The sequence below is a fragment of the Pinus tabuliformis genome, chromosome 7 (assembly GCF_031772625.1).
Source record: "Pinus tabuliformis cultivar Carrire ecotype Pingquan chromosome 7, CPIR1, whole genome shotgun sequence".
Classification (NCBI taxonomy): Eukaryota; Viridiplantae; Streptophyta; class Pinopsida; order Pinales; family Pinaceae; genus Pinus; species Pinus tabuliformis.
Window position 1 is genome coordinate 199,176,436 of NC_142293.1, and position 72,089 is coordinate 199,248,524.

The following is a 72,089-nucleotide window of genomic DNA, read 5'->3' on the forward strand; positions in this document are numbered from 1 at the left end:
ACTGCTCAGACGTCTTTACCACCGTCTGGATCTACAATTCAAACTTCGGTTCAGATGCCTGTAGGAAAACCTGGTTTAAGTACGGTTTTCACAAGTCAACCACAATTCACCTATCAACTGTACCAGGGACAGTACCAATTCAGTCCTGCTGTCCAGCAACCAGTTTATCAGTATCAACCGTATCCTGGGTACACTTATCAACAACCTCAACAGCCCCAGTACGGTCCGGTTAATCCTAGTTTTCCAGGAGGATAAAATATCTAGAACGCGATTCCCATTCCTAGTTATCCTGGATATCCTCCTCCTGGGGCTGGTCTCATGACCCAGAGTTTTAGGGATCCTAATCGGCAGTTACCGTTTATCGCAACTTTGGACTTACCTGACTTGTCGCGCCTAACGAATAATCCCATTAACTATCTTTCGTTTTGGCCACCAATGCTGAATAAGTTGCCCAGTGACATTCCCAAGTTCGAAGGTAAATCAGGAGAGGACCCGTCGAACCATGTGATGACTTACCACCTCTGGCGTGCGTCTAACTCCATCACAGATGATTCGATCCATCTTAGACTTTTCCAGCGCACTGTAATTGGTCTCGCGGCCAAGTGGTACATTGAGTTACCGCGACGCACTTTTTATAATTTTAGTCAGTTAGCTACCTAGTTTTTAACTCATTTCCAGTTGCCAGTCTGATATGACAATGGCACGGAATTGTTAAATTCGTTAAAACAATCGACATCCACTTACATTTCAAATCATATTCATGAGTGGAGATGTCGACGTCGTTTAGTGAAGGTATTTATTCCGGATCATATCTTGGCTGAGTGGTTTGTAAAATCTTTGTTGTCAAAGATCACTGAAGATGTAGCTAAAGCCGGAGTTGTTCCTGAGGAGCAAATGATTGCTCAAGCACAGTACCTTGACTTGGTCTATACTCAGTCAGGTACGTTACACGAAAATATCATTGATCTTCCCAAGCAAAATCAAATCGTTGCAGCTCCTTCGGGATCTCATGCCGCTGATGGTATGATTGGTACAGTTAACACTAAAAGTAAGAAGAAGTCTTCCAAGAATTCTTCCCCTATTATAACCTTGCCTGACTCCCCAAAAGGAGATTCTTCTACAGAGATTTCCATCGACATTCACGTTGTAGAGTCATATACAGCCAAATCAAAATCCAGTGGGAAGAAGAAAGGAAAGAAGAAGAATAAAACGGAAAAAAGTTCAAAGGAGAAACCTGAAAATGCGGAATCCAATGACGAAAAGTGAAAACCATGTTATCCTTGTCTCATTTTTGACGATGAACTTTTTACAAGAGACTGCCCTCATCGTGCAGAGGTTGCGAAGATTGTCAAGGGTTCCCAAACTCCTACTATTTTGAAGGATCCCTTTCCGGCTCAAGACAGTAAGATGATAGGTTCATCCTCGAGTGCCAATGAAGAACCCATATTGATGATGTCCCATGTTAGGATTGCGACTCGATCACAAGATTATGGTAGTAAGAGTCCTGTTGATGGTAAAGAAGCAGAATCTTCTCATTCTAATCCATCAACCTCATCTCCCGGTTCCGATCCACTACAGATCGAGAAACCTAATCCAGACTTGGTAATCAAACGGCCTGCCAAGGATATACTTCGAAAGTCAGCTTTCAATCCACATGCGAGAGTGGCTCAGAATTATAACATTGTTGAGGATTTAGCTGTTTCACCCTCAGCAATGTCGGCTTTGGAAGTGCTGCAATCATGCCCAGCACAACGTAAATTACTTTTGTCGGCTATAGGAGCTATTGATGTTCAGGACCTGAACCTAATAATTTTCGATCTAGAAAATAGTACACCGCGTTTCCCTCATCAAATGGCTTTCCAGATTCCAGTGATAGTCAAAAACAGGCCTATTCATCATATTGTAATTGATGAGGGAGCCTCAACGTGTATTATGTCGATACAGTGTTGGAGATCGCTTGGTTCTCCTTCACTAAATCAATCCTCGACGATTCTAAAGGCCTTTGATGGCTGTGGGTTTCATCCTTTTGGCATTCTACAGGATTTGCCTATAGGGGTTGAAGGAAAAACTGTTAGTCTAGATGTGGAAGTGGTTGATGCCCCTCTAGACTACAACCTTCTCTTGGGTCGAAGTTGGTCTTACGCTATGACAGCGGTCGTTTCATTGGTCTTTCGGGTAATAAAGTTTCCACACAATGGAAAGATCATAACAATAGACCAACTAGCTTACTTTTCATCCAACCCAGCCTCTTTGGAGAGTATTCAGCATGTTGGTAAAACGACTATCCCATATAAGGATGTTGGAGTAGGATTAGTTAAAGATGTCGGTTTACTAGGAACTTTTCCTTTTCGTCCAATCAATGCATCATCTTCATTTGCAACCATTCATATGATTACATCAGACACCATTATTTATGATGATCCTTGGATCGTCCCTTCTGAATCTGAGATAGACTCATTTGGTAATTCCATGATTTTGAGTCCATATGAAATTGCCTATGAAGCTGTGCAGTCGTTTGTTGACTCGTTTTCAACCAAAAATGACTTAATGAATGTGGTCCGTGTGGAATCATTTTTCACATCAACCTCAGATTTAACTACGTTTTCTAAACTTGTTCACTCTGATGAGAAAATTCGTGAAATCCTATGTGTAGATGATTTACCATGGGAAGATCTCCATCACAGATCTTCATTTTTACCTGAGGATGATCGTTTTGAAAATGATTTCTCATCAATTTTTACAACTGAATATGTCAAGGAACCTCAGAATCCAATGAAACATCCCGATTTAGAGTTAAATTTTGGAAACATCTCTCGAACTATTCCTATTGATATTTCGGTTAAGCCTGGAATTGTTGAAAACATTCATATAGGTGCCTCGTGTACAGATAACGAAATTCAATTATATAAGGCCCTATTTCAAGAATTCCGCGACGTGTTTGCCTGGTCCTATGAGGAAATGTCAGGAATTGATCCCGCGATTTTTGTTCATGAGATCAAGACTTACCCGGACGCTAAACCCGTCCGGCAGCGTTTGCGTCAGATTCACCCACGAAAAGCTGCTGCAATTAAAGTAGAAGTTGAAAAACTGTTGAAAGCAGGTTTCATTTATCCGATCCCATTAACGGATTGGGTATCGAATATTGTTCCGGTTAACAAAAAGCAGGGAATAATAAGAATATGCATCGATTATAAGGACATTAATCGAGCCTGTCCAAAGGACAATTACCCAACTCCCTATATCGATCAAATCATTGATGATTGTGCCGGCAGCGAAATCTTTTCCTTTATGGACGGTTTTTCTGGATACAATCAAATCAACATTCTACCTGCCGATCAACCAAAAACGGCTTTCATTTGTCCATGGGGGACATTTTCTTATTGCAAATTACCTTTTGGGCTTAAGAATGCCGGAGCAACTTTTCAAAGGGCGATGTCTTACACATTTCATGACATCAAGCACATTGTGCAACCGTATCTCGATGATTTGCCTGCTCATTCATTACATCGAGCTGATCACCTCATCCATTTATGAGCAATCTTTATGAGGTGTAGGCATTATCGTATTCGGTTGAACCCACACAAATGTGTCTTTTGTATAGAAACGAGTCGATTGCTGGGATTTGTAGTTTCGAAAGTCGGCATTCGCGTTGATCCCTCGAAGGTCGAAGCTATCATCAAATTGCCTCCTCCTTTGAGTCTTCGCCAACTCCAAAGTTTGCAGGGGAAAGCAAACTTTTTACGACGATTCATTCCTAACTACGCCGAGGTTACAAAGGGTTTTACCTGGTTGTTGAAGCAAAATACTCAATTCTATTGGGATGAGATAGCTCAGAAATCTTTTGATGCACTCAAACACGCGTTGACCCATGCACCGTTGTTGCATCCTCCCAACTACAACCAGGATTACTTCTTGTATCTCGTCGCTTCTCATTCCACCATTGGAATGGTCTTAGTTCATGAAGATGAATCAGGAACTAAACATGTGATATATTACATTAGTCGAACGTTAAATCCAACTGAGCTAAAATACTCACATGTGGAATAATTGGCATTGGTAGCCGTCCAAGCTGTCCAATGTTTTCGTCACTACATTCTGCTATGTAAAACTATGGTAATTTCAGATTGCAACCCTATGATTTACATTTTGACCAATAAATTGCTAGGGGGAAAGTACTCTAAATGGATCGTTATCCTGCAAGAGTTTGACTTGGAATTCGAGAAATCTAAGTCCAAGAAATCTTTAGTTTTTGCGGAATTAATGTGTGACTTCCCGCGTGCTGACACGGAAACTGTGGCGGAGGAGCCCATTGTGGATGAATCCTTGTTTCTAATCAGCACTTTAGATCTGTGGTATGGGGATATCATCGTTTATCTCCAGACCCAATCCTTTCGACCGGAAATTTCAAGGTCAGAACGTCGGAAAATTCGATTCCAATCCCAACAATTCAGAATTATTGGAGATACTCTTTATTGCCGTGGGGCGGATTCTGTTTTTCGACGTTGCTTAACTCACGAGGAAGCTGAAAGGGTTCTAAATGACTGTCACTCTGGAGCGTGTGGCGGTCATATGTCTGGGTATGCCACAGCCCAATAGATATTGCGCGCTGGCTACTTCTGGCCGTCTTTATTTAAAGATTGTATTATGGTGGTCCGAAAATGCCACAACTGCCATATTTTTTATCGTAAGATGCATGCTCCACCTGCTCCTCTCCACCCTATAATTGTCGTTGTTCCTTTTGCCAAATGGGGTATCGATTTTATTACATGTAACCCTCACTTGGATGGGGGGCATGCGTATATCATCCTTGCGGTAGATTATTTTACTAAGTTGGCCGAGGCGATGCCTACATTCGAGGCAGACGGCAAGACAGCTGCAATTTTCGTGTTCAATCATATAATTGCTAGGTTTGGTGTCCCACAAGTGATAATAACTAATCATGGGCGTCATTTTCGAAACGTTATGATGACCGAACTTACAGGTCAGCTTGGTTTACGTCACGATAGTTCAACTCCTTATTATCCACAAGCGAATGGTCTGGTTGAGTCCATCAACAAAGTTTTAGTTATCATGATCTGACGAATCATTGGGATTCATCGGTCAAATTGTCACAACATGCTATTTTCAGTGTTTTGGGCGTACCGAACTTCAGTAAAAACATCAACAGGGTTCACTCCTTTCCAACTAGTCTATGGTTTGGAATCCATGTTACCCATTGAATGCGAAATCTCGTCACTGCAAATGGCCATCAAGTTACTTCCAGCCACTTCCGAAGAGGAAAAGCGTTTGTTATACATGTCTCAATTAGATGAGAATCGACGTGATGTTGCATTGGAGATCGAGACTCATGTAGAACGGATGAAAGCTCAGTATGATCGAAATGTGACCCCTCGAAATTTTTCGGAAGGAGATCTAGTCTTAGTTTATGATCAAGCTAATGATAAATTAGGCGCTGGAAAATTCGTTCCTATGTGGCATGGTCCCTATGTTGTCAAGCGAAAGCTAGCCAAAGGGGCTTATGAATTGGTAGACTTTGATGGGGACTCTTTGGGTAAACCCAGAAATGGCCTTTACTTGAAGAGGTATTATGCTTAAAAGAATGGGTATGGAGATTTTTAGTTAGGATAGTTTTTCTTTCTAACTGGTGTGTTTTAGTTTAAACAGTGTGGTTAGCTTAGAGAGTGATTTTTCGTCATTATTCCTGCTTATCTTGGTTTTACTCTTGATATTGCGGATGTCGATGCCTCTCCAAAATACATTGGTTTCGCTGATGGTGCTTGTCGTAATACACGGAACATCTCTTCCGCAGCTTGGGTTATCTATTCGCCCTCTGACGAGTTAGTATCTATGCATGGGGTAAGCCTCGGTCAAACAACAAACAACATTGCAGAGTACAGTGCAGTGATTGGGTTATTGTCTAAATCTATTTCATTTGGGATTCAGAGTTTGATAGTGAGGTTAGATTCTGAACTCGTTGTATTACAGCTTAATAGAGTGTATGCCATTAGAAATCCAGTGTTATTAAGATTATTTTTGAGAGTGCGTCTCTTGGAACGTGAATATGATTACATTGAATATCAGCATATTCTAAGGTCTTTAAATACATTAGCAGATGCAATTGCTTCTCGAATGTTAAATAGACATTTGCAATAATCATACATGTGAATTTAAAATCATTCCATAACATGATTTACAAGATAAGCCGGTAATAGTGATATATATATATATATATATATATATATATATATATATATATATATATATATATATATATATATATATATATATATATATATATATAGGAGTGTGTCAAAAAATACATCGTCCTCGATCATGGGTTGAAAAACACCTTATGATCAGCAAAAATGATAAGTACAAAAAAAAAAATGTCACATGTGCCCACAATAGGCAATCATTCTATCACTGGTGATGATCTCTATAAGAAACCACTGCACGGGCCACCTTGCAAAGGAACCTCCTAAAAGGTCCCGGGACTCCAATCACATAGCGCTGAAGTCGACGAGGAATGTCGTCTATAGTGGTCTCAGGAATATCTCCTGTCCAGCGCTCGAGATGACCCTCCAACTCGGCCAAAACCTATGCTGATTCGTCCTGTGGGGCTGGCACGGGTGCAACTGGTTGTCTCCTCTCGAAAGGCCGGAGAGCGGCTGGTTGCTGTGGACCCACATCTGCATTTAAAAAAAAAATTACTATCAGTTTTGAGACGATGGAAAAATAACAAAAAAAAAATTAAAATAGGAAAATGGTGAAAAGGATTTTACCTGACTCGTCCCACTGCTCTCCTGGTGGAAGAACCATGTCTGGGTCACCACGAAAATCTATCCCAGCGTAAGGGAAGTCCTGAATAGAAAAGACCTGGTTTTCCAGCCATTGGAAATACTCAGGTTTGAATCGAGCAACTTCTGTCCTCTCATCCGAGTGACGGGCCATGACTGCGACGCATCTCATCAGTTTGGGCTCTCGAGGAAGCCCAGCTCCAACAGTAAGGTGTTGTGGGATCAGCATAGGAACCCTCTCCAGGCCAAAACTCACGACTAAAGCCCCATAACCAAAGGTATTTAGTTGTCTGTTCTTGGCCCTGGTCAGTTGGCCTTTCACATTGGCCAACACGGCATCGCACCAGTTGAAGATGGTGCCTCGAAAGCAATCAACTGCCATACGCATTTGGGATCCGGTGGCAATATGTAATGCGGCAGCTCCGCAAAGTCTGGTGACAGTGAATGCAATCACCATGAGTTCAGGACGGGATATGGTCTTTATGTCTATCCCTTTGTCTCTAGCCTGGCTGTTGCAGTACTCTAGCCAGAGGCTATCGACAGACTAGCCACCTGGCCTAGTCCTGTGTATAGTCAAGTCTTCGCCTCTCTTAGGCAAACCAGTCAAGAAATAAATGTCCGCCGGCTCGATTTCGAGCTGGTGGCCGCCAATGAAGAAGCACTGGTCCTGTATGCTCCATCTGTCAACCAGCCACTGTAAGAAATCCACGTGAGCCCTCATGCCAGGAATGGCCCAAAATTTGTATAATCCGCACGCCCTCAAAGCATCAAGTGAAGGCTGATGATTCCATCTGGCAACATCCACGTCCTCATGCTCTCATTCACACCAATATAGCATGATGTACTCTCTGCATCAAGTATAAAGATTAATTAAATTGCTAGAAAATATTTTGATTGGTCCATTTTTGAGAATTTTTGGGTCCAAAACCCTTGCGGCGGGGTACGCACCCTCCAGGTTAGACACAGTGTTTGGGACCGCACTTTGCCTACACGGAAGGTGCGGACCCCAAGCTTTTTCCCAATCGAGAAAAAGTCGGGGTCCGCAGTCCCGCAATGGTAAACCTGCAGGCCCCCGCGCACGGGTTTTACGCCTAAAAACCCTCCGAAAAATGAGATGAAGGACTGAAACAAAAAACTAAACGGTTGAAAATGAAGAGTAGGATGATGTGGATTACCTGGAGAAGACGAAGCTCGATTCCAACGGTTGGATTTTCCCCAATCTTCACGGGAAGTTTTCTAAACAAAAGCACTATTTTCTCACCCAAACTCAAACGGTAAAAATGAATTTACAAAGGCCCTTTTTATAAGTTTTTTGAGCAAATAAATCGCAAATTTGTTTATGTTTCATTTTGCAAAGGTATTTTGTGACGTTTTTATCCATTTCAAACAGGTATGAGTATTGTTTGTCTTTTTGTGCAGAATAAAGGATTATTCAGGCGAAATCTACCATTTTCGACAGAGAAACATGTAGAGTCATCTTTAAGCTCTTTTCTGACTCCTAAAACATGAAAAGATTGCCAAGTGTTTCTTTTAAACTCGTTAAAATGGAATTAAAAGACGGTCTGCTTACAGCTCTTTTCCGACTGTAAAAACATGAAAAGATTGCCGAAATTTTGTCATTTCAAATTCGATACTGGTTATAAAATGACATGTCATTGATCGTTTTTTTACTTTTTCGGGTCAAGGGCACTAATAACGAAAAGTACTCCTTGGTCGTAAAAGATCAAGCGGTTCTCTCAAGTATTATTTTATACTTTTTTGGGCTTGAGAGACACAAATTTATGAAAAAGGTCACCCTGGAGTCTTCTTAAGTTTTTTCAGACTCTCTAAAATTGAAAAACGTCGAGTTTCTCCTATACTAGACTCGTTAAAATTTCATAGTAAAGGACCTGTTCAATTACAAACAGGAACGAACCACTCTTTCTTAGGGTTCCAATTTAAACTAAGTTGGACTCATCCAAAGGATGAATTTATAATCAAGCAAATGTTATCCTCCTCAAGCTTGTTAAAAATAAAGAGGTACTTGCCAGAAATGGTGGGGGAAAAGAGAGAAAAATGAGCCTGTTTGTCATACTTTGTAACCACTCTTGAACACGAAACTTTTATTCACCTGGGTTGGGAAATCCTTTGCCTAACAGTTGATCAAACCACATTGAAATTCTTCAGTCGGTTTCTGGGTATTAACTTTGGGGCAATTGTCACCAAACCATCTGTCGTGTCGTTATGTGTTCAAGAGGTCACTGCCAATAAGCCATTCATCTGCAAAATATCTGTCATCCATCTTGACCATCCCTGAGTCAGTTCTTGCAACTAAATTTCTTCAACTTGATCTATGATTTTTTGTTGTGGGCTTGCCTACGGCGGATCGCTTTCTATCGACATCAGCTCACTATCTAGAAAGATGATCTAGGAATCGTTAGTACCTTGAGATCTGCATGCATCAATGGAAGGTTTCTCGCCTTTGATGACAGTTTACATCATTGACTTTCGATCAAAGGATTCTGTGACATGCTCGACATCAACACATTTATTCGCATCTCATGGATTGTACTGAGTACTTTCAGAGCCATTGACATCACTGGTGGTTTCTCTCACACTTGTTAATGGTTTACATCATTGACTGGTAATCAAGTGGTTTCTACCATGTTCGAAATCAACACATTCATTCGCATGGATAGAATCATACTATTTTGGGAAGTAGAAATGAAGACCCTGGATCTAGTTTCCACAATCGAGGCTACGAGGAATTTTGTATTCATTATATAATGGACTATTCATAAACAGATGGTTGCGTCCATACTGTGTCCACATGAGTCTTTACTAGTGATGTTTTACAATATCATTCCTGTATCAGAGCAGTAGTTAGTTTTTCTAGTCAGTTTTGATCTGAGCATGGGAATGCCTACCTCAGCGATGATATGATCTCATATATATATTTTGCATTGAATGTTTTTACAGGTTCCAACCAAGTTCTCCACAAGATGATCCTCAAAATGATAAAGTACTTCACTCTTCCTGAATGATAAGAAATCCTCATACTTTGCACTTTAGGGGGCAATCTGTTACACAAACATATCGTCATCATGATTATTTGCAGTCAGTATGGGTCTTTCATCACTTGTATTGTCCTCCTAAGCAAGTCTCAGGCCTCAGCTCTTCAAATCAAGCTTTGGAAATGAGAGAAAGACATTAAAAATCAATGTAACTCAGGTTCCACACTTTCTCTCATGATCACCTGTGGCCCTGCACCTTCTGTGTACAAAAACTGTGGACCTGCTCGCTGTGTCCCTAATGGTGTAGGTGCGGACCCCTGTGAAAGTCAAAAGGCGCAAGTTTTATCTAGAAAACTCACTTTGGGTTAATTCTAGAGGTTTCTAGAAGGAATTTTGACGTGGATTGTTCGCTCTGAGGTGGTTCATGCATCCCAAAAGAGAAGGAGCTAATCCCTTGAGGAGAGGAGCTATCCCTTTGAAGGAGGGCTTTATCCCTTTGAAGGAGGACCTAGTAACCTCCCTCCATTGCACTATAAATACAATCATTGGGCTGGTTGCTAGGGAGGATAGAAGCTGAACATTTTTTAGGGTAAATGCTGGTGAAATCAAGACTTCCTAGTTAAGCCTAAAGAGGAGAGATCACATACCTTTTTGGTTTCATTGGGGAGTGAGTGAAACTTGTCAAAGTAGAGGAGACTTCTTGCTGGACCCTGGGAGGAGCTTGTACAGCGTCAAGGCAAGGGTTGTAAGGTTCTTCTTCATTTGAATTAATACAATCAAACTCATTTTTTTCAACAAGTATCTTATGTTATTTGTTTCATGGACTCCTTGACTTTCATGTTAAATATGTTTTATGCAATTGGCTTTTCAGGTGCTATTTAATTTGTTTGCCTTGTTTGTGTTTACAGATTCGCGAAAAGGAGCTCATTTGGATCGAAGAAGCGAGGGCATCCACAAGCTTGCGTTGGACCTAAGGTAGGCCCTTAAAACACTTGTTTTCTATTGTTTATCAAAGAATATTTAGATAAAGATAGTGTCTGGTTGGTTTGCTTGTCATTAGGTCTTCTTTAGATTCTAGGTAGGTCTATCTTGTCCGCAAGATCGACTTATTCCGTGTGACAACTAGTCCAACTCCTTGTCCTTAATTTCTTTGATCGCCTCCCTCACATCCCAGGCTTTTGAAGTAGTGTCCTCTTCACTATCATGGAATCCGGCCTTCCTTTCCACCTCTTCCCATTGCTTATGCTCTTCTTCTTCTGTGCCTCCTTCTAACAATCCCAGAAGCAAAGGGGGACTTAACTTGAGGCCTATCCAGCTGGCCTCGAGGTCCTGCATAGATTTTTTGTAGAGAGGCACTCGTGCCAAGGCATCCCTCATTCTAGTTGGATTGTGGTATTCCCTGATTTTGATGTTGTGGGACAATGTGTTCCACCTATAGGTGCAAGCATGAACACAATTGTCCCCCAATAGTCGCTCCATATCCTCAAAGTGTGCTATGGCCTGAGCTTGCCGATCCATGTACTCTAACAGAGCCTAAGAGTTGGTTGATAGGTGCTGGTGAGCGGATATCAATGCTCTGGGGTCCCCTGGCTCTGCTCTAATCAGCAGTGGTTCTTGTAATTCTCGGCCCATGACATTTTTGACCTCTGTCGCTCTCTTTTCTTCGTGGTTTAGCCATGAGGTCATTGCCATCAGCTACATGTCCCCTACTGCTGTGTTGGGGTCCCATGAGGTTATATTTGGAAGGGCCAAATTATGAAGGTAGAACTATGATAGCTTGGCCTTGTCTTCCGATGAACTGCTGTTACATAAATCCATGAACTGCTGGGGGTTTTGGATTTGGGAGACACCCTTCTATGCCAACGTGTTGATTTGGAATTTTAGCCACTGATCCCTGAGGTATAAGCCGTAGGATTTGGTCGGCTGCCTACATTGCAGAGCTTCCATTGCCCAACTGGCCATGCAGGCCAGTTGTGCCTCCTTTTCTTGCATCTGCTATTTTAGAGATTGTATCTCTAGGCCTGCTTGCAATTCCCTTTCCTGTAGTTTCCGGTTTAGTGCCTCAAGTTCAGCTTGCATTCCTTCTTTTCCCTAAGGCTCTTCTGTGGTGTCCTTGGCTGTTGTGTCCTCTTCTTTCCTCTGTCCTTGTAGCTGTAGCTGTTGTCTAAGCAGCTCATTCTCTTCTCGTAGCTTGGCCTGTTGGGAGCTTTCCACATGCCGTACTCTTGCCAACTCTCTTTGGGTCTCCTTGAGCTTTTCCTCTAGAGGGCCTATATCTACCACCCCCTTGGATTTAGCGATCTTTATCCAAGTGTGGGTCCGTACTCTTTCTTCCTCTAGTGCTAGGAAAAGTGGCACTGTGAATTTTTGAGGAATGATTTTCCCGACCTCTAAGAAGTCATAATAAGAGCCCAGGTTGGGCTAGGGGCTTGGTTCCATAATGGTATCGGCCTTCTCCTCCTCCTATGATGACTTGGCTACTCTTTCCTCCATCTGTTCAGTCTTTTTCATCCTAGCCAAAGTTTCCTATAGATCAGCCTCGGCATCCTGTAGAGAGGCCTCCGCATTCAATTTCTCCATCCTTTCCTTCCATGTGGATGTCTTCAGGCTTCCCCTCTCATAAGTGATGGATGCTTTGGAGGGGGACCTCTCCTTTGGTGTGGTAGGGGTATCTATAATTGTGATTGGCTCTTTTGATGGAGGCTGGGGTCTGCCAGTCTTAATCCTCACACTCCTCCTTACCTTAAAATACAGGGGAGTCTCCCTCTTTCGCTTTTCCTTCTGCTTGGGAGAGGTGCTTAGGGTGGCCAGCACAGCTACTGCCTCCCTAGCTAGAATCTCGTCCGATTTCTCCTTCTTCTTCCCTTTCTTTAGACTTCCTGTAGAAATGCCTATAGTGGCTGGTTTCTGGCTTCCTGTAGAAGCAGTTTTTGGACTTCCTGTAGAAATGGCCTTCTGGCTTCCTGTAGAACCAGTTGGCACTGTTTTAGCCTGCCTGGCTGAGGGTGCTTTTTCCTTTAGCTTGGATGAGGCTGCCTTAGGGGTGCCTTCATTGGCTTGGACTTTCTCGATCCTTTCTGCCCTGCTCTGCAGTCTTTTCTCCATGGGTGTTTGTGTTATTTTACCACCCACTGTTTTGGCCTCAGCAGCTTGGCCTTTTTCTCGTGGCTCTTTCTGTTCTTTCTTTGGTGGTTTTCCTGAGGTTTCTTGACCTTTAGCTTTCTTTTCTGCCTCGGTGTGCTCCTTCTCCTCACTGCTAGAGGATGTGAGCTCCTCAGCCAAAATTCGGATGTCATCATCCTTAGACATATTTCGAAAAATTTCCCAGGAGAGAGGGACAATGTAAGTATGGAGTGCATCTTCCACGAGGAGCTTGATAAGCCCATGATGGGCCAACTGGTCTGGTTTCCCCTCCCTCAGCTTTGTGGCACACTCAATCAAGGATTGCAGGAGGAAGTAGGGGATGCTCAATTTTTGTCCTTAGGGCAGATCCATTTGGTGCCTGAGTTCTGTTAACAAACGGAAATGATAACCATATACGATGTTGAATCGCCCCTAACGAGTAATATACTTCATAATTTGGAGGCTGACTTCGCTCCAAAATGGTTGTAGGCTAGTTCTTCAGACCCCATTCTTGTCCTCTGAAAATTGTTCCTCTGGCAAGAAGAACTCCTTTTTAGCCTTTTGACCCAATTTTCTCTCCTCCTTATCCTAGGGTACCCCCATCGGTAGATCAGTGACTCTACTAATGAGCTGTGGGGTGAGTCTTAGGGTCAATCCTCTGAAGTTGACAGTGGCTAGTGTCTTTGATTTTGGCTTCAAGGACCTTAGGAGTTCTTCTGTAATTTCATCATCGTGATCTTGAAGTTTGTCATAGAATGTCATCCAGTGTGCACAGGAAAATAAGTCTACCACCTCAGGGGTTTCTCGGAGTTTCTTGGAGTCTGAGGGTTCCTTTCAGATAAAACCTCCTGGCATGGTGGAAAAGACTCTTTTTTTTCTTGCACTTTGAGCAGAAAGGGAATTCTAGGTGTGTTTCCTTCTCAAAGCGTCAAAAACAGTATCTGTAGGCCTCTTCGTATCAATTCCTCTGTTTTAAAACCTGATTGCTCATGTACAGAAAGACGACTCAGGATTTCTCTAAACAAAGTGCAGGCCTAACATACAGACAATCATAAAAAATTCACAGTTTCTCCACCGGTTAGCCTTGAAAGTGTCTCACTTCTCTACAGGAGGAATTTAACTCACGACTTCGTGGAGAAAATCTTTGACGCAAATCACGAATACAATTTCATGCAATGATAAGTAAACTGCTTTTGGATTCGCATACAGATTTGCTTTTAAATTTTTCTCTACCCCAGCATGTTGAATTCACCACTTTTTGAACTATTTTGCATGGGAAAGGTATGTGCGGGCCTACCTCTCTGAGAATTTCCACCCTCGACGTGAACAGTCCAAGCTTCTTCGTAATGTTGGGCTTCCTGTAGCGCACCTTCCTGTAGAAAGCTTTCCTGGCTTCTGGAGGACGTTATGGTGGTTCTGGATGAGTCTGAGTTGCGGAAGGACGTTGGAACAGACTGAGAAGCTTGGGATAACAACTTGCAGAGGAGGTGGATGCGTACTCGGCTGCAAAAACGGTTGCAAGTGAGAATGACAGCAGTTTACCGTGAGTTATTCAACCGGCGAATTTGAAATGCTACAGAATTCATGGCGCGGGGGTGAGCTGTCCAGGCCAATCCATTGGCCGCCGTCATAGCCATCATTCCGCGATGTGTCTCTGACCGCTGAATCCTTCCCACTTCATTGACCGCCGCCATTTCTGTCATACTGTCGATTCTCCCCGACTGGACACTTCCCACGTGTCAACTGCCCGTCTTTTTGGCATAACCAAGCCCATTTGGATCCAACAAGGCCATCTAACTGGCTGTGGGTGGCCAGTTGAATGGCCACCAACCTTGTTCAATCCGCCCATTCTCACAGTCATGCAAAGTTTAGAGTATAGTTCATGTAATTCGACGAATAAGGTTAGGCACTTACCTGTGCGGCCATGGACGTTTTTTTTTCAGGCTTCAGGACGAGGAATCCTAGATTTGCTTGCTGTTGCTTCATGCACGGGTGTTGGAGCTCCTCTTCCATTGGCTGATGCTGGTTCCAAGACCTTGAGACCCAACTCTCTGGTGGTGAATGCTGCATGCACCGGCTTCGTTTGATGTGAGCTACTCGTGTCTCCATGGTATGTGCTCCAGCTAGATCAGCTACTGCAGGATTCCAGTAGGACATCCTATAGCCGTTTCTCCTGCTGGGGTGCATGCTGAAACAAACAAAGTTGCATTCATGGATGAAGGGTCTTAAGGGTGCCTTAACAGGTAAAGTGTGCGGGCCTCTGCATGCTTTATTTTTCACTTGAAAAAAACAAATTTTTATTTGCGAAAACAGGGTTCTGGTATGACTGTGCAGGTATATTCAACCAGATGGTGGCAATGGTGGTGAAAGGAGATGAAACAAGTGGAGGATGGAAGAAAAGAGTGGTTGCATGCCTTCTCAACAGACTTCAAGCTTCAAATCCCTCTCCATAATCGATTTTGGCCTGCCCAAAGGCTCTACAGGATGTTTCTAGTAGAAATACAGAACTTCCTGTAGAAAGTCCTGTAGCTTCCTGTAGAAGGTTGAACCATGACTAGATTGTTTCCAAACCCTAAAAAAGTGATTTTTCATGGAGGGAGTGGATGTGAGGATGGTTGGTAACTTGGTAGGGACCCTTGTCCTTGTGTTGGGAGGCCCCCTTTTTGCATTGTGTTCCTGCAACCTGCAACAATTTCCAGGGATTAAACTTGTTTTTTTCTCTCTGTTTCTTCCTTCTTTTTATTTCTCTTTTTCTTTTTCTCTCTCTCTCTCTCTTTTTTAAAGAGACAGCAGGGGTGCCCAATGAGGTTTTCGCCCCTACTATTTGCCTTGGGCGCCTCAGAGAGGTTTTCGCCCCAAGGTCTTTTTATTCAAATTCTTTGTCAAAGAGACAGCAGGGGCACCTCAATGAGGTTTTCACCCCTACCATCTTCCTTGGGAGCCTCAAAGAGGGTTTCACCCAAGGATATTTTTTATTGTATTTTTTCTTTTCTTTTCTTCTTCTTCTTCTTTTTTTTTTTTTTTAATGATGATGCTCAGGGTGTGGCAAAAATAGAGGCAGAACCCTTCTCTATTACCAGCACTAATTTTTCCACAGTTTCGATGAACTCTTGCCTCGAAAGGGTTTTCATGTAGATCTTTAGTCAATGCCCACTGAAGAGCATGGGGATGGCTTCTTCATCAATGATCTGGATAAGGACGGAACCATTTTCATTTCACTCCTCCACTTCATATGGTCCTATCCATCTTGTCCTCAACTTCCCTTTGAAATCCTTATGTCTAGAATCATACAACAGTGCCCAATCTCCCGGCTGGAATTGTTTGTCATTAAGGTGCTGGTCATGCCATATCTTCCTCTGAAGTTGAACCACTTCTGAGTGGAGGAGGGCCTACATTCGGTGTTCATCTAACCCATTCAGTTGCAATAACCTTTCTCGTTGAGCATGGTTGAGATCTAGGTCCAGCTGAGCTGCCATCCTCAATGTGTTGTATTCGAACTCGATTGACAGCAAAGATCTCTTCCCATAGACCAGCTCATAAGGTGTGAAACTGGTTGTGGTCTTCCAAGTGGTGTTGTAGGCCCAAGTAGCCTCAACCAGGCGATCTTCCCAATCCTTTCTACTGCTTCTCACCACCTTAGTCAAAATCCTTTCTAATGCTCTATTGGTGACTTCCACCTGCCCATTTTCTTGAGGATGATATGGGGTGGAAGTCCTATGCTTGATCTTGTGATGATCGAGCAAGTCTTCAATTAAGTTGGAGGTGAACTGGCTTCCTTGATCGGTGACTAACTCTCTTAGGTAGCCAAATTTGTAGAAGATGTTTTCTCTTAAAAACTCAGCCACCTTTTCTTCTGTTGCTGATTTGATTGCCTTGGTTTCTGCCCACTTTGTCAGATAGTCTATGCACACAATGATGTAAGACCTTTTCCTTGAAGGAGGGTTGATAGGACCCACAAACTCCATACCCCACTTTTAAAATGGCTCAAGGGTCACTTGAGGTTGGAGAGGCATTTCGTCCCTTGGAATCGGTTTCCCCATCCTCTGGCATCAGTCACATTGGCTGATATATCTTCTGACATCTTGATGAAGAGTGGGCCAATAGTAGCCTACGTGTATAATTTTGAAGGCAGTCCTCTTGGCTGCAAAATGTCCTCCACAGGGCCCATCGTGAAAGGTTAGGAGGATGTCAAAGACTTCCTCCTCCCTTACACAACGCCTTAAGATCTGATCAGGGCCAAGTTTGAACAGGTTGCCCCCGATCCAAGTGAATGAGGCACTCTTCCTCACGATTCTGCTCTTCTCCTTTGAGGATAGATGCGGAGGGAACTGTGCTAAGACCAAGTAGTTTTCTATATCAGCAAACCATGGAGAGAGTACTAAGATAGCAAATAGATGTTCATCTGGCATCTGGTCATCCACTGTTCCTTCTTCACCTGCAGGAAAATCCAATCTAGACAAGAAGTCAACAAAAACATTTTCTTTACCTGGTTTGTCAACGATAGTCAAATCAAACTGCTACAACAAAAGTAACCATCTAATAATACGAGCATTCACATCAGGTTTATTCATTAAATATCTAATTGCAACATGATCAGTATGTACAAATGTTTGATAGCCAGTGATGTAGTGTCGGAACTTGTTCAGGAAATGGACCACGACCAGGAACTCCTTCTCAGTTACAGTATAATTCAATTCTGCCTTGGATAAGTTTTTGCTGACAAAGTATATGGCATATGGAAGTTTTTCCTCAACTTGTCCTAAGGCTGCCCCTATGGCTTTGTTCGAGGCATCAGTGTAGATGTGGAAAGGTAGGGCCCAGTTTGGGCCTCTCAAAATTGGGGCGGACGCTAACTTATCCTTCAACTCATTCAGAGCCCTCTGACAGTTGTCAGTCCATTTAAACTCAACATCTTTTCCTAAGAGGCCAAACAATGGTGAGGCTAGCTTACTGAAGTATTTAATGAATCTTCTATAATATCCCGCTAAGCCTAAAAAACTCCGAACATCTCTTACCTTCTAAGGAGGTGGAACCTTTTTGATGATAGCAATTTTATTAGGATCCACCTGTAATCCTTGGCGAGAAATGGTATGACCTAACACAGTCCCTTCAATCATCAGGAATTCACATTTTTCAGGGCTGAGGGACAGGTTCATCTCAATGCACTTGCTTAAAACTTTTCCCAGGTTGGACAACGCTTCTTGGAAGCTAGACCCGTAAGGAGTAAAGTCATCCATATAGATTTCCACCGAATCATGAACCAGCCCGGCAAATATGCTCAATACAGCTCTTTGGAAAGTGGCAGGGGCATTGCATAGCCCAAAGTGAAGGACTTGGTAGGCAAAGGTACCCTATGGACAAGTGAAGGTGGTCTTATCTTGGTCCTCCGGGCTGATTTGGATCTGATTGTACCCGTTGAACCCATCTAGGAAAGAGAAAAACTTCTTTCTTGCCAGTCCATCCAGCACTTGATCTATTAAGGGCAAAGGGAAATGGTCTTTCTTGGTGGCTTTGTTCAGTTCTCTGTAGTCCACATAGATTCTCCACTTCCCATTTTTCTTGGGTACCAACACCAGAGGGGAAACCCATTCGCTGTCCGAGATGGGGTAGATGAATCTTGCATCCAACAATTTTTCCACTTTGTCTTTAACAATGTCCTTAAGGGTTGGATTCATTCTCCTTTGAGGTTTCCTGACTGGTTTGCAGTCCTCCTTAATGTAAATATGATGGGTACAGACCGAGGGATGGATTCCTTTCATTTCCTTGTAGCTCCAGGAAAAAGCCTCCAAATGGTGGTTCAAGAGGCTACATAGCTCCTTTTCCTGAGAGGGAGAGAGAGAGGAGCTGATCTTTAAAGTTCTTTCAGGGCCAAACTCCACATTCTTAACTCTGGGAGTGGTCGGATCAGTCACACATAGGTCCACTAAAGCACTAGCTTGGGTATCTTCCACCAACTCTTCCAAGGATAGCGCACCGGGGGGAGGATTTTGGACAAGTTCTCAATCAAATCATCCTCGGTTTGAGGACCTCCCCTAGTGGCCTCCACTGTGCATAATGGTGCAGAGTAGACCTCATCCTCATCTCCTTCTTCCAACAAGAGGGGTAAGTCATGTTCTAGCAGAGGTTGGGCAGGAGGGTATAGGACCAGCTATTTGGACATAGGCCCATTTTTGATGGTCATGCTTCCTGCTCGACAGCTGATGTAAGCATCCGCAGTAGCTAGCCAAGGCCTTCCCAAAATGAGGGGATATCCAGTGAGTTTTTCCTTTGGCTGAAGGACCAAGAAGTCTGCAGGGTACTCCCAGGAGTCAACAGAGACCAAGACATCTTCCACAATCCCTTCGGGAGTCACAGTGGAGTGGTCTGCCAATTGCAGTATTGTCGAGGTCTTCCTTAAGGAACTCTGAAGGTTGAGCTTAAGCATGGTGTCCCTGGTCATCACATTAATGGTGGCCCCTAGATCAATCAAGGTGTGGGGTATGATGGTGCCATTGATGTGAACATCAACTACAGGACTCCCAGGGTCCAAATACTTTAGACAGATTACTTGCCCCAACATAAGATCGGACAGTTGTCCTATGACATTGATAGTTGAGGCATCTCTCTTTCACCTGCCTGGGTGCCTGAAACACTTCTCCTTAATCAGTTTATTTTATATCAGTACATCTTTTATGGCCTGGAGAAGTGGCATTTTCACACACAACTACTTGAGTTCTCCCAGAACCTCAATCTCTTCTGGGTTGGGTTGTGTGGTTACTGTGAGTCGCTCAGGAAAGGGTGGAATGGCTTGGGGTTCACTTTCCTGTTTCTCTTCCTCATCCTCTAGGGGAGGAGGTTGGTGCTCTAGAAGGACCTTCCCAGATCGCAGGTTGATATCCTAGATCCCCACAGCATAGGTAGGGCATGTTGTCTCCCCAGTATATACCTATTGGGCCTGTCTATTGTTGGGGTTCGGGTTCGGTTGAGCAGGCATCTGGGGTTGTCTTGGAGGAGCAGGAGGTAATGGTTGTGGTTGAGCTGGTGGTGGAGGCAAAATGGTAGGAGGAGTGTTGTACTGGGGCCTCCACCCCGGTTGAGGTGCATTCCACTGAGGTTGTGGCTAGGCATGTGAGTGGAACAAATGAGCAGGAGGTTGAGTATGGTATGGAGATGGATAAGACCACGAAGGAGGTGCGGACCAGGAAGGATGAGCAGGGGGCCCCAAGAAGGTATATGAGCGGATTGGTTGGGGTTATAATAAGCTTGGGATGTCCCTTGCATCCCCTGCTGGTAAGGTCTGGGCCCATGTGGCCTCCTTTGGTTGAGGAAGTAGAGAGGTTCAGTTGCCGCTTCAGTCCCTAGGTACATGGCTTTAAATCCAGGCAAGGTAGGGCATTGGTTGGTGGGGTGGCCTTCCTCATAGACAAAACACACCTCTACTAAGTGCAATGGGCACTCATTCTTAGGATGCTTCCTCGTGCATATAGGACAAAAAATGGCCAAATCCCTCTCAGCTTTCTCTTTATTTTGCTGAATTCGGAAGGTATCAAGTTGAATGGCAATAGTCTGTCTCATATCACTCTTGAGGTCTTCCATCTGGTTAGCAAACTCATGCTTGTAGAAGGTGGTACTAGCTGAAAGTGGATTCCCCCTACCTCTCTTCCGAGCTGCCCTAGAATGGTTTCTAAACACGGTCTTTATGTCCTCATAAGGTAGTTGGTAGATGTCCCCTCCAGCCAGCATGTTAAGGGTGTCCAGAAGGTCTTCAGGGACTCCTAGGAGCAGAACCAGCTTCAGAGATTCTGGGTCAAGTGTGCACCTGGCCCATTTATAACTAAGTTGGAACCTTTCCTCATAATCTTCTAAAGACTCATCACTTCCCATGGTCATTCAAAAGATTTCTCCCTTGGTTTCCTTGGACCTACAGTAGTCCCGGTATTTGGCATTGAAAGCTTGCTACATATGAGCCGAAGTGGTGACACTATTTCCAGCTAACCCCATGAACCAGCATAATGCTGTGTCCTTTAGGGTAGAGGGAAAGAGTTTCAACTTTTGTTCGTCCTCAGCATAGTCGTAAGTTCGACAAAGGACAACAAACTCAAACAGGAAGGTATCAGGGTCTTCAGTAGTCAATCCATGGAAATGAGGTAAAGCTAAGGGGCTTATTTTTTTGATTTTCATGTCTCCATTGGTCTCCCAAATGGGAAAGGCACCTTCTATTCTCTCATCTTCTCTTCTACCGTTTCGGTTTTCAGCCATGGCTTTAGATGGAGTGTTCTCTAACTCTTCTTCTGTTACAGGATCTTTGTATATCTCAGGAGGTTCACCTATAGGTTCTTCTGGCTCACTATCACCAGAGAAGAGAGAAGGTTGACTCAGTGATGTGGTCAGGGTGTTGGGTAATAATTTGTCGGTTTTATCTCTGTTCCTACGAGGCATGAAATGGAAAGACTTTTGATTGCTTTTTTTTTTTTCCTCTGGTACCTGCAAATCTAAGATAGATTGAACTGCAACTAACTATCTTGCTGAAATGAAACTGCGGAATTGAAATGAAAGAAGGAAAGGACTAATCTATTTTGCTCAAATGAAATTGCGGGAATGAAATGCTAGTCTACGCTTGCAGAATTGAAATTGCAAAATTGAAATTGCAGAATTGAAACGCTAATCTATGAGAGCAGGAAATATCTACTCTACTTTTGCGGAAATGAAATGAAATAAACTACTTAGTAGAAGGTTGTAGTGGAAATAGAAGAAAAGCACCAATCATAAATACTCTGACACTTCCCCGGCAATGGTTCCAAAAAGGATGGTGGGCTCCAGTATTGTAGTAATAATGCTGTAACTCGTGGGACTCCCATCTTTACTTTTATCAACCTGGTAGTTCGTAACAAACTTGGAAACGATGGTGCTGTATGCACAAGTACTAGCTCTTGCTGCAACTGTCACTTAGTCAGCTGGCACAAGTCTTCTAGGAGCTTAAGCCAACTTCTATGAGATCTTAGAATAAGCTTTTTAATTGATGGATGAATGCTAACTCAAAGGAAGCTAATCTAATTGCGAAAAGAGATTGAAAAACTAAAGGAAAACGCAAACCCTAGCAAACCCTAATTCTACGAGCTAGTCCTATTGATGCAAAGGAGAGAATGCAAACTATTAAAAGAGATGCCATTACTTCTATGAAGGTAAAATATATGTGTCTAGACTACCTCTATCTGAAGAAAACATATTTTTGTATTTTTTATTAAGTCGTCAGTTTCATCATGCATATGCTTTCACTGTTCTTTGACTGTGCAGGGGTGGATCAAGGAGGAGAAATGCTTGGAGGAGGTCAGGAAGGTTCAGAGAGGGTCTAAGGAGTCCCTAACGCCCTACCAAAGAGTTTCACAAATTTTTCCTATCAAGAAACCTCATTTGTGAGATTCTACAGGAAGTCTGCAGGGGTTCTTGTTGGGTCCCTATAATACTAGTGATTACCCCATTACTATTGTAGTTATACCCCCTATTTATATTGTTGTGCCCCTATTACCCCCATATTGTTATTTCTGCGCCCCTTAGAATCCCTCTATTGTTATTTTTGTGGCTTTATATTATTATTGTTAGGTCGGCTGGATTACATTGTGACTCCTTAGACTCCTATATATAGAAAGGAGGTTTTGTCATTTGTATCATCCAAGAATTGTTCATTTATGTAATGTAAAGGAGGTTTCCCCCTCGAAGAGGCTGAATTCTAAGGCGTGGATCTCTCTTTTCTATCTTTTTGTGAGCTGGTTTCATAACATTTGGTATCAGAGCTTTGGATTCTAGGGTTTCGCTGCTCCAAACAGGTCATCGTGGCATTTTCGCTATAACTTTTTTTCTGTGACGTTTCAGAAGTCGCAAAAAAAAACCCATTTGAGAAGAAATCACGCTGAACCTTGGGTCCGAATTTCAGAGCTTTTCGCGCGATATTTGCGGAGATATGATCTGAGGAAGTTGGTCTTTTTGCAGACTCCTGAATTACATTCAAAACAGGTGACCTGAGGAAAATCGTCATAACTTTCTCTCTGAGGATCGGATTGAAATTTCGTAAGAAGGTACAGAAAGAGGACGGACTCGTTGAAACAGGGACTCGTGGCACGTCATACAACTTCACTCTACTGAACCAGTCTAAAAGCAAGTCACTGTGGGAGATTTCACATAACTCTTCCTTGGAGAATCCAATTTGGCTCAGACTTGTGGCATTAGAAAGAGGACGCAGAAGGCTACTACAGGTAGCAATTTCAGAATTGGATGATCCGAAATTACAGAGATACATCAGATTCAATATCAGGCTTCAATAAAGTGAAAAAAGGTGTGTAGTTTTTTTTTTAGTTTTTGTGTAAGCTTGTTTTAACGGAATTCAAAGGGCATAGTAGCATTATTATCGGTAACTGATGCCCCGAGGAAAGAAAATGCAAACACCTAGTAAGGAACCTGAAAGCTCTAGCATGACTCATGAAGAAGAGGAAGAAATGCTACATGATATATCAAAATTACAAGAACAAGTGCAACAAATGTCACGCTCACAAAAGCTAACAGAAGCTAAGATAAGTGGCGTGGAATCTAAGGTAAATGGCGTGGAATCTAAGATAAAGGGAATGGAAACTAAGATGGAGGATTCGATGGCAAATTTGAAGATAGATTTAAATACAAACATGGAAGAATTGAAGAAGTTGCTACAAGAAAGGGTCACTAATGGTGAAAAGGTAGTAAAGGAAACTCATGATGAGAACAAAAGAAATGTTAATCATGATTCCATAGACTCTAATGTTGGATCAAAGACTCACCATGTTCCAAAAATCGATATGAGGAAGTTTGATGGCAAGGATCCCGCCACATGGATATTACAAATGGAGCAATTCTTCGATCTCAATAATGTGCAAAACACACAAAAGGTACGTATGGAAACTTTATATTTGGAACCAAATCAGTTTGTATGGTATCAATGGCTTTGTTCTCGTAAACCATTTATCACTTGGGCAATTTTTACGGAAGAATTAGTAGCACATTATGAGGATACAAAAAGCAACACTTTTTTTAGCCAATTGATAAGTCTCAAACAAAAGGGTTCAATAATGGAGCACATTGAGGAGTTCCAAAAATTGAACATAAGGGTAAAAGATATTCCAGAGGAGCATAGGATTGATGTGTTCATAGGGTCTTTAAAGGATAATATCCAACATGATGTGCGCCTTTGGGAACCTGATTCATTAGAGAAGGCATTCAGGTTAGCAAGAAAAATGGAAAGCAAAATTATGGCAACTAGGAAGCATACCATTCACAACTATAAAGACGGAAGTGTTGTTCCCCATAGTCTTCCACAACCTACAAGGTTGACACCACAACAATTGGAAGAAAAAAGAGCAAAAGGGCTTTGTTACAATTGTGATAGCAAATACACAAAAGGTCATAAGTGTGTTGAGAAGAAATTATTCTACATAGATTGTGAAGAGGAAGAAGAAAAGGAGCAAGAAAGGTCAAAAGAAGAGGATATATTCCAGGAACAAAGCCTAGATGAAGAACAAATAAATCCGACCATATCTTGTAATGCATTGGCGGGAATTACCACTCCTCAAACCATCAAGATAGAAGGACAAATCAAGAAGAAAAAGGTAATAGTGTTGATTGATTCAGGAAGCACCCACAATTTTATTCATTGTAGGGTAGCAAAAGAATTGAATTGCTTCCTATATCCAGCACCAGAGTGTCAAGTGATGATTGCAAATGGAGGAACAATAAATTGTTCTGGAAAGTGCCATAATATCAAGCTATCCATGGGAGAATATGTATTGACTAGCCCAATGCTTTCCATTCCAATGGGAGGTGCTGATGTTGTACTAGGAGTCCAATGGCTACAATCCTTGGGTACAATAGCTTTTAATTTTCAAGAACTTTTCATGAAATTTTCTGTGGAAGGAAAGGAAGTTGAATTAAGGGGTATTGCAGGGAAACCAAGAAAGATAATCAGCTCTAATGGAATGACAAAGCTTCTAAAAAAGGAGCAAAGAGGTGTAATTGCACAATTATGTTCGCTAGATGTTTCCACATTGGAATCATCTATTTCTCCAGATCTCCAAAAAGTCCTGGACAATCATTCCAAGGTATTTGAGACTCCCAAAGGTCTCCCACCTATGCGTGATCATGATCATGCTATTCATCTGATTCCAGGAAGTGTTCCTCCAAACATCAGGCCGTACAGATATCCATATGTCCAAAAAAGTGAAATTGAACGTATGGTTGCAGAAATGCTAGAGGCTGGTATAATTCAACCGAGTCAAAGTTCTTTCTCAGCTCCAGTAGTATTGGTGCACAAGAAGGATGGATCATGGCGCATGTGTCCAGATTATAGGGAGCTCAACAAGCTCACTATTAAAGATAAGTTCCCCATTCCTGTTATTGATGAATTACTGGATGAATTGCATGGATCAATTTACTTCACCAAGTTGGATCTTCGTTCGGGATATCATCAAATTAGAATGAAGATTGAAGACATTCCGAAAACAGCATTTAGAACTCATGAGGGTCATTATGAATTTTTGGTCATGCCTTTTGGCCTTACCAATGCACCTTCAACATTTCAAGGTTTGATGAATTCAATTTTCAAACCATTCCTTAGAAAATTTGTGTTAGTATTTTTTGATGATATACTAATCTAAAGCAAGTCTTGGAAGGATCATGTTGAACATGTTGACAGGGTGTTACAACTATTGGAGGAGAAACAATTATATGCAAAAAGATCCAAATGTTTCTTTGGAGTCCAGGAGGTGGAATATTTGGGTCATATTGTATCTCATGAAGGAGTTAAGGTAGACCCTAGCAAAATTAAAGCCATTAAGGAATGGAAAATCCCCACATCCATAAAGCATCTGCGAGGATTTCTTGGGTTGACAGGGTATTATCGCAAGTTTGTTAAGAATTATGGGAGAATAGCAGCACCTCTAACAACATTATTGAAGAAAGATTCATTTTCATGGACTTCGGAAGCAACAAAGGCCTTTGAACATCTTAAAGAGGCAATGTGCCAAGCACCGGTCTTAGCTACGCCGGACTTCACAAAAACCTTTATTGTGGAATGTGATGCTTCAGGAAATGGAATTGGTGTTGTTCTAATGCAAGATGAAAGACCCATTGCTTTTGAAAGTCGTCCAATCAAGGGAAAGTTTTTAAGCAAAGCTATTTATGAGAAGGAAATGTTGGCAATACTCCATGCACTTAAGAAATGGCGACCCTACCTAATGGGAAGACACTTCAAGTTAAAAACGGATCATGATAGCCTTAAATACTTTTTAGAACAAAGATTATCCTCTGAAGAGCAACAAAAGTGGGTCACAAAGATGTTGGGTTATGACTTTGAAATCATCTACAAAAAAGGGAAGCAAAATGTGGTGGCAGATGCACTCTCAAGAAAGGATGAGGATGTGGAAGCATTGTTGTGTGCCATTTCTATTATCCAACCAGATTGGATAAACGAAGCAAGGGAGGAATGGAAGAATGACGAAGAAGTGTGGGCACTTATTCAAAAGCTACAACAAGATTCCAGTACTTCTGATACATTTAGCTGGCAAAATGATTCGTTATGGTACAAAGATCGCTTATACCTCTGTAAGAATTCCCAGCTAAAACAAAAGATTCTTATGGAATTGCACACTTCTCCCTTAGGAGGGCACTCAGGATTTTTAAAAACTTACCACAGGGTTAAGAAGGAATTTTTTTGGGATGGCCTTAAATCAGATATTCAAAAGTTTGTGGCGGAATGTTTGGTTTGCCAGCAAAATAAAGTTGAAACAATTAAGACACCGGGTCTATTACAACCTTTATCCATTCCAAGCCAACGTTGGGAGGAGGTTTCAATGGATTTTATCACAGGTTTACCCAAGTCTGAGGGAAAGAGTGTCATCATGGTGGTAGTTGACAGACTTACCAAGTATGCACACTTTTGTGCATTATCACATCCATTTAAAGCCAGTACAGTTTCTACTGCATTTATGGAAACAGTTCAAAAGCTACATGGAAACCCAAAGATTATTGTAAGTGACAGAGATCCCATTTTCACTGGAAATTTTTGGACAGAATTATTTTCTTGTCTTGGTACTCAGTTAGCTCATAGCTCATCTTATCATCCTCAATTTGATGGGCAAACTGAGATAGTAAACAAATGTTTGGAAGGATATCTTCGTTGCTTTGTATCTGATAAACAGACACAATGGGTCAAATGGTTGCCTCTGGCTGAATGGTGGTATAACACTTCCTTCCATACAGCAACAAAAATGACCCCATTTATGGCACTTTATGGGTATCAACCACCATCCATCACATCATATTTAAGAGAAAATTCTAAGGTTCAGGCAGTGGAACATCACATCGAACATCAACAACAAGTCCTCCAACTCTTAAAGGATAACCTCGTGTTGGCACAAAATAGAATGAAACAACAGGCAGATCAACATCGCAGTGAAAGAAGTTTTGATGTAGGTGATTGGGTATTCCTACGGCTACAACCATATAAGCAAATGTCCCTAAAGCAAGCTAAGAAGGATAATAAATTATCACCAAAGTATTATGGTCCATACAAGGTGTTGGAAAAGATTGGTACTATGGCATACAAATTGGAGCTTCCTGCAGCTTCTCGATTGCACCCAGTTTTCCATGTTTCATGTTTAAAGAAGGTTATAGGTGACAAGCTCCCAATTCAAACAATATTGCCAGAACTTGACGAGGAAGGAAAAATTATATTGGAACCGGAAGCAATCACAGAAACAAGAACTCGACAGCTACGAAATCGATCAATTTCAGAGTACCTTATCAAGTGGAAGAACTTATCCGCTGAAGATTCCACATGGGAGGATCAAAATTTTGTGCAGAAGTATCCAGAACTGCTCAAGCGTTGAGGACAACACTTTTTTGAAGGAGAGGGGCATGTTGGGTCCCTATAATACTAGTGATTACCCCATTACTATTGTAGTTATACCCCCTATTTATATTGTTGTGCCCCTATTACCCCCATATTGTTATTTCTGTGCCCCTTAGAATCCCTCTATTGTTATTTTTGTGGCTTTATATTATTATTGTTAGGTCGGCTGGATTATATTGTGACTCCTTAGACTCCTATATATAGAAAGGAGGTTTTGTCATTTGTATCATCCAAGAATTGTTCATTTATGTAATGTAAAGGAGGTTGCCCCCTCGAAGAGGCTGAATTCTAAGGCGTGGATCTCTCTTTTCTATCTTTTTGTGAGCTGGTTTCATAACAGTTCTACAGGATGTTCAAGAATTTCTACAGGATGTTCAGAAATTTCTACAGGATGTTTTAAAAATTGGATTTTGGAGGATGGGTTAGTGAGGGAAGATGCATGAATGGATATGGAGGTAGGATAGGAGTCTGAAGTGGCCCAGGGATTGGTGGATGGAGTGGTGAGAAGGTGTAGATGGCTAAATTGGCTCAAAGAAGGCTGAAACAATGATTGCACAAAAAGGTAGGGTTACGTGGGCAAGAGGACAGATGTGAGATGAGGAACCTAGCTAGGAGGTGGAGCAAATGGCTCTGATGAAGCTTAGGTGGATGAAAGAGTGGTATAGATACTCTGCACCGTATACATTCAACTGAATCAACAAAGTCTTGCAAGTAATCAAAGTCCTAGCTAATCTAATCTATCTAACAATAAAGTGAATGAACAACAGCTTTATTTGGATGAGAACCATGTATATCTACTATGCAATGAAACATTTCAGAGATCTGAACACATAACCAACTTCTGCAAATGAAAACAGTACACTAAGGATTGCATGGTAAAGAAAACTAGTGTTTTTGTTTGGGACAGCACAGTTACTTCAATTCTAGCCTCTGATCCAATAAGGAAGAGGTGAAACCAAAAGTGTTTTTTGACCCTTTTTTTGGAGCCTTTTTCCTGTTATTATCCTACCAATCTATTCTAAACATCTGAAGCATTCTATTCATAAACAGTGACCTAGTTAATCAACACAACTTAATCTGCCTAACAGAAATACATTTGCAAATGCACAAAAGGAAAACAACGATGCTCAAAGGAAAGATAACAGTACATAAAGGAGGCCCTAGACTCTCAAGTTGGGCCCAGCCCTGAGAGCTACGACTCCTATAGAAAACTCAGAGTTGATATGAAATAGGGCTGCTTATCATTATCAAAAAATAGTCATCGTCGAGAGTTATGCCAAAATGGCTACAAGAAAACGAGTTAAAGCTGATAGCACTGTAGTGCAGAAATATGCAATGGTTTCAAAACATTCCTTTTCGAGGCTGAGGCATTATCATTTATACACCACGAGGGCCCTAGCAGGCCTCCTAAATCTGGGGGACTTGGTTGTCCAACTGTTAGTAGATAGTCCCTTTTCCAAAATCTGCTTAGCTTCCTTCAAGATCCAGTTTTGGTGGCCTGTGGGCTCGGAGTTTGGGGGTGAAGATCCCGAGGAAGGGCTATTTAATGTCATAGACAACCCCCCCTACGAATCCTCACCTCAAGCTTGGTTGTCTTCTAGCCCATGATTGCTCGGTTTGCTCCAACATGTGTCAAAAAACTTGAAATAAGCACGTGTTAGCCACCTAGGAAGAGTGACCACCCTTATTCGTACAAATGACATAAACATACTAAAAAAATAATGCATAAGCTATGAAAAATGGAGGATTGAACAAGGACTGAACAAGGATAATTAGGAAAAATGAGCCCAATAAGTTACCCAATTTGGGGCTCATCATTAAGCTTGGAAATAGAAGTCCTCAAGGAGCTTTGCGCTGAGATTCAGGACCAAATTTGGAGAGGAATACAAAAAACATTGTTTCAAGAAAAAAAAAAAAATTACTTAAAATGTTGAAAACTAATGAGTATTTTGGGATAAAGGAATTTGAGTAGAAACTATAGGAATTTTCCTATAAAAAAATGGCGACCAACTCTCATTCCCAAATATGGTACATCAATAGAATAAGAGGAAACATAGATCAAACAAAGTGGAACCATAATGGAAGGAAAATCTACTAGAACAATTGCATACATTCCAAGAAGTCGGGAGTATAACCATTCCAGTTAACCAGGGATGGAAGCCATAGACCATAATTATGAGTAAGAACCTGTAAAACATTAACCTAAATTACTAAAAAACTACAAATATCTTGATGATTTTGAAGGAATAATATAACAATCCTAGATAATACTTTCTAACCTTGTTCAATAGAAAGTTGGTAAATTACCAGGTGGGGAATTTCATCAAAAAATTAGTGTTATTGAGTGTCCAATTACAAAGCCTAAACTCTCACAAGTGAGGTTTACAACTGATTCAGGGTCTTTGCCGCTTAGAGGAGGTGGTTACTCTAACCATTGTTTTTCCACCATAGACGTATGATATATATACCCTTGTATATATCCACCTTTTAGAAAATAAGATAATAATCAAATTATTAAGTTATTTCTCAATTTGAAATATTTTACAAAATAACATAATCGTGAGAGTATTGAGTTATTCCTAAATTTGACGTGATATCAAAGTTAAACATTTTCCAACAACACAACTTTTGGTGTTTCACTCATGTTATGTTATGCCATGCAAATCTCTTGGTTGTTGATTACCATTCATTTGGTTTATAATACAATACAATGGGTTTATAATATAAATTCCTTGGGTTTATTAAACTAAGGTTTCATATTCCTAGGGTTTAATATAATTTCCTTGGGTTTATAATCATGGTCAACCATGGTCCAACATCACATTGTGGCAAAGATTGTAATTAACAATGCTCAACCATCATCAACCATATTCAGCCATGGTTGTTCATGGTCAACAATGGTTAAATGTCACATTGCGACAAAGATTATCTCAATATGAAAACCAATCATGGTCAATCATGGTTAATATTAAAATCAACCATGGTCTAACGTCACATTTTCACAAAGATTGTCTCGATGTAAAGATCAACCATGGTTAACAATCATCAACCATGGTCAAGCATGGTTAATCATTGTCAACCATGGTCAACTATGGTCCAACATCACATTGTGAGAAATATTGTCACAAATTTGAAAATCAACCATGGTCAACCTTTGTCAATCATGGTTAATGATCATTAATAACCATGGTCACATTATGAAAAAGATTGTCTGATTATTCAACGTCACATTGTGTCAACTAATGAGCCCTAGAAATGGGTAACTATGTGGGCTCATTCTACCTATTATTTTCATTTAATCCACCATTCTCCATATTTTTGTGCATGTTTTTGAATATATTTATGTCAATAGAGTGAATGGGGATAGTCACTTTTCCACATAGCCTAATGAGTGTTTATTGCAGTTTTTTGGACATTTTTGGACATAGACTATGCATTTATGAGAAGATTGGTAGCCAAACTTGAGGAAACAGGGCTGAGGACTTATAGGAGGGGTGTCTCCTTCATTAATGACCCCTTCATCAAGTTCTCCATCAATATCTCGGAGTACAAAAGCCCACAAATGATGATTCCAAGGGGCAGCCGAGCAGGTCTAGTGAAGTTGCTATTATCTATAGTTTTAGGCAGCTGAGTTCCTAAAGTTTAGGAGGACTGTTTGGAGTCCTCACTTGTATAAATAAGAAGGCTTCAAGACTCAGTAGGTTAGCCATTTGATACTCTATTTTCGCACTTTAGTGAAGTCTTGTACTCAGCTCATTTTCGATCTCTTTTTGCAGTCAGTTTGGTGATGTAACTATTCTTTTTTTATCAATGAAGATGAATATAGCTTTGAACCAGCACAGATCTTTCCTAGAGGGTTGCAGTTCTTGGGGTTGGGCCTAACCCAAGTGCCCAACACCTCCTTTCTGTATTTATATTCTTTTTCTTGCATTCATGAGATAATTTCTGTTGTTTAGGTTAAATCTTGCTTTGTTAGTTAGGTTGGTTTTGGTGGTTAAAATAATTGTTCTTACTTCAGGCCGATTAGATAGTTGATGCAGTAACAAAAAGGATCCAAAAAGGATACCAAGCAAGTATTGATCTCCTTTCCCCCTCCTTGGGACCACGATTTGAGATCAAGGCACTATTACTACCACCAAAAATATTGTTTTTGCTTTCCAATGCAATTTCTAATGTGAGATTTCAAGTTGGAGAAGTTGATATCAATTGGTTTTACATGCTTAGATCATTTCATGTTCATTTTCCATGGATTTATCGCGTAATTTTATGTCCATAAAGTTCTATTCAACACTTTTTTGGTTTTAGGTCATAATTAGGTTAAAATAGGGAAAACTCTGTTTTTTTAAGTTCTTGCTTGGGACACTTTTGGAAAGTAAGTGTGTAACTCACTTGTAGAACACTCTAGCTTATCATTCTTCCATCATACAACCTGCTCTAGTTCATCTCTCAAGATTTTCCCCACTCACTCGCCATACTTTTTCAAACTGCCCTAATTTTTGTGTTTTTGTGCAAAAATGCTTTCTTGACCTTTGAACAAATCCAACCATCTCCTTCATTCCTAATATTCATTGACAAAATCCTAGACCCCTTAACACCTCCATCCAGCCTTCATTTCCCTTCTCCCACCATTTTTCCAACTTCAAACCTCCAAAAACCACTTTCAGCCTCTTCCTGTAGATCCTCCTGCAGAACATCCTATATATCCCCTGCAGCCTCCTGTAGAAGTTCATGTGAGTGACTTTTCGAAGTTTGATCGCAATGGAAGTCTCTAGAATGGTACTAGGGACTTCTTAGGACCTCTCCACACCTTCCTCACCTCCTGCAAATGCCAACTCCATCTCCCTTCGCCACCAAACCTCTACACAGTTACAACTAGTTAAAACACAAGCATAATAATTCTACATAAAATTGCTCAAAAGTACAAAAAGATTATTTCTTCTCATTTTACTTCAGAAGTAGCTTGAACACATGCATTTTACCTTTTCAATAGTCAATGGCATCCATTTAAATAGTCTCCATCTCTTTTCTTGCAAAGGTATGGTTAGTGGGTGAAACTAGGGTTTGCTAAGGTTTGTGTTTCCTTTCAGTTTTCATTATCTTTCTGCAATTAAAATAGCCTCTTTTGAGTTAGCTTTCTTCCATCACAATTAAAAGCTTCTTCAAAGAACTCATAGAAGTTGGCTTAAGCTCCTAGCAAACTTGTGCCAGCTAATCAAGTGATAGCTTGCAGTAAGAGCTAGTACTTGTGAATATAGCACCGTCACTTCCAAGTTTTTTACGAACTACCGGGTTGATAAAAGTAAAGTAGGGAGTCCCAGGAGTTGCAGCATAATTGCTGCAATACTGGAGCTCACCATATTTTTGGCACCGTTGCCGAGGAAGTGTCAAAATATTTTTTGATCACTGCTTTTCTTCTATTTTCTACTGCAACATTTTGCTAAATAGTTTATTTCAGCAAGAGTAGAGTAGTTGTTTCATTTCAATTCTACAATTTCCTTTCTGCAAAAGTAGATTAGAAATTTCTTACTTTCATTTCAATTCTGCAATTTCATTTCAACAAGCGTAAATTAGGCATTTCCTGCTTTCATTTCAATTCTGCAATTTCATTTCAGCAAAATAGATTAGTCATTTCCTGCTTTCATTTCAATTCTATAATTTCATTTCAGCAAAATAGAATAGTCATTTCCTGCTTTCATTTCAATTTTGTAATTTCCATTCTAGCAAAATAGATTAGTCATTTCTTACTTTCATTTCAATTCTGCAATTTTCATTTCAGCAAGGTTTATCTTAGTTAGTTGCAATTTGTTGTTCAATCCATTTCAGTTTTTGCAGGTATAAGCAGAAAAAAAAAACACACACACACAAAAATCACCCAAAAAGAGATTTCCTTTCATACCTCGTAGGAACAGAGACAACTCAGTAAAATTCCTACCCAACACCCCCACCACATCACTAATTCACCCTTCTCTCTTCTTTGGTGGCAGTGATCCAAAATAACCTATAGGTGAACCTCCAAACATATACAGAGATCCTATAATAGAAGAAGAGCAAGAAACCATTCCTCCTGAGACCATGGATGAAAACAGAAACATTAGAGGGAATGGGGAGAGAATAGAAGGTTCCTTTCCTATCCGAGAGACCAATGGGGACACAAAGATGAAAAACATAAGTCCCTCAGCCTTACCTCACTTCCATGGATTGACTACTGAAGACCTTAATACCTTCTTGTTTGAGTTTGATGTTCTCTGTCGAACATATGACTATGCAGAAGACGAGAAAAAGTTGGAACTACTTCCCTCTATCCTCAAGGATGCAACATTATGTTGGTTCATGGGGTTACCTAGAAATAGTATCACAACTTGGGCTCATATGCAGCAAACCTTTAACAAAAAATACCAAGACTATTGTAGGTCAAAGGATATAAAGGAAGAAATCTTCCGAATGACCATGGGAAGTGATGAATCTTTAGAAGACTATGAAGAGAGGTTTCAACTCGGTTATAAAAGGGTCAGGTGCACAATTGACCCTCATTCTCTGAAGTTGGTTCTGCTCAGAGGAGTCCCTGAAGACCTTCTAGATACCCTCCATTTGCTGGCTGGGGGAGACATCTACCAACTACCTTATGATGACATAAAGACTGTGTTTAGAAACCATTCTAGGGTAGCCAGAAAAAGAGGTAAGGGAAGTCAACCTTTAGCCAGTAACCCGTTATCGAGTTCATCCCTTATGAATGAACTTGCAAATCAGATGGAAGATTTCAAAAGCAAGATGAGGTAGACTATTTCCATGCAAATGGATACCTTGCGAATCCAAAGGAAGCAAGAGGACGCTAAGAGGGCCTTGGCCATCTTTTGTCCCAAGTTCACTAGAAAGCATCCTAAGAACAAATGTCCATTACACTCTGTAGAATTTTGTTTTGTCTATGAAGAAGACCATCCTACGAATCAATGCCCTTCCTTGCCCGCATTTAGAGCTATGTACCAAGGTGTTGAAGGAGCCACTGAACCACTCTACTTCATGAACCAAAGGAGGTCACATGGACCTAGACCTTACCAGCAGGGAATGCAAGGGACATTCTAGACTCATTACAACCCCAATTAAGCCACTTCTATACCTTCTTGGGGCCCCCCTGCTCATCCTTCCTAGTCCACACCCCCTCGTTGGTCGTATCCATCTCAATATCATACTCAATGAGCTGCTCATTCGTTTCACTCTTATGCTCAACCACAACCTCAGTGGAATGCACCTCATCAGGGGTGGAGGCCCAAATACAACTCTCCTCTTACTCTTTTTCCTCGACCACCTTCTCAACCACAACCATTACCTCTTGCTCCTCCAAGACAACCCAAAATACCTGCTCAACCGAACCCAAACCCCAATAACGGACAGGCCCATCAGGCATATACTGTAGAATCAACATGCCCTACCTATGATGTGGAGATTCAGGAGATCAACCTATGATTTGGGAAGGTTCTCCCAGATAGCCAACCTCCTCCTAAGGAGGATGAGGTAGAAAAATAGAAAAGTGAACCAAAAACCATTCCACCCTTTCTCAAGAGACTAACTGGAACCACACAACTGACCCTAGAAGAAACTAAACTTTTGGGAGAACTAAAATAGCTATGTGTAAAAATACCACTTCTCAAAGCCATAAAAGATGTACCAATCTACAACAAGTTGATCAAAGAGAAGTGCTTCAGGCACCTAGGTAGGCGCAAGAGAGATGCCCCAATTATCAATGTCATAGGACAACTATCCAACCTGATGTTGAGGCAAGTAATCTGTCTGAAATACTTGGACCCTGGGAGTCCTGTAGTCGATGTTCACATCAATGGCACCATAATACCCCACACCTTGATTGATCTAGTGGCTATCATTAATGTAATGACTAGCGACACTATGCTCAAACTCAACCGTCAGGGTTCCCTAAGAAAGACCTCAACAATACTGTAGTTGGCAGACCGCTCCACCATGACCCTTAGGGGATTGTGGAAGATTTCATGGTATCCATTGATTCCTGGGAGTACCCTGCTGACTTCTTGGTTCTTCAGCCAAAGGCAAAGCTCACTAGCTATCCTCTCATCCTAGGAAGACCTTGGTTAGCTACTGCATATGCTTACATCAGTTGTCAAGCTGGGATCATGACCATCAAGAATGGCCATATGTCCAAACAGATAGTCTTATATCCTCCTGCCAAACCTCTGCTAGAACATGACTTACCTCTTTGGTTGGAGGAGGAAGATGAGGATGAAGTCTACTCTGCACCACTGTGCATAGTGGAAGCTACAAAGGGGGGTCCTCAAACTGAGGATGATCTTATTGAGAACTTGATTCAAAATCCACCTCCCAGTGTGTTGCCATTAGAGGAGTTGGTGGAAGAAACCCAAGCCAATGCTTTAGTTGATCTTTGTGTGGATGATCCGACCTCTTATCGAGTTAAGAATGTGGAATTTGGCCCAGAAAGAACCTTGAATATCAACTCATCCCTATCCACCTCTCAGGAGAAAGAACTATGTAGCTTATTGAACAACCATTTGTATGCCTTTGCTTGGAGCTATAAGGAGATGAAGGGAGTCCACCCTTCAGTCTGTACTCATCACATTTACATTAAAGAAGATTGTAAACCAATCAGGTAGCCTCAAAGGAGGATGAATCCAGTGCTTAAGGAGATTGTCAAAGAAGAACTGCAAAAGTTGCTGGATACAAGATTCATCTACCCCATCTCTAATAGAAAATGTGTTTCTCCTTTGATGCTAGTGCCAAAGAAAAATGGGAAGTGGAGAATCTATGTAGATTCTTGAGAACTTAGCAAGGCCACCAAGAAGGACCATTTCCCTTTGCCTTTCATAGATCAAGTATTAGATGGCCTAGCAAGGAAGAAGTTCTTTTCCTTGCTAGATGGGTTTAGCGGGTACAACCAGATCCAAATCAGCCCAAAAGACCAAGATAAGACCACCTTCACTTGTCCATTAGGTACCTTTGCCTACCAGGTCCTTCCCTTTCGGTTGTGCAATGCTCTTGCCACTTTCCAGAGAGCAGTACTAAGAATATTTGCTAAACTAATTCATGATCCAGTGGAGATCTATATGGATGACTTTAGCCCTTATGGTTCTAACTTCCAGGAAGCTCTGACTAACCTAAGGAAAGTTTTAGCCATGTCTATTGAAATGAACCTGTCCCTCAGTCCTGATAAATTTGAATTCCTGATAACTGAAGGGACTGTGCTAGGTCATACAATTTCTCAGCAAGGATTACAAGTGGATCCCAACAAGATTGCTATCATCCAAAGGGTTCCACCTCCTCAAAATTTAAGAGATATTCAGAGTTTTCTAGGCTTATCAGGGTATTATAGAAGATTCATTAAGGATTTCAGTAAGCTAGCCTCTCCATTGTTTGGTCTTTTGGGAAAAGATGCTAAGTTCATATGGACTGACAATAGCCAAGAGGCTCTGGATGCCTTGAAAGGTAAGTTGATAACTGCCCTAATTTTGAGAGGTCCAAACTAGGCCCTACCTTTCCACATTCACACAGATGCCTCGAACAAAGCTATAGGACTAGGGAAAAAGAGCTTTCTCAAGGCAAGCACGCAAACCAAGCCCCCCCCCCCCTCTCTCTCTCTCTCTCTCTCAAATTTTTTGTATAGATCAATTGGTTCAAAGCTATTTTAAGAGAGTAGAGATCTTGGGTTCAAGTCTCCATTTTGTGGGGGCGGATCTTTTCATTCCTGCACATTCGCGCACTTTGCCAGCAACGTCAACAATTTTTTTTCAAAAAGCCATAACTTCTTCATCCGGAAGCCTTTTTCAGAGCCATTTTTTTTAAAACCGCCTATTTTTTCGAGATCTATCCATTGGAACACTTACTTTCAGCATCTTCAGCTTCAATTTTTTTTAAAAATGGAAAGTCCATGCCAAGTCATTCTTGACAGCACTAACTACTTCCAATGGGTAGAATACATGGAAGATTTACTTAGAAGTAAAGGTCTCTTCAGAATAGCCACAGACCAAGAGAAGAAACCAAAAGATGAAGACAAGGCGGCAAAATGGGAAAATAGACAAGATCAAGCACGTGGTTTGATAGGGATGTCTATTTCTCCTGATCTTAGATTCCACATTGCAGGACTTGAGACTCCTCATGAAGCATTAGAAAAACTTGCTAAAGTTTTTGGGATTAAAAATGAAATTAGAGCCCATCAACTTGAAAATGAGCTGCTTACTTTGGATCCTAATAATTTTTCTTGCATTGAAGATTTCTTGTCCAAATTCAAGACCCTTAGATATCCCTTGGAAGGTGTTAAAGTTAAGAAAGAAGATGGTAACCTTATTTATTCCATCCTTACTAAGTTGGGACCAGCCTACTCTGTATTTGTTTCCACTTTCCATTCTACAAGGGAAGCTTTCATTTGTCAAGGACAAGACTACAAGGCCCCTTCCTTTGACTCCTTTTGTGATTCCTTAATAAGAGAACAAGAAAAACTCTTACACCTTGGTCTTCTTAATCTTGGAAACTCTTCCACGAAAGCGTTAGCCGCCCAACAGCAACCAAATTCAAAGAATCCTAAGAAGTCATATCCTCAAAAGAATGGTCCTAAACCATCTCAGCCTCAAAATGAAAGATCATTTCAGCAAAATGATAAGACCAATAAAAACAAATGGAAGAAGACTGATAGACATTGTAACTTTTGTAATCGAGATGGCCACTTAGAATCTAAATGCTTTAAGAAGATGGAAGCCTTAGAAGCCGCAATGAAGAAACATAACATCCATGTGGAGCCTACTTCAACTTCAACTTCTGGAATGGCACTTTTTGCATGTCATTGTCAATCATCTCAGTCTGGTTATGCACTAAATGTATCTTCTTCTTCTTCTCATTCTCATGAGTGGCTTATTGATTCTGGAGCCTCTTGTCACATGGCCAAAAACCAAGCCATGTTTTCTTCTTTAAATGATTGTAACACCAAAAATATATATATTGGTGATGATAGATCTCTTAATGTTGTAGGGACTGGAACTTTTCATCTAGACAATGGTCAGTTTAATGATGTATTATGTGTTCCAACCTTATCCTGCAACCTTCTATCTGTCTATCAAATAACTCATTCAGGAGAAGGTAAAATTGTTGAATTTTCACCTCATGATGTTGTAATCAAGGATCTAAAAGATCCTAAACAGATTCTAGCTACTGGTCTTGCTGATGATTCCAAAAGGTTGTATAAGTTTCACAACTTTTGGTCATCCACTCTTCCCTCAGTATTTGTTGCTCATAATGATGAAGTGAGCAAACTTTGGCATGAGCGATTTGGTCACTTAAACTATCGCTCCCTTCAGCATCTATGTAAAGAAAATATGGTGACAGGTCTTCCTATGGTATCTTGCAGAGATGGTGTTTGTTCCGGATGTGTACTCGGAAAACATCATCGGGACAGTTTTGACAAACGTGCCTCTTGGCACGCCTCAGCCCCTCTACAGCTTGTGCACAGTGATTTATGTGGTCCTCTTCCTGTTGCTTCATTCAGTGGCTGCAAGTACTTCTTAACTTTCATTGATGATTTCTCCAGACGCACTTGGGTATACTTCTTAAAACTCAAGAGCGAAGTATTTAACACTTTTTTGGCCCTCAAAGCCTTTGTTGAAAAACAATCTGGACATCAAATTCTTAAGCTAAGAACTGATAATGGTGGAGAATATGTTAAAAACACATTCATCAACTTTTGCACCGAAAATGGAATTCAAATGCAACATACTGTTCCATACACTCCACAACAAAATGGTGTAGCTCAAAGGAAAAATCGCACCTTAAAGGAAATGGCTAATTGTATGCTGCAATCTAAAGGACTCAGTCTTAGTTTTTGGGCCGAAGCAATTAATTGTGCAAATTATATAATCAATCACACTCCTACTAAGGTTCTAGAGAATATCACTCCAGAAGAAGCTTGGAGTTCCATTAAACCAGATGTAAGTCACTTTCGTGTGTTTGGAAGTGAAGCATGGGCCCATATTCCAGATGAAAAGCATAAAGCTTTAGAACCTAAGAGTGAGAAATGTACTTTTGTTGGATATTCTGAAGATGTAAAAGGTTATAGACTTATTCCATTTAAGTCCAAAAATGTTATCATTAGAAGAGATGTAAAATTTGATGAAAATAAATCGGCCTGCGAGCCTAGTCCGGCGGATGTGCCACCTCTTCCTATCTCTTCTATTTTTTAAAACATTTCTTCTTCAGATGATGAAATCGAGGATGATAATCCTCCCCCACCTTCTCAGGATCCTCAACTTCCAAGATGGGTCCGTGCTACTCGGGATGCAGCAGGTGATCTTGCCGGTGATCCTACAGATCAGCGACGTACACGTTCTCAGTTTGAAAGAGCCTCTTCTTTACTGGCTCAAGCTCTAGTAAATCATGATCCTGACACTTTTGCAGAAGCTTCAGGCCATCCACATTGGGAAGCAGCTATGAATGAAGAATATCATTCATTAATGACAAATGATACATGGGATCTTGTTCCTCTACCAAAGGGACGCAAACTTGTTAGATGTAAATGGGTTTACAGAACCAAGTATGGACCAGATGGGAAAGTTGATAAACATAAAGCTCGTCTCGTTGCTAAGGGCTTTTCACAGGTCGAAGGCATTGACTACACTGAAACCTTCTCCCCTGTTGCCAAAATGAACTCTATCCGCCTTGTTCTTTCCCTTGCTGCCTCTTTAAAATGGGAAGTCGCCTTCCTGCATGGGGACTTGCAGGAAGAAATCTATATGGAACAACCCATTGGCTTCATACAAACAGACTCCAGCCTTGTTTGTCGACTTAAGAAATCCCTTTATGGCCTCAAGCAAGCTCCTCGGGCTTGGTATGCCAAAATGGATAACTTTCTTTTAGAATCTGGCTTTTCTAGGTGTCATTCTGACAATACTGTCTACACCAAGAAAGTGGGCAACTCTCTTATCATCCTTGTTCTTTATGTTGATGATCTTATTCTTACTGGTAGTGATCCCAACCTTATAAACCATGTGAAGTCCAGCCTTAAAAAGAAATTTGAAATGACAGACTTAGGACATTTACACTATTTTCTCGGTCTTCAAGTCTTGCAATCCCAAGAGGGTATTTTCCTTTCCCATTCCAAGTATGCTTGTGATATTCTTCGTCATTTTCACATGGAAGACTGTAAGCCAACCCCTTCTCCCTTTCAGTCTGGAGTCAAACTTTCAGTCTCTTGTACTTCTCCTGAAGTTGATGCTACCTTATACCGTCAACTTGTCGGAAAACTCTTCTATTTAACCCATACGCGTCCTGATATTTCCTTTGTTGTTGGCCTTGTTGCTCGTTTTATGCAAAACCCCCGTGAAAGTCATTGGAAAGCAGCTAAAAGAATACTTTGTTATGTTCGAGGTACATTACAGTTTGGGATTCATTACAGTGCCAAAGCAGCTCCTCTGTTAGTTGGTTTCACTGATTCTGATTGGGCTGGTGACCCTGATGATCGGAAGTCTACTGCCGGTTATGTCTTCACTCTTGGTTCAGGACCTATTACATGGGCTTGTAAGAAACAGGCTGCCATTTCTCTTTCGTGAGCAGAAGCAGAGTATCGTGGTGCCGTGGAAGCTAGTAAGGAAGCCTTGTGGCTTCGTCAGATCCTATCAGAGTTTGGCTTTGAGCAGCAGCATCCAACCACACTTTGGTGTGATAATCAAAGTGCCATTCAGCTATGCAAAGATCTAGTCCAGCATTAGTGCAGCAAACACATTGAACTACACATGCACTTCATCAGAAAGCTCATTCATGACCATGTTCTTGAAGTGCAATATTGTCCAACAGATGATCAGGTTGCAGACATCTTCACAAAGGCTCTCATAGAAGCGAAGTTCACTAAACTTCGATATATGCTTGGAGTTCAGGAAGTTGTCACTAAGGGGGGATAGGCTCTAGTGCCTCCTTCCTTCTCCTATTGTGTCATATTTGTAAATCCTTCAATCCTATCCCAAGTTGTTCTTAGGGGTATGTTAGGATATTCTGACACATAGGATATAGTTAAGTTCAACTTGGTCTAGTATAGAGTTAGGTTACAGTTAGGTAAAGTGTGTTTCTTTACCGTTGTACATTTTGTAACTTACAATCTGACGGTCACGATATGTAGTGATCCGACGGTTCACTCTCACCTCGGTATTACCGACACTTGATCCGTGGCTTGACACCCGATTGGTCCATGAGTTCTATTTAAAGCGCATGGAGGGTCATTGTTCGGGTAATCTGTGCATGAGAGAAGCTTATGTAAATTTTCATTCTTTGATTAATAAATTGCCTGTAGTACCCACGTTGGGACAGGCCGTGGACTGTTTCCCTCCTTGCACTCTGAGGGTTTTAACCACGTCAAAAATACTGGTGTATTGATTTGAGATCTGGTTGTGAGCGGTGTCCTTTTGGTATTCTTTCTGTGGAACTTACCCTGTAAATTCCTACATTGAATACAAGCTGTCGTATGCCATATATTTTGTTAGTAAAAATCTATCCAAGGCAGAAATAAACTACACTGTAACCAAAAAAGAGCTCCTAGCTATACTCCATTCCCTAAACAAGTTCAAACACTACATCACTAGCTATCAAAAATTCGTACACATTGATCATGCTACCATTAGGTATTTGATGAATAAACCTGATGTGAATGTTCGTATCATTATATGGTTACTTTTATTATAGCAATTTGATTTGACCATTATTGATAAGCTAGGTAAGGAAAATTTTGTTGCTAATTTTCTGTCTAGACTAGATCTGCCTGTAGGTGAAGAGGGAATGGTGGATGATCAAATGCTAGATGAACACCTATTTGCTATTTTAATACACTCTCCATGGTTTTCTAATATAGCAAATTTTTTTGTTTCAGAACAGATTCCGCCACACCTGTCCTCAAAAGAGAAGAGCAATATCATGAGAAAAAGTGCCCCATTCACTTGGATTGGGGGCAATATTTTTAAACTTGGCCGAGATCAGATTTTGAGGCGATGTGTTAGGGAGGAGGAAGTTTTTGACATCCTCCTAACCTATCATGATGGGCCCTATGGGGGCTACTTTGCAACAAAGAGAACTGCCTTCAAAATTCTGCAGGCAGGTTACTATTGGCCCACCCTTCATCAAGATGTCAGAAGATACATCAGCCAATGTGACTGATGTCAAAGGATGGGGAAACCTACTCCAAGGGATGAGATGCCCCTGCAGCCTCAAGTTACTTTCAAGCCATTTGAGAAGTGGGGCATGGACTTTGTGGGTCCTATCAACCCTCTTTCAAAATAGAAGTCTTACATCATTGTGTGCATAGGTTACCTGACAAAATGGGTAGAAACAAAGGCAATCAAAGCAACAACAGAAGAAAAAGTAGCTGCATTTTTTAGGGAAAATATCTTCTACAAGTTTTGCTATCCAAGAGAATTAGTCACAGATCAAGGAAGTTAGTTTACCTCCAATCTGATTGAGGACCTACTCACACATCACAAGATTAAGCATAGAACTTCCACCCCTTATCATCTACAAGCAAATGGGCAGGTGGAAGTCACTAACAGAGCTTTGGAAGGGACTTTGACTAAGGTAGTGAGCAGCAACAGACAATATTGGGTAGAGTGATTGGTTGAGGCCACCTGGGCCTATAACACTACTTGAAATACCCCCACAGGTTTCACACCCTATGAGCTGCTCTATGGGAAGAAGGCTTTGATGTCCATAGAATTTGAATATAACACATTAAGGATGGTAGCTCAGCTAGACCTAGATCTCAACCATACGCAAAAGGAAAGATTGCTTTAGCTAAATGGATTAGATGAATAGAGAATGCAGGCCCTTGTCCACTCAGAGGTAGTCCAACTTCAAAGAAAATTATGGCATGACTGACACCTCAAAGAAAAACAATTCGAGATACAAGGATTTCAAGGGAAAGCTGAGGATAGGATGGCTGGGACCATATGCAGTAGAAAAATGTAATTGCAATGGTTTAGTCCTTGTTCGGACCATTGATGAAGAAGCCATCCCCATGCTCGTCAATGGGCATATATTGAAGATCTACAGAAATCCCCTTTCCAAGCAGGAGTTCATTGGGAATCTGGGTAAATTATTGTCGGTAGTGGAGCAAGTCCCTGTATCCACTCCACCCACACCCTGAGAAAAAAAAAAAAAAGGAAGAAAATGGAATAAAATATCCCTGGGTGAAAACCTCTTAGAGGCACCCAGGGTAGGCATTGAGGGTGAAAACCTCCTGGAGGCTCCCTAGCTATCTCAAAAAAAAAAAAAGAGAGGAAAAAAAAAAAGAAGAAGAAAAACCTAACTTCTTTGAATAAATTGCAGGTTGCAGGAGGGTCACACAAGAAGAAAAAGACATGGCCAGGCTGCATACATCCTTCACAGTCCATCCCTCCATTGTTGTTATCATTTCCCAAGCCTTCGTTTCAATTTTTCTGAAAATTTTGCATCCTATAGGAAACTCTGTGTATTCTATAGGAGGATCATGTAGAAACTACAAAAAGGCCAAAATCAATCTTAGAAAAGGACCCGAGGGTTGGAAATTTGTCTATGAGGCCTGTGAACCTCCTTACCACCATCCATATTCCTATTTCGCCATTCCATCCATGTACACCCACATTTCCACTCATTTTTTTGTCCCTTCACATCCACATACAGAAATTATATTTCTTTCATTCTGTAAACCCAAAAAAAAACAATGATGAAAAATAAAAGTAGCAACGTTCTTACTCATTCCTACCTGATACCTTCCAACTTCTACTTCTTTTCAGTCGAGACCTTCTTCAGTAGTGTTTTAGCCCTACTCAAGTATTAGTCTGAATTTCAGAAGGAGAAGCAACTACAGGAAATCCTACAGGATTCCTGTAGCAACTGATCCCTTTGAAAAACATACTCCAGAGACAGGGTCAACGCAGTAGGACGTATGAAGCATGCAAGGAGCAGAGTTTGAATGAGAAATCACCAGCATAAGCCAAAGGGTGAGCATGCAGAGCACCAATAGCAAGAAAAACGAGGAAAGGAAGTGCCAAAGTCTGAAGCATGCATAACACAACAGCGACTAAGTAGGTAAGTGCTTAAACCTATTCCTCGATTGCATGAATATTATTTCAAAACTACATGAATTGTGGGAATGGTAATGATTAAATAGAATTTGTGGCTAGCTAACTAGCCACCCTCACTCAATTACAAACCCTCGTGGAATTCAAATGAGCCCCGTCAAATTCAAATTTCCAATCAGATACGTAGTCAGCACGTGTGGCATGTCAACTTGGGAAGAAAACATTCGGAATGAATAGTGGTGGCAGCGTATAATGGGAGTAACGGAGGTGATGGCAATCAGGCAACATGAAGAACAATTATGACACTGGCATAGGACCAATGGTCTGGATGGGGATAACGTACCCATCCAGCCACCTCATCTCCTCACCCAAATTATGCCAGAAATTAAGTACAGTGTGCTCTAAGCCTCCGCCACCCTTTGTTTCATTCTTCATTCACAAAATTCTCGATTGCAGTACTCACCTACCACCTTTAGAATAGCAAACGAGTCATTTTCTACCAGTATTTTTCTAATTTTTCAAAACCCTTCCACCTATCGGGCTCTACAGGAGCACTACTACGTTCTACAGGAGTAGGAAAACTGTCTACAAGAATATTTCTACAAGAAGGGCAGAGAGCAGCTCTGTAGAAGCAAAATCCGAGATTTTTGTCAAAATTTGAGCCTGAAATGAGGTAGGCTTGGGAAACCTCTATGCATATGACCTATTTGTATAAGGTGGTGGATTAAAAACACAGAGTTGGGTTGAAAGAAAGGAAAGTGAAGCTTAAAAGTCTACCTGTGTTTTTTCTCTGAGTTCTACACAATTTCTCTATTTTCTTCTCTACATTCAAAGCCTATCCTTTTCTTTCTCACATTCTACTGTAAAGGAAACAGATGCAACTGTAGAAACTGGCCTGGGAAAAAACCAAATTTGCAAGCCTGTCTACTCTCTAAAAAACCCTGTGCTATTTATTCTCTGTTCTATCAAAAAAATAAATTAGTTTTTCTTTTCAAAAACCGAGAATAAATTTCAAGATAAAAGCAGTTTGAAACAGGGGAAATATTGCAATCTGATGTTGTTAAGAGAAAGAACACAGGAAAATTCCCTCTCTGGTCAAAAAAAGACAAAACTCAGCTCTCCCTCTATTTCTGGTTTTGGAAATTATTGCCTCCCTCCTCACCTAAGTATTTTTAGAAATCACTCAACACCATGCCAAGAGGTTTCATGAGAAAAGAACCTTTGAACTCTAGCAAACTGCATGAGCAACAACCTAAAGTGGTGGCCCTCTTCACCAGGACAAACTAGATGCCCTTCTTTGAGAGAATTCATGGATATGATGAGGAGGTGACTGAAGAATTTTTGATGTCCTTAAGACCCCATTTGAAAACACATGCTACGGTCAGTTTTAGGGGTCTGACCCTAGAGCTTACACCAAATTTTATCAGTAGAATCACAGTTCTTCCAGTTGGGCTCCCTTGGAGCAAGGAGAAAAAACATTGGGAGAGGTTGCTAAGAAGACATTTTTTCAACCTGAGGAGCATCCTGTAGAGGGTAAAAATGGGGTCAGAAGGACAAGATTGCCTCCTCCATGGACTGAAGTTAGCTACCAGATAATGAAATATATCACCTGTGAAGGGAGGTTCAACATAATTTATGGTCATCACTTTAGGTTATTGCATGAATTGAGATATGGGATGGACCTACCTCTAGCTAGAAAACCTAGTCTCCCATATTTCCTCCTCCAATCTTTAATAGAATGTGGAACAAAGCTACATGAAGGAGTCCCAAACCAGCTAGCCCACCATGGGCTCATCAAACTGTTGGTAGAAGATGCCCTACACACATATACCATCCCCGTATCTTGGGAAATTTTTAGGAATATGTCCAGAGAAGATGACATCAAAACTTTGACTGAGGAAATTAGCCCATCTAGTAGTGAGGAGGAGGAGGAGACAGAGGAACTTGAGAAGAATAGTAATGAGGAAGCACAAAACATTCAAACAGAAGGAAAAATAGAGAAGAAGCAAAAAGGAGAGGAGAAATTTGACAAAACTATTGTTGAGCCTAAGACAGAAAAGAAGACAGCCTTAAAAATAGAGAAGAGGAAAAGGACAAAGGCTGAGAAGAAAAATCCCAAGAAAGCCCAAAAGAAGACTACCATAGGCAAGGCGGGGACTAAGCAAGAAAAGGAGAAGACACAACCAGAGATATTAGAAACACAAGCAAAAATAGCAGACACAGGAAATATTGTAGGAGATGAAGGAAAAGAACAGTGGGAAGAAACATCCCCTCAAACATTGGCAAGAGAAGCAATAGATGTGCTTGCTGCATTAAGCACTACAGCAAAAGAAAATGGAAAGAGAAAAAGGCAAACCTCTATGTATTTTAAAGCTAGAAGGAGCACCAGGATTAAGGTGGGCAAGCCCTAGCCACCATCAAAGGAACCAATTATCATTGAGGATGCACCTACTGAAAAGAAGACAGAATCTACCTCCAAGATCTTTATCATCCATGAAAGAGGAAGTCCCGAAACCTCCACCTAGAAGGAAAGAATTAAATTGATGGACTCCAAAGCAGTTCTACAGAAGGCACAATCCTCTCTACAGGATACTCTGGCCAAGCTGAAAGAAACTAAAAAATTAGAAGAGGAGGAAGCATAATAGTCACAAGGGGAAGGAAAAGCCAAAGAAATACCTGAACCAATCCCTCAACCTAATTTAGGCTCCTATTACAATTTGCTAGAAGGTGGGAAGATCATCCCACAAAAATTTGTTGTGTCTCTTTTCTTTGAATTAGAGAAAGAAAGGTTCAGAACCCACACTTGAATGCAAATTGCTAAATCTAAAGGAGTTGAAGATATAGGGCATATGGAAGACAAGATGAAAAAATTGAGAAGGGAGATGGGCATGGTAAGGCATATAGAGAGCATTAAAAGAGCCCAACTATAGGAAGAAAATGAACTACTGAAAAAACAATTATAGGATAGCGAAACTGAAGGGGAAGACAAGTTTCCAATCTTGGAAGGGCAGCAGTAGCAAGAGGGTCCACTAGCAGATAATGAAGCAATAGAGAAACAACAGCAAGAGGGAGAGCCACAGACTGATGTGGAAATGCTAATGAAACAGCTGCAATAAAAAGAGTCTCAGGAAGTAGTTAAAGTGCAGATTTTGAAACAGTAGTTGCAGGAAAAAGAAGCCCAAATGGCCTGCATGGCCAACTGGGCAATGGAGGCCTTGCAATGTATACAACCAGCTACATCTTATGCACTATATCTTAAGTACCAATGCCTCCAATTCCAGATTAAAACATTGGCCCAAAGGGGCACAATCCCATTCCAAAATTATAATCAGTTTATGCATTTATGTGATAGTAGTTCAGCAGAGGAAAAATCCAAATTAGCAAAATTTTACCTACACAATATGGCACTCCCTGATATGAATTTATGGGATCCAAATACTACATTGGGAGATCTACAGCTCATGGCTATGGCTTCTTGGTTGAGACATGAGGAAAAGAAAGTAGTGGAAATTCAGAAGATCATAACAAAGTAGTTAAGTGAACCCCTCCTGATAAGGACCGAACCATAAGATCCCTCAACTCTCATCTATGCTCATCAACACCTTGCAAGCTACCGTCAAGTCCTCCCTGACTATGTTGAAAGGCAAGCACAAGCTATCGCTCACTTTCAAGATATGGAGAGATTATTTGGTGATAACGGCCTTCATACTTGCACAAGAAGATGGAATACATTGTCCCATAGACTAAAGATAAGGGAGTATCACTCCCCAACTAGAATGAGCAAAGCTATGAGGAGAGTACCCCTATACAAACAATCAATGCAAAACTTGAAATCCAATTGGATTGGTCTTAAGTTCAGTCCTTCACTACTATCAGGACTGTTGGAAGGGGTTAAGCAGGATGAAGAATAGAAACAATAGGAGGAAGTGGACAGAAAAGCAGGTTTTCATGATAGAGAAGAGGAAATCACCTTAGAGGCTTGGGATGTTAGGGAAGCTATTAAAGCCATTGAAGATGAAGAACTGGATTAGTTTCTCAGAGGATGAGAAACCCATTCAGCAGGGGGTTGATGATGAGCCCCAGAAATGGGTAACTATATGGGCTCATTCTGCCTATTATTTTCATTTAATCCACCATTCTCCATAGTTTTGTGCATGCTTTTGAATATATTTATTTCAATATAGTGAATGGGGATAGTCACTTTGCCACATAGTCTAATGAGTGTTTATTGCAAATTTTTGGAAATTTTTGGACAAAGACCAGGCATTTATGAGTAGATTGGCAGCCAAACTCAAGGAAACAGGGCTGAGGACTTATAGAAGGGGTGTCTCCTTCATTAGTGACCCCTTCCTCAAGTTCTCAATCAACAGCTCGGAGTACAAAAGCCCACAAATGATGATTCCAAGGGCCAGTCGAGCAGGTCTAGTGAAGTTGCTCTTATCTGTAGTTTTAGGTAGTCAAGTTCCTAAAGTTTAGGAGGATTGTTGGGAGTCCTCACTTGTATAAATAAGAAGGCTTCAAGCCTCAGTAGTTTAGCCATTTGATAGTCTATTTTCACACTTTAGTGCAGTCTTGTACTCATCTCATTTTTGAGCTCTTTTTGCAGACAGTTTGGTGATGTAACTATTATTTTTTGATCAATGAAGATGAATCTAGCTTTGAACCAGAACTGATCTTTCCTAGAGAGCTGCAAATATTGGGGTTGGGCCCAACCCAAGCTCCCAACACCTTCTTTGTGTATTTATATGCTTTTTCTTGCATTCATGAGATAATTTCTATTGTTTAGGTTAAATCTTGCTTTGTTAGTTAGGTTGCTTTTGATGGTTAAAATAATTATTCTTGCTTCAGGTTGATTAGATAGTTGTTGTAGTAATAGAAAAAGATAAAAAAAGGCTATCAAGCAGGCCTTGATCTCCTTTCTCCCTTTTTGGGACCATGATTTGAGATCAAGGTACTGTTGTTGCCACCAAAAACATTGTTTTTGCTTTCCAATGCAATTGCTAGTGTGAGATTTTGAGTTGGAGAATCTGATATCAGTTGGATTTACATGATTAGATAATTTCATGTTCATTTCCCATGGCTTTCTTGCATAATTCTCTGTCCATAAATTTATGTTCAATACTTTTCTGGTTTTAGGTCAGAATTAGGTTAAAATAGGCAAAACTCTATTTTTTTAAGTTCTTGCTTGGGTCAGTTTTGGAAAGTAAGTGCACACACCTCACTTGTAGAACACTCTAGCTTATCATTCTTCCATCATGCAACTTGTTCCTATTCATCTCTCAATATTTCCCCCACTCACTCACCATACTTTCCCAAACTACCCTAATTTTTGCGCTTTTGTGCAAAATTGCGTTCTTGAACTTTGAACAAATCCAACCATCTCCTTCATTCTTGATCTTCACTGAAAAAGTACTAGACCCCTTAAAACCTCCATCCAGCCTTCATTTCCCTTCTCCCACCATTTTTCCACCTTCAAACCTCCAAAACCACTTTCAGCCTCTTCCTATAGATCCTCCTCTAGAACATCCTGTAGATCCCCTCCAACCTCTTGTAGAAGTTCATGCGGGTGATTTTTCAAAGTCTGATCGAAATGGAAGTCTCCAGAAGGGTACTAGGGACTTCTTAGAACCTCTCCACACCTTACTCACCTCTTGGAAATTCCAACTCCATCTCCATTTGCCACCAAACCTCTGCACAGTCACAACTAGTTAAAACAAAACCATAATAATTCTGTATAAAATTGCTCAAAAGTACAAAAAGATGATTTCTTCTCATTTTCCTTCAGAAGTTGCTTGAATACATGAATTTTCCCTTTTTAATAGTCAATGGCATCCATTTCAGTAGTTTCCATGTCTTTTCTTGCAAAAGTAGGGTTAGTGGGTGAAACTAGGGTTTGTTGGGGTTTGTGTTTCCTTTCAGCTTTACTTATCTTTCTGAAAGTAGAATAGCCTCTTTTGAGTTAGCTTTCTTCCGTCATAGCTAAAAGTTTCTTCTGAAAACTCATAGAAGTTGGCTTAAGCTCCTAGCAAACTTGTGCCAGTTGATCAAGTGACAGCCTGCAGTAAGAGCTAGTACTTGTGCATATAGCATCGTCGCTTCCAAGTTTGTTACAAACTACCAGATTGATAAAAGTAAAGCAAGGAGTCCCAGGAGTTTCAGCATCATTGCTGCAATACTGGAGCTCACCATCAACCATGGTCCACTAACACATTTTGACAAAGAATATCAATATGAAAAGAAACCATGGTCCAACATCGCCTTATGACAAAGATTCTCTCAATATGAAAATTAATCACGGTCAACCATGGTTGAACGTCACATTGTGACAAAGATTGTCTCACTATGAAAGGAAACCATGCTCAACCTTGGTGAATCATGGTCAATCATCGTCCAACGTTGCATTGTGAAAATGATTGTCTCAATATGAAAATCAACAATGGTCAACCATAATATCAATAATATCAATCCCTAGGGTTTATAATATCAATCCCTTGGGTTTATTAATCTAGGGCATAATATTATTGATAGGTTTATATTATTAATCCTTGGGTTTAATATAAATCCCTTGGGTTTATAATACAAATTCCTTAGGTTTATAATGTTAATCATGGGGTTTGTATTCGCAGGTTTATCATTCATCTTATGGTTTACAATATCAATCCCTTGTGTTTATTAGTTTTAGGGTTTATATTCCTATGGTTTAATATTCAACCATGGTCCAACATCACATTGTGACAAATATTCTCTAAATATGAAAATCAATCATGGTCAACCATGTTTGTTTTAGGGTTTATAATATTTATCTAAGGGTGTATATGCCTTGGCTTTACAATATTAATCCTTTGGGTTTTGGGGTTTTTAGTATTAATCCCTTGCAGTTATTAGTGCATTGGGTTTATTAATCTAAGGGTTCATATTCCTAGGGTATAATATTATTCATAGGGTTATAATTAATCCAATGGTTTAATATAAATATTTTGGGTTTATAATCCATTAGGTTTATAATATTATTCATGGGGTTTATATTCCTATGGTTTAATATTAAGTTTAGGGTTTACAATATTAATATCTTAGTTTTAATATGAAAATCAACCATTGTCAACAATGGTCAACCATGTTTATTTTACTGTTTATAATATTTATCTTATGGTTTATATACGTTGTGTTTATAATATTAAACCCTTAGGTTTGATATCATTCCCTTCGGTTGATAATCCCCTTTGGTTTTTAGTATTAATCTCTTGTGTTTATTAGTGCTTTAGGTTCTTAATATCAATCCCTTAGGTTTATTAATATAAGGGTTCATATTCCTAGGGTTTAATATAATTTCCTTGGGTTTATAATGATGGTCAAGCATGGTCCATTGTCACATTGTGACAAATATTGTCCCAATATATAAACAATATTCAACCATTGTGGACCATCATCAACCATCGTAATTCATGGTCATTCATGGCCAATAAAGGTAAACCATGGCTAAATGTCACATTGTGACTGATATTGTCTCAATATGAAGATCAATCATGGTCAAGAGTGGCCAATCATGGTCAACCATGCTCAATCATGGTAATGTGAAAATCAACTATGGTCAATTATGGTCAACCAAGGTCCAACATCACATCATGACAAATATTGTCTCAATGTAAAAATCAACCATGCTCAACCATCATCAACCATGGTCAAGTGTGGTTAATCATTATCAACCATGGTTAGATATGGTCCAACGTCGCATTGTGACAAAGATTGTCTCAATTTGAAAATCAACCATGTTCAATCGGTGTCTATCATGGTCAGTGATAATTAATAACCATGGTAACATTATGACAAATATTGTCTAATTTTTCAACGTCACATTGTGTCAACCATTGTCCAGCGTCACATTGTGACAAATATTCTCAATATGAAAATCAACTAAGGTCAAACATGGTCTAATGTCGCATTATGACAAACATTATCTCAATATGAAAGTCACTCATGATCAACCATGGTCCAACGTCACATTGTGACAAATATTGTCTCACTATGAACATCCACCATGCTCAACAATCGTGAATCATGGTGAAGCATGGTCAACCACCATCCAACGCTGTATTGTGACAACAATTGTCTCAATATGAAAATCAACCATGGTCAACCATGGTTAACCATAATATCTATAATATCAATCCATTGGTTTTATAATAGCAATCCCTTGGGTTTATTAATCTAAGGCTTCATATTCCTAGGGTATAATACTATTCATAGGTTTAAAATATTAACCCCTTAGTTTCAATATAGATCATGGTCAACCAAGGATTTATATACCTTGGATTTATAATATTAGTCCCCTGGGTTTAATAATATTTGTCCCTTCAGTTTGTAATACCTTTGGGTTTTAGTATTAACCCATTGGGTTTATTATTCCCTTGGGTTTATAATATGAATCCATTAGTTCTATTAATATAAGGTTTCATATTCCTAGGGTATAATACTAAAAACCCAAGGGAATAATATTAACCTAAGAGATAATAAACCCAAGGGATTAATACTAAAATCCCAAGGAATTATAAACCCAAGGGAATAATATTGAACCATAGGGATTAATATTATAAAATCAAGCTATATAAACCCTAAAATAAACATGGTTGACCATGGTAAAAAATGGTTGATTTTCATTTTGAGAGAGTCGTTGTCATAATGCGATGTTGGACCATGGTTGACCATGGTCAACTATCTTTATTCGAGTGTATTTCATATTTATCTTAGGGTTTATATACCTTGTGATAATTATATTCATTCCTTGGGTTTAATTTTATTCATGTGGGTTTATAATCCCTAGGGTTTAATACTAAAAACCCAAGGAATTATAAGCCCTAGCGAATAATATTAAACAGTAGGAATTAATATTAATTAAAAACCTTATGATTAATATTATAGCCTCGAAATATGAACCCTTATATTAATAAACCCAATAGATTTCTATTATAAACCCAAGGGAGTTTAAGATACCCAAGGGGGTAATACTAAAACCCCAAGGGATTATAAGCCCAAGGGAATAATATTAACCCAAGGGATTAATATTAATAACCATAGATTTTATATTCCCTTGGGTTTTGAGTAATAATCCCTTGTCCTTATTATTCCCTTGGGTATAATATTATTCATAGGGTTTATGAACCTAAGGTACTAATATTACAAATCTAAGGGATTGATATTGTAAACGAAAGGGAAAAATAAACCCAAGGAATTAATAGTAAAAACCCAAGGGAATATAAACCCTAGGGTTTTTAGTATTAATCCCTTGCATTTATTATCCCTTGAACTATATTATTCACTCTGGTTTATAATCCTTTTGGGGTTTTAGTGTTAACCCCTTTTGTTTATTATTATCTTGCCTTTATAATATCATTTCCTTAGGTTTATTAATCTAAGGGTTCATATTCCCAAGGTATAATATTATTCATAGGGTTTGAAATTAATATTAATTCTTAAAGTTTAATATTATTCCCTAGGGTTTATAATTCCTTTGGTTTTTAGTATTAAACCTAAGGGATTTTAAACTCAAAGGACTAATATTAAACCCAAAGAAGTAATACTGTAAACCCAAGGTATATAAACCCTAATATAAATATTATAAACCCTAGGGAGTAAACCAAGGATTGCCTCAAAATGAAAATCAATCATTCTCAACCATGGTCAACCATGTTTATTTTATAGTTTATAATATTTATCCTATGGTTTAAATACCTTTGTTTTTTAGTATTAATCCCTTCATTTTATTATCACTTGGGTTAATATTATTGCCTTGGGTTTATAATCCCTTGGGGTTTTAGTATTAAAGCATAGGAATATGAACCATTGCATTAATAAACCCAAGAGATTGATATTATAAACTCAAGGTTTAATAGTAAAACCACAAGGTATTATAAACCCAAGGGACTAATATTATTAAAATCAAGGAACTAATATTATAAATCCAAGATATATAAACTCTTATATGACCATGATTTATATTGAACCTAAAGGATTAATATTAAAAACCTATGAATTATATTATACCCTAGGAATATGAATCCTTAGATTAATATACCCAAGGGATTTATATTATAAACCCAAGGAATTAATACTAAAAACCCAAGAAAATATAAACCATATGGTTTTTAGTATTAATCTCTTAGGTTTATTATCCCTCGGGTTAATATTATTCCCTTGGGGTTTCAGTATTAACCTCTTCAGTTTATAATATCAATTCCTAGCTTTTATTAATCTAAGCGTTTGTTGAGCCTCACAATGGTCCCTATTTTCACTCCATTATTCACCAATATCTTCACATTTTACCTTCATGTCACCTCCATTTCACCTCCACATCATTACATTTACTTCATTATTGGGTTATAACTATGCTTTTCCAAAGTTTATTAATTCTTAACATTTTTAAGTGAATTTATGGCTAAACTTTAGAAAATAAGATGCTTATACTTATACCTAACAATTAGAATGAGTTTGTTGACATGTGTAGGCATAAAGGAAGCTTCCAGGGCATCTTTATGTGGCCTTGAATGATCAAATTCGAATTTGATAAGATAAGACTCATGGAAAAGATCATGGAGAAGATCATGGACCTCATGGAGGAAATCGTGGAGGATAGGGTTATGTGTCTAGATGGTTGAGAAATGTATGGAACTAAAGAGAGATTAGTGGATCATCATTATGAGTTTGTTATCTCATCTCATTGTATAAATAGGAGTACCTCCTCCATTCCAAGGGGAGGACTCTTAGAGCATTGTATCCAACCTATGATGGCATAGAATAAAGCTTCATCTTTCATACATTTCCATTATGTAGTTTTATTTCCATTATGTAGTTTTTAGATATAAGTTTCCTTAATGCAGTATATGGAATAATTTGTCTTGTTCTTAAGAGAATTGAGCTCACTCTAAAAGGATGAGGGAAACATGTTATTTCATATTAGATCTTATTTCATTTAATTGCTTAGATGTTTGAGGATTTGATTTGTTTAGGATTGATGAATGAGTTTTAAATTAGAATCTTATCAGCATATGAGAGAACAACCAAGAGTCTAAGTTAGAGTCTCTCTCCATTTGATTTGCATGAAAATTGAAATTAATTCTTTTGCTTTTACATTTCAAGTATCATATGAGGAGATACCAAGAGTCTAAGTTAGGCTCTCTCTCCATTGATTTATATGGTAATTGAAATTCATTCTTTTGTGCTTTTATGTTTCAAGTCATTTTATTTCTTATGCTTATGAATGAAACTTAGTTTAGTTTGGATTAGTACATGAGAGGACAATCAAGAGACTAAGTTAGTCTCTCTCTCTACTTGAATCTCAACAATAACTAAGTTCATTCTCTTGTCTTCATTTCAAGTTTCTGGTTTTATGAATGATTTCTCTATGATATTGTAGGGAAGGACAACCAGGACCTCCTTAGTTAGGAGCCTCTTCCCTTGCATATTGTATTGAATCATAAATCATTTAGTTAGACATAGAGTTAGTTGCCTACTCCTGCATATATTGTGTTGGCATCATCACAAGCCTACGAGTTTCCCTGGTCGATAATTTAATGCAGCAATTTAAGCCCAATAAATTGCCCAACATTTTGGCGTCGTTGCCGGGGATGGTGCTAAGGGATTAGGCATTAGAAATTTAATTCAGTACTAGTAGTTTTCTTTAGACAAAATAACTTGTGAGACCTGGTGACAGCAGGATCTTCACAAAGAAGTTTAAATTTGATTTTTCTGATGGTTTAGTGTTTAGCTAGTTTTAAATTTCGTCTTTTCAAAAAAACCCCTGCATGAATAAAAACGAATCAATCGATTAGTATGCTCTCTTCCTGCGCTTCGTGCGATCAGGAAGATCAGAAAATCTATTGATTTTGTTCAAATAAAAATACTCTTGCTGGAGAACTAATTTGCAAAACGAAAATAAAGAATTTTGTGAATGAAAAAGAAAAAACATCTTTCAATTTTTAGATGCAATTTAGGTTTTTTTTTTTATGTAAAAAAAAAAAAAAAAAAAAACAAACAAACAAACAAACAAAGCATTAAATAAAAACAATTATATTATTAAAAAAAAAAAAAAAAATTAGAAATCTAGTTTTTTTTGAATTTTAGTTTCAAAAAAAAAAAATTTGAAAACTAATCATTTTTATTAGATATAGGTTCAATTTCATTATTTAAAAAAAAAAAAAACTTGAAAAAGAAATAAAAATAAAAATGGAAAATAACCGGTCAAACTAAATTCTTTGCCTTCTGACATCTCGATCGGTTTGTCTTCATTAATTGAATAACACAATACCATCTTCTGTCACAAGGTCTTATAAAGATCTGATGGGATCGCCCTGTGATCAAAGCACCAAACTAGACATTCAAAGCCTATTTTTCTACAGGACTTGAAGCCTATTTTTATACGCTTGAAGCCCAGCTTGGAATTGGTGATGAGTTTGCATATTCTGGCTGCAATTCACTGCAGTATGGGTCAATATGAGCAGGCAATTCATGTTCAGGAGAGGTCTACCGAAGTTCCTGTGTTGGAGGAAGGGCCGGAGCATGCTCTCGCTACATTTGCAGGGCGCATGCAGCTGGGTGATACGTATGCCATGTTGGGTCAGCTTGAGAATTCCATATAGTGCTATAAATCTGGTTTGGAAATTCAGAAACAAGTCCTGGGAGAAATGGATCTGAGAGTCGAAGAGACTTGTCGGTATCTGGCTGAAGCCCATGTTCAAGCGATGCAATTTGATGAGGCTAAGAAGCTCTGCCAACGTGCTCTAGATATACACAAAGAACACAGCATCCCAGCTTCCCTTGAAGAAGCAGCTGATAGAAGGCTAATGGCATTGATTTGTGATGGAAAAGGAGACTATGAAGCGGCCCTGGAGCATTTGGTCTTAGCCAGTATGGCTATGATCTCGAATGGTTAAGAGTCAGAAGTGGCATCAATAGATTGCAGTATTGGTGACACATATCTCTCTTTGGGCAGATATGATGAAGCTGTTTTTGCTTATCAGAAAACCCTTACTGTGCTGAAATCCACGAAAGGTGAGAACCATCCCTCTGCTGCTGCAGTTTTTGTCCGTCTGGCAGACCTGTACTACAAAACAGGGAAACTAAGGGAATCTAAAACTTACTGCGAGAATGCTCTCAGAATTTATAATAAGCCTGCCGCAGGGCATCCTCCTGAAGATATAGCTGGTGGATTGACAGAATTGTCTGCAATTTATGAAGCAATGAGTGAACCTGAACAAGCCCTTCACCTTCTCCAAAAGGCTCTCAAGATTTTGGATGATGCTCCTGGTCAACAGAGTGTAATAGCATGCATTGAAGCACAGATGGGAGTGATTTATTATATTCTAAGAAATCATTTTACAAGCTCGCCAGGAGCTCAAGAGCATTGCCATCAATGAGGTATACAATGCTCAACAAAAAAAAATCTTCCACAGCCCTGCCATCCTTTTTGTTCTGCATATATTTTGGTTTGTTTTATATTTTTAGGTTTATTTTGTTTTTATTTAATTTGTTATGATTCTGCTTTAATGTTTGTTATATTATTAATAGGTTAATATATTAATTATATTAATATATTGATATAATAATTTTAATTATAATTTGTTGTAAATATTATTGATGGTTATAAAAAGTGTATTAATATATTAATATATTAATTGTATTAATTATATTAATATATTAATATCTTTTATAATTGCATTATAAAAGATATTAATGTTGTTATTATAATTAATATATTGATATATTAAATGTATTAATATATTAATTTATTATTATATTTGTATTTTGGTTGTGTGATTTGTTTTTTATTTTGTATATATTTAGATTGATAAGATTTGATATATTTAGTTAATATTTGATTTGTATTAATATATATATATATATATATAGATATATGATTGTAATAATATATTAATTATATTAATATATTAATATATTAATTTAATATATTAATATGATTGTATTAGTTATATTAATATATTATGATCATATATTATCTTTTGTTATCAAGTTTCAAATCAAAAAAAAAATTAATAATAATAATAATAATAATAATAAAATATTGTTGTTTAGAAGGATTGGCATGTGCGGGGTACTGGCATAAAACAAAATTTTGGGGGCATGAAAATTGAGAGAATCAGGGGAATTACAAGAACAGGATGAAAAATTTTGGAGGCATGAAAATTGAGAAAATCATGAGAACATGATGAAAGAAAAATTAATAAAAAAATTAAAAAAAAAACACAAACAAACAAACACACTTTTCACAAAATTCATGCAAACTTGAAAATAAAGAATGGAAGCATAATTTAAAAGAACTTTTGGTGGATTATTTAAATCCTGACTAACTTGTTTAGAATTGGCAAATTGATATTGTTGTATGCTTTTATAACGCACTAATCTGCAGGACACAACAAATCTATGATGCCAAACTTTTCGCCATGCACAGAAGTCAGCTGACACAAATAGGGAGTATTACTCTTCATGGTCATTTTCACAAATGGATTGATATTAATATCATGATTAAGTCAATTTTAACACTTTGTTTGTCCTTAATTTGTTTTATTTGGTATGAAATTTTTGCGTAAGAATCATGAAGAAACTGGCCATTTCTTCTAGACCACACTTATGTTTTCTTTGTACCAAGTTTTTTTTACAGGTTACAGGATAATCAAGTATTCACTAAGGAGATTACATTGTGTGCACAATTGGTCTTCAAATAACTAATGTCATGAAACATTCTAAAGAAAAATCCATGTCCAGAACCATTATTTTGCACTTCCATTTTGCAAAAGATTTTCCACCCATCGTCCATGTCCATAAAGCATACAATCTCCATATCCATTTTTCACAGCAAGAGCTCTTATTCATACACCATGCATTTCCTTATTGTCATTTTCCATGTCATTACCATACCCCTTCATTTCCACAATAAAACCCTGCTTGAGTCAAAGTCCTAGAGTCTAAGTATCATTGAAAAAACACCTAGAGGCTTGCATGCCTTAATGGCAAGTACTCTTGCCAATGAACAATGGGAGTACATTAATATCCCTTGTTCGTTGGATCTTGTAGGTGACTCGACCACGACACATTCATTTGTACCTACAAAGATGTGTTAGGCATCCTGACTCCCATCGGAATCAATGGTGGGAGCTCTTGTGTTGGCTAGGGGCATTCATTAACGGCCACTAAGTCAACAACTTCTTGCTATGTTCGACATCGACACATTTAATCACATAGTAAGATTTGTGCCATCGAGCGTTGAAGACTTGAAGACCCATATTTTTTAGCAGATGAAGCCAATTTCTTTTCATTGTTTTTCAGTTTGCCATCACTTGAGGACAAGTCAATCAATAAGGCTGGGAGGGACATGTAACTTATATATATTTTGTATACCTTCCAAGCCTTATAGATTTTCAGCCATATTCAGTAGACTCATCATATTCATCATCCAGCAGCAGATACAACTTTCATCCATGTTCAACGGACTCCTCAGATTCATCATCTAGTAGCAGAGGATCTAACAGTCGATACAACAATACAGATCCATCTTTCATCCACAACTTGAAGAAGCAGATTCCGAGCAGAATTGTGGCAGCTGCATATGCATGATTCATGCATGATTTTCCCAACCAAGTAAAGAGGACTATGAACAACAGTCTTTGCCACCACACGTGCACAACTCTCATCCATTTTTGGAAGGGTAAGTTAAGGTATGATATTTTCTAACTTTTAACCATTAAATTCCTTGAAAAGTTAGAATAATAATTTTTGGAAAAACTTCACTTCCTTTTTCCTTGCTTTCCCCATTTCACATAATTTCCCAAATCATCTGTTTAAGGGGAAGGATACATCCACATTCATATATCACATTCATATAACATCCACATTCATATATCACATTCTTAACCCCACTTACCTTCAAGCTATATTCACTATTACATGAGCATACAAATGGCTTTGTCAAAAGTATTTAAAAGTTAATTGGATGCCAACAGAATCATGGTTGTTACACAAGAACCAACCATGGTGCATTCCAACAAAATGCCAACGGAATCATGGTTGTTACACAAGAACCAACCATGATGCATTCCAACAAAAATACTCTGCAATAAAAATCACATTATCAATATGCAAAGATCATACATTGAATGCAACAAACAAAATATGGTTGAAACACAAGAACCAACCAAGTTGTAATTCATCAAAATAACGCTTTGCAAAAGTTATGTAAATGATATCATGCAGAGTTTAAGCCAAAGCTCAAGTACCAAAAAGTAATGTAATAGATTGCATGAGGACATGAAATACCTTCAGTTTGGGGCAGATGTTGGGCCTCACAATGGTCCCTATTTTCACTCCATTATTCACCAATATCTTCACATTTTACCTTCATGTCACCTCCATTTCACCTCCACATCATTCCATTTACTTCATTATTGGGTTATAACTATGCTTTTCCAAAGTTTATTAATTCTTAACATTTTTAAGTGAATTTATGGCTAAGCTTTTGAAAATAAGATGCTTATACTTATACCTAACAATTAGAATGAGTTTGTTGACATGTGTAGGCACAAAGGAAGCTTCCAGGGCATCTTTATGTGGCCTTGAATGATCAAATTCGAATTTGATAAGATAAGCCTCATGGAAAAGATCATGGAGAATATCATGGACCTCATGGAGGAAATCATGGAGGATAGGGTTATGTGTCTAGATGGTTGAGAAATGTATGGAACTAAAGAGAGATTAGTGGATCATCATTATGAGTTTGTTATCTCATCTCATTGTATAAATAGGAGTACCTCCTCCATTCCAAGGGGAGGACTCTTAGAGCATTGTATCCAACTTATGATGGCATAGAATAAAGCTTCATCTTTCATACATTTCCATTATGTAGTTTTATTTCCATTATGTAGTTTTTAGATATAAGTTTCCTTAATGTAGTATATGGAATAATTTGTCTTGTTCTTAAGAGAATTGAGCTCACTCTAAAAGGATGAGGGAAACATGTTATTTCATATTAGATCTTATTTCATTTAATTGCTTAGATGTTTGATGATTTGATTTGTTTAGGATTGATGAATGAGTTTTAAATTAGAATCTTATCAGCATATGAGAGAACAACCAAGGGTCTAAGTTAGACTCTCTCTCCATTTGATTTGCATGATAATTGAAATTCATTTTTTTGCTTTTACATTTCAAGTATCATATGAGGAGATACCAAGAGTCTAAGTTAGGCTCTCTCTCCATTGATTTATATGGTAATTGAAATTCATTCTTTTTTGCTTTTATGTTTCAAGTCATTTTATTTCTTATGCTTATGAATGAAACTTAGTTTAGTTTGGATTAGTACATGAGAGGACAATCAAGAGACTAGGTTAGTCTCTCTCTCTCTACTTGAATCTGAGCAATAACTAAGTTCATTCTCTTGTCTTCATTTCAAGTTTCTGGTTTTATGAATGATTTCTCTATGATACTGTAGGGAAGGACAACCAGGACCTCCTTAGTTAGGAGCCTCTTCCCTTGCATATTGTATTGAATCATAAATCATTTAGTTAAACATAGAGTTAGTTGCCTACTCCTGCATATATTGTGTTGGCATCATCACAAGCCTACGAGTTTCCCTGGTCGATAATTTAATGCAGCAATTTAAGCCCAATAAATTGCCCAACAGGGTTCATATTACCAGGGTTCACATTTATATTACATAATTTAAAAATAAATAATATTAAATAATAAAGAAATAATTATTATTAATTATAATGATAATAATAATAATTTTATTGCAATAGTTTGGTTTATTATTATTATTTCTATTGTTACATATTTATTAATGGTAGATACAAATGAAACCTTCACCTATATCAAACACTTTAACATTTTTAATTTGGTTGTACTAGTTTATATAATTAAACTAATTGAATATTTAAATTATTATCTTATTAAAAAAAAATGAATATCACCCATCAATTAATTTATATAGTTTTAAATAAAATTATTATCTTATGTATAAGAAAATATCCTTATGAGTGGAGTCCTCAAAATTTCTCGAAACGCAAGTTCAATATCCCCATGGTAGTAAAATATGAAAATAACTAGCACAACCACATTAATAAATCTGGATGATATACGCAGTGGGAGTCAAATTAATATATACTATATTATAAAATCAATTTGCTAAATTATTATATTAATATATCAAATATAAGATTAATATAAAAAAATCTAAGATTATAAAATCAATGAATCATAAACTCAAGGGATTATTAATATTATAAACCCAAGGAATAAATAAACAAATGAGATTCATGTTATAAACCCAAAGGATGAATAAACCAAGGAATTAATAAACCTAAGCAATAAATATTGACAATCCAAAGGAATAATTATAAACCAAAGGAATTAATATTAAAAACCCAAGGGATTATTTATATTACAACCCTAACAAATCCATAAATCCAACACATTAATATCAAAAGTCCTTGGGATTAATATTAAAATTCCAATATATTATTAATATTACAAACCCTAGGATAAATATGCATGGGGTTTAATATTGTTCCCTTGGTTTACAATATCAATCCCTTGGGTTTATTAATCTAAGACTATGTTTTAATATTATTCCATTGGGTTTAATATTATTACTTTGGGTTTATAATCCCTTGGGTTTTTAGTATTAATAAATGTGGTTGATATACGCCAATAGGTATATATCAACCACATTATTAAATATCATTGATATATACTAATAGGCCTCAATGAATATTAGTACAATATTAATGTTAATATTGATATTAATAAATATATAAACATAATAATAATAATACAATAATAACAAACCCAAGGGATTAATATAGAGAACCATAGCGATTAATATTGTAAACCCTTGGGATTAATATTATGAACCCTATCATTAATATTACACCCTAGGAATATGAACCCCTAGATTAATAAACACATGGGATTGATATTATAAACCTAATGCACTAATTAACCCAAGGGTTTAATACTAAAAACTTAAAGGAATAGTACTAAACCTAAGCGATTGATATTGTAAGACGAAGGTATATAACCCTTCAGATAAATATTATAAATCTTGAAGCAAACATAGTTGACCATGGTTGACCATCGTTGATTTTCATATTGAAACAATCTTTGTAACAATGTGACGTTAGACCATGATTGACAATGGTTGATTTTCATGTTGAGAAAATATTTGTCAAAATGTGATGTTGGACCATGGTTGACCATGGTTTCCCATGACTATAAACCAAAGGGATTTATACTAAACCTTAGGATTAATGTTATAAAACATGGTTGATATTCATATTGAGAAAATATTTTCCATAATGTGGTATTGGACCATGGTAGACCATAAGTGACCATGGTCGACCATAATATTTGTCACAATGTTACCATGGTTATTGACCATGGTTGACCATGATTGATTTTCATATTGAGGAAAAATTTCTCACAGTATGATGTTGGACCATGGTTGACCATCGTTGATATCCATATTGAGACAATCTTCATGAGAATGTGGTGTTGGACCATGATTGCTTTCGATATTGAGAAACAATTTGTCACAATTTCATATTGGCATTATTATAAACCTAAGGGAGTAATAAGCCTGAGAGATTAATATTAAAAACCCAAAGGATTAATAAACGCAGGGAATTTATATTATAAACCCAAAGGATTTATATTAAACACTAGGAATAATGTCATTAACCCTATCAATAATATTAAAGCCCAATAATATGAACCCTTGGAATAATAAACCCAAGGGATTAATACTAAAAACCCAAGGGAATAATAATAAACCCAAGGGATTAATATTGTAAACCCAAGGTATATAAAACATAAAATAAATATTATAAACCCTAAACAAAACATAGTTGACTGTGGTTGACCATGGTTGATTTTCATATTGAGACAATCTTTGCCACAATGCGACATTAGACTATGGTTGACCATGGTTCATTGTGTTTGACCATGATTGATGATGGTTGACCATTGCTTATCTTCATAATGAGCCAATATTTGTCACAATGTGATGCTAGATTGTGGTTGAAAATGGTTAACAGTGGTTGATGGCAGCTAATGATGGTTGAAAATATTTTTTACAAGGCAACTTTGGACCATGGTTGATTTTTATATTCAAACAATCCTTGTCACAGTCTGACAGTGGATCATGGTTGGCCATGTATGACCATGGTTACTGACCATGAATAACCATGATTTACCATGATTGACCATGGTTGACCATGGTAGATTTTCATATTGAGATAATATTTGTCACAATATGATGTTGGACCATGGCTGACCATGCTTGACCCTAGCTGACCATTGTTGATCATGATTTACCATCATTGACGGTGGTTAACTATAGTTGATTGTGATTAATCATGGTTAACTATGGTTGACCATAGTTCATGTTCAAATTGAGACAATATTTGTCACAATTTGACATTGGACCATGATTGACCATGATTGATTTTCATATTGACACAATCTTTGTCACAATGTGACGTTGGATAGTGGTTGACCACGGTTGACCATGATTGAACATGGCTGACCATGAGTGAACATGGTTGACCATGGTCAATTTTCATATTGAGAAAATCGTTGTCACATGTGATGTTGGACCATGGTTGAACATAGTTGACCATGGTTGTCTAAATGTGACGTCAGACCATGAGGCAATATTTGTCATGATGTGACCATACTTATTAACCATAGTTGACCATGATTTATTTTCATATTGAGGAAATATCTCTCACAATACGATGTTGGACGTTAATATGATAAACCCTTGGGATTAATATTATAAACCCTATCATTAATATTATACCTTAGGAATATGAACCCTTTGATAAATAAACTTAAGGGATTGATATTGTAAACCTAAGGCACTAATCAACCCAAGGGTTTAATACTTAAAATGAAAGGAATAATATTAAACCCAAGGGATTAATATTGTGATACGAAGGTATATAAACCCTAAGATAAATATTATAAATGATCAAGCAAACATGGTTGACCATCATTGATTTTCATGTTGATACAATCTTTGTCACAATGTGACATCGGACCGTGTTTGACCATGATTGACCATGGTTGATTTTAATATTGAGAAAGTATTTGTCACAATGTGACATTAGACCATGGTTGACCATGATTATAAACCCAAGGGACTTATATTAAACCTTAGGATTAATGTTATAAACCATGGCTCATATTAATATTGAGATCATATTTGTTACAATGTGATGCTGGACCTTGGTAAGCCATAAGTGACCATGGTCAACCATAATCTTTGTCACAATGTGACCATGGTTTTTTTTACCATGGTTGACCGTGATTGATTTTCATATTGAGAAAATATTTCTCACAATATAATGTTGGACCATGGTTAACCATGGTTGATATTCATATTGAGACAATCATTGTCACAATGTGGTTTTGGACAATGGTGCACCATAATTGGCCATGGTTGACTATGTTTGACCAATGTTGACCATGATGACCAGGGTAACCATGGTTGACCATGATTTCTTTCCATAGTGAGAAACTATTTGTCACAAACGCATATTGGGATTATCATAAACCTAAGAGATTAATAAGCCCAAGGGATTAATACTAAAAACCCAAGAAATTAATAAACCCAAGGAAATTATATTTTAAACCCAAGGGAGTTATATTAAACCCTAGGAATAATATTATAAACCCTATCAATAATATTAAACCCTAAGAATATGAACCCTTGGATTAATACACCCAAGGGATTGATATTATAAACCCAAGGCATTAATAGACCCACGAGATTAATACTGAAAACCCAAGGGAATAATATTAAACCCGTGAAGTTATTATTGTAAACCTAAGGTATATCAAACCTAAGATAAATATTATAAATCTCAAAACAAACATAGTTGACCACGTGATGAGCCTCATCATTGGGTAATTATATGGGCCTTAATTCACCTCCTAGCTTAGTCAAACCAACTATTCTCATAACTTATTACATACTTTTGATTATATTTTATTTATGATATGAGTTAGAGTTGGATATTTTTCTTTGTGGTCTAATGTGCATTTAATGCAGGATTAAAGAATAAAAGCAAGGAATTTTGGGAAATACCTTGGTCAAAACTTGAATGGGACAAGGGAGAGAAATTATAGGAGGTAAATCCTCCTCATTTACTACTCGTCCATTCGAATATTCCTCCATCAGCTTGAAGTGCAAATAGCCAAATCACGAGGACTAGAAGGCAGCCGAGAAAGTGAAAGATAAAGCACCATTTTATCTCGAGTTTGGGAGTCGAGCCTCCCTAAATTTAAGGGAGTCGTTGGAGAATTCAGATGTATAAGTAGAGAGGCCTAGGACCTTAGTAGGATTCAAGATTTTGATTGTAAAATTCTACTCTATTTTCTAGCTGCAACACTTGTGACAATTTTTTATGTAATCCCTTGTTTTGATAATAAGGATGAGTTTTGTTTTGAGCCAGCACTGAGTTAACTCAAAGGGTTGAAGCTCTTGGGTGAGGGCCCAACCCTAGCAGCCAAGGCTCTTCTTTATTGTACATGTATGCTAGCATAGATTCAAAGTTTAATTGTTCATTTTCTTAGTAGCTACATTTCCATTACAACAGTGTAGATTAGGTTGGTTGTATGTTAGTTTACTTCCACTTGTGCCTTATTTCAATTATCAAGTTAGCAAGGAGAAAAAAGATCACAATAAGGTTATCAGCAGGTGTCTTGACCTCACTTCCTCGCTCTGGGACCATGACTAGAAGAAGAGACCCTTCACCAATCCCAAAAACACAGATTTCTAGTTCTTGCAAGAGAATTCGATTTTGTTGTCTTGATTCAATATTTGGTTCATTTCATTGTCATCTTTTTCCATTACTTTATTTTTGCAATAAGATCTCACTCATGCCTTCATTCCCTCAGCACTTTCTTCATGCATAATATAGGAAATTGATTCATTCTTTTATAGTTTATGAATATGTATCTTGTTGCATACTTCTTAGAAGACACACATATTTTAAGCATAGCAGGTACTTCAAGAGGAGACCCAGACTTCATCACCAGTAGCTACCTTCCACCTCATCCACCTTAGCCATCTCTTGCATCACCACCACCCTCACTAGTTTTTTTGTCATTTTTCATTAAAATTCCCCTAGATAAATTGAGTGAATCTAGCCATCCCTTCTCTTGGATATTGACTCCTCAGTGTTCCTAGACCTTATAACACCCCATCGCACTCATCACACACCTTTTCCAAGCTTCCCAACACCTCAAAATTAGCTCCCGGTTGTATTGTGTAGGTTTCCTGTAATTCCTACAGGATCACCCTGTAGGTTTTCCTGAAATGGCCTGTTTTGAGGCCTAATTGATGGGGAACCTCTAGGAAGTCACAAGAAAACTCCTATGACCCTTCCACACCATCCAACCACTCATAATCTTTTTAGGCATCGTCAATCACCTTCCATCCACCTGTCACATCCACAAGAACAATTAATTTGCATACTTGATTTTGCCAAAATAACCAAAAAAGTGAAAACATATTTACTTTAGTTTTCTTGCTTACACATTAGTATGTTTTGATGCTCTTTAATTATGTAGCTTAGATAGAAACATTAGGTTAGTGTTGATTTATCAATTTTTCTTAGCATAGCTGTTTAAATTGTTAATTAGGATATGGTGTGATTTAGCATCACATGTTGTTTTCTTCATTACTACAGTGGAGTAGATCTCTTAGACTAGATTTTCTCTTCTTCCATCAAAGAATCAAGCTTCTTTTGACTCTATAGAAATCTGGCTTGGAACCCCTAGAGTCTCTCACCAGATGAACAGTGACAATAAGTAGTACCTTCACTTTTACTTGTGCATATAGCACTATCTCCCCCAAGTTTGTATGAACCCCTGGTTGATAAGTAAAGCTAATAGCCTAAGAGTTGTAGCACCCTTGTTGCAATACTATTGCTCATCACCACGGTTGACCATGGTTAATTTTCATATTGATACAAGCTTTGCCGCAATACGACGTTGGACTATGGTTCACAATAGTTGACTATGTTTGACATGATTGACCATGGTTGGCCATGGTTTGTTTTCATATTGATCCAATCTTTGTCACAATACAATGTTGGACCATCGTTGACCATCATTGTCACAATGTGACGTTGGACCATTAGACAATATTTGACACAATGTGACCATGTTTATTGACCATGGTTGACGATATTTGATTTTCGTATTGAGATAATCTTTGTCACAATGTGATGTTGGACTGTGATTGTCAATGGTTAGCAATGGTTAGCAATGGTTGATGACATTTGATGATAGTTGAAAATCTTTGTCACAATGCAATATTGGACCTTGGTTGACCACGATTGACCATGATTGACCATGGTTGATTTTCATATTGAGATAATCTTTGTCACATTGTGAAATTAGATCATGGTTGACCATGGATGACCATGGTTATTGACCATGGATTACCATGATTTACCATGGTTAACCATGGTAAAATTTCATATCGAGACAATCTTTCTCACAATCTGACGTTGGACCATGGTTGTCCATGGCTGATCATGGTTGATCATGATTTACCATGGTTAACTATGGTTGACCACGGTTCATGTTCATATTGAGACAATCATTGTCACAATATGACATTTGACCATGATTGACCATGACTAATTTTCATATTGAGACAATCTTTGTCACAATGTGACGTTGGACCATGGTGAACCAAAGTGAACATGGTTGACCATGGCTGACCATGACTTATCATAGTTGACCATGGTTGAACATGGCTGACCATGAGTGAACATGGTTGACCATGAGTGAACATCAGGTTATTACATCAGATCTTGCACTGCCTACATCATTTCCAAACTAACCATCAAGAATAAAGGTCTATACAATCCTCTTCCTACTCCTAGTCGACCTTGGGAATCCATATCTATGGATTACATGTCGAGCCTTCCTTCTACTAAGCATGGAAACAACTAGGATTTTGTGGTCATCGACAAATTGTCTAAGATGGCCATTCTGGCAACCTACAAGAAGAGTATTAAAGGAGAATCCATTTCTAATCTCTTATTGAATGAGTGCAGCTACACTTTGGGATCCCATAGTCCATTATCTCATATCAGGACAACAAGTTCATAAGTACATTTTGGCCAAGTATTTGGTCGATGCTCGATACCAATCTCACTAAGTCCATGACTTTCCACCCCCAAACTGATGGCCAAAGAGAGGTCATCAATAGTATGATCGTACACATTTTGTGTATGTAAAGGCCAAATATTCCACGCACATGGGATGATATCCTCCCCTATGTCCAACACAACTACAACAAATCTCTCCATATCTCAACTTGACACAACCCCTTTCAAATGGGTTTGCGATTCCAGCTGCTATGTCCCATTGATGTGGTCATACCATCTGCATCTACTCAGACATATTCAGCTCATGTTGAGGTTGAAGCTGACAAGGATAACAACTTCATTAAACACATTCAACACATCCAAGTGCAGGTCCATGACATATTGGATAGATTCAATGCTAAGTACAAGCAGCGTCATGATCAAAATAGGGTGCTAGACAAGTTCCAAGTGAGCGAAAAAGTTTGGTTATATTTGTCGAACGAGCGCCTCGCTGGGCCCCACTGCAAGCTTCAACTGCTACAGGCCTTACACCATCACTAAGGTTGTAGGGTACAATTATTTCGAGCTCAACATTCCACCATTCCTTGGCCTATACTTAGTGTTCAATGTGGACTGCCTTCAACCATACTTTGCACCATTATGGGACACATTAGACATTATAGAGAAACTTGCACCAACAAAGTCAAACCAAGACTACATGGAACATGCAACAACTGATCGAATCATGGAAATGCAAATCAAGATACCTCATTATTATAAGATCCAACTATATTGGGCTGTAAAAGTTGGCCAACTCCTGCACCAAAGAAAGTGGCTCATTAAGGACCAAGTTTACCATAAGTTTTCCCATCTCATGGAGGTACTAAACGCAATGGAGACCATTTCTTTCTAAGGGGGAAAGGTTGATCCATCTGGATATTGGTGAACACCCGCCTATTCCACTTGGGCTCCCATTGTTCTTTTTTTTTTCAGTTTCCTTAATTGCAACCCAACTTACTATCTTTGGCCATTTTAAACTTCTAGAGCGGTTTTGAGGGACTAAAGATGTTTTTAGGGAAAGCAGAGAGACTAGAAATGTTCCAAAATAGTTCACCAACATTTTTTCAGCCTCCTCTTTGAGATCTCCAAAACGAGATATTATGATAGCCAAATAGAAATTGTATGCTAAAGTTATGACCCCGGGAAGTTGATGTACCAATTTACCCAAACGGGACCCACAATTTTGGCACTTCATCTGCTAGGATTAGGTTTTTGGATGCTTATGATTTTCCATTATTTCTCAATAATAAATATTCCTTTGAGCCTCATTGTAATAGAGTTTAGAGGAATGCAGCCACCATATCTCTTCTCAGAGATAAGCTACCATCACCCAACGTAGTTTATTTCCATTTTTGTATGTAGAAATATTTTAGTTCTTTGATATTAATAAAATGAATTTTTATTTCTACTTCATTTCTGTGTTTATGTATATATTTGTATTTTTTGTGTTCCTGCATAAGTTTGTATCAATAGGTGTCATATGTCACTTAAAATTAGGTTTATTGGTAACTCAAAAATGGAAATTATACTTGCCATGTGGTAGCCATCTATATTGCCACATTTCCCTATTAATGTCATCCAAATGACCTATCATCCATCTCATCATTACCTTCCACATCATCGTTCATTTCTACGTCATCACCTTTGAGCTTGTCACAAGCTCCCATGTGTCATTTTAATACCATTTGGAACTTCCACCTCATCATCCTTAAAGTTAGTGCCACATGGCACTACCACATCACTGCCTTGCTTCCATGTTATAGTCCACTACCACATCACCATTTTAGGCGAACCAAAAATTGCCACATGTCATTGTCCTTCCACACCATCAACCATTTCTATTCTTGTTCTACCTCATCGTCATTCTATGTAATGTTATTCTCCTCTAGTATGACATGTTCCATTGGAATTTGGCCAACCATATCATGCTACCTATATGTAAACTATATGTTTACCACATGTTAACACTTTGGTTC

General features: G+C 38.8%; 1 pseudogene; it reads left to right on the top strand.

Moving 5' to 3' along the window:
• The first annotated feature begins 14,772 nt into the window (after positions 1-14,772).
• On the top strand, positions 14,773-58,287 carry LOC149246536 (protein KINESIN LIGHT CHAIN-RELATED 1 pseudogene; annotated as a pseudogene).
• The last annotated feature ends 13,802 nt before the right edge of the window (positions 58,288-72,089 follow it).